The sequence below is a fragment of the Eleutherodactylus coqui genome, chromosome 6 (genome assembly GCF_035609145.1).
Source record: "Eleutherodactylus coqui strain aEleCoq1 chromosome 6, aEleCoq1.hap1, whole genome shotgun sequence".
NCBI classification, from domain to species: domain Eukaryota; kingdom Metazoa; phylum Chordata; class Amphibia; order Anura; family Eleutherodactylidae; genus Eleutherodactylus; species Eleutherodactylus coqui.
Genome location: NC_089842.1, coordinates 36,479,632 through 36,551,720, shown reverse-complemented (window position 1 = coordinate 36,551,720; position 72,089 = coordinate 36,479,632). Strand labels below are relative to the sequence as shown.

The 72,089-nt window shown below is 47.2% G+C and overlaps 1 protein-coding gene across 2 annotated transcripts; it reads left to right on the top strand.

The window, feature by feature from the left end:
• Positions 1–22,294: 22,294 nt before the first annotated feature.
• On the top strand, positions 22,295–71,542 carry PIK3CD (phosphatidylinositol-4,5-bisphosphate 3-kinase catalytic subunit delta). Of its 2 annotated transcripts, none has more exons than XM_066606593.1 (23): positions 22,295–22,519; positions 46,926–47,095; positions 47,233–47,461; positions 47,576–47,799; positions 48,476–48,655; positions 54,100–54,240; positions 54,325–54,414; positions 55,875–56,093; positions 57,859–57,955; positions 58,938–59,068; positions 59,153–59,203; positions 61,490–61,657; positions 61,770–61,891; positions 64,532–64,675; positions 65,010–65,109; positions 65,996–66,174; positions 66,257–66,366; positions 66,456–66,534; positions 68,118–68,285; positions 68,413–68,536; positions 68,644–68,789; positions 68,983–69,115; positions 70,633–71,542. In XM_066606593.1, exons 2-23 carry the CDS (start codon positions 46,955–46,957, stop codon positions 70,768–70,770), a joined length of 3,114 nt encoding a protein of 1,037 aa, XP_066462690.1. In that variant the 5' UTR covers positions 22,295–22,519; positions 46,926–46,954; the 3' UTR covers positions 70,771–71,542. The 2 variants fall into 2 exon arrangements, with proteins under 2 accessions (XP_066462690.1, XP_066462691.1); XM_066606594.1 differs by lacking the exon at positions 22,295–22,519 and adding an exon at positions 27,327–27,422.
• Positions 71,543–72,089: the final 547 nt, after the last annotated feature.

The following is a 72,089-nucleotide window of genomic DNA, read 5'->3' as shown; positions in this document are numbered from 1 at the left end:
GGAACTCTGCCTTCCATGTAAACTGTGCAATGACTGCCGAGTTAGGAGTTTAAAAAGAGTTTGTCGAAGTGAGACAGCTCCTTTAAAGTGACGATAATTCTTTATAACTGTATACGCCATAGAGATACAATGCTCTTTGTGAATTTCTGAATTCGGGAATCTCATTGCCCAACCCTCAAATTATTACTATAATGAAAGCCAGTTTCCCATAAAGAGAATCAGAGCGCTCCCATTAACAATGCCAGAGGAGCCCTATTAATGGCAACCAGGATGCCCAATATACTGTTACACAGTACACAATGCCAGAGTACTGCCATACTATACTGAAAACCAGAGTGCCTCTGTAAACCGTGCCAGAGTACCCCACGTCAAAGCCAGAATGCCCCAATATACAGTGCCAGGGTGCCCCTAAATAAATGGCTCATTGGCAGTGCTCCATAAAGACCAACAGCAAGAAAGAGTAACCCATTAACCCTTTCCAATCCACTTTCTGACGTCTAAAGACATTTTGATTTGAAGGCTGTACAGCTTCCGATCTCGGAAGACATCCAGCAGGGTATTCTTGCTGTATATTACTGGCTGCTCTGTTGTTGGGGGCCTCTCCAGCATGTCCAATACTGCAGTACTGGCTCTAGGCAGCAGGTGGCGCCATTGTATAATGGCAGAAAGAGAAAAAACCCTAGGAAATCCTTAATCCAAAATTGGATTGCAAAGGGTTAAAAGTGTCTGCCACAATAACCATAGACTCTGACGGAGAACGGGTATAATAAGCTGAGCTACATGGCAGACATGGAGGTCTTTGCCAGGCTGCCATGGGAACCCACTGGTGCCTTCCAATTACACTTTGGGGTGCCAATGGGTGAAAAAAATAGCCCCCTGACCCCCAGTCTTCTTACGTGTAGCAGTTGCTATTGATTGTGGCATGTAAGGAGTTAAACTGCCAGGAAATGAGGTTTTCCTTCTCCTGGCAGTTAGAGCAGGAGCTAAAAAGCTGTATGTACAGATTTAAAGCCCATTAGCCAGGCATATTAACTGTCACTAAGGGGTTAATGTGTGGATTTTGGTGCGGAATTGAAAATAGCAGAATCCTCCTGGCAATTCCACATCAAAATCTGCAGTTAGGCCCCCTGTCCACGCTAGCGATATTCTGACGCAGGGGAGGAGAGGGTAGCCCATCTAATAGATAGGCTTAATGCGGAGAATCGCGGCAAATCGCAGCATGCTGCGATTTAAATTCCGCGAGTGGAGAGTCGCTATGATCCTCTGCTCGTGGACACCGGCGCTGTGCTTTCCATAGCAACCCTATGGAAAGCTTCACACAGCGTGATCATCGCCCGTGGACAGGCAGCCTTAGCAGTGCAGACTTTGGGGCAGAGTTCAGGGACGGCATATTTCGCAACTCTGTTGCAAAATTTTCCTTCCCATGTGAAAGGTCCTCTTGAGGAAACACTAGTTACTCTGATCATAATATTTACGTAAAATTAATGTATTAAATGGGGAAAATCAACAAGTATGACTGATGTCGTGTCCGGTATCAAAATACAGCCCCGAAGAGTTGTGTCACAATAAGTATTGTGTAGGAGTGAAAGTAAAGGGAGTTCAGAGCTTTACCCCCTCTCCTGCATCCAAGGAAGGAGAAGATATATGACCATCCAGTTTAGCTTACTACCCCACTCCCATGTTGATCGATAGGAAGAAAAAAAGCCCAATGAAGTATAAGCCAATTTTTCTCATTTAAGGGAAAAAATGGCAGCAACATCCTATTGCGTCTTTGAGGGCATCAATTGTTGTCTGGCGGCTGAGCGGAGGAGACCACGGGGGTTCTCAAGATGGTTGTCACAGGTGACACTGTGATCTCTCCTGACAATTGCTGCAAAGGGCCCAGCTCGGTCGTGCGCAGTACAAATAGAATAGGCAGATGTAAGTGATGGTAATTAATCCTAACAGTGTTATCACGTGACGCCAGTACCTCTTTTCCAGTAGACAGTTTCTCATCGTTAAATTAAGGAGTCCACAAACAAAATTAGTTTTCAAAACTGGAGGTACACGGTTTTCTTTACTCACTGAATCCAGTTTGATTTTCCAAGAACACAACAAGTTGCCAATTCAGACGCAGCACTTCTGGCAGGCTTCCTTCTAATTCATCTTCGTTATATATACACTCTCACGCGTTCTTCTAGGAGGCACTTTCCTTACCGATTCTAGGTGTCCTCAGTCCAAGTTATCTGATTAGACAAACCCTGGGGGTACACTCCTGACATGGTGGTTTCCACACAATTCCTACCTTCCCTTACTCATTAGCTACTCTTCCAGCTCATCACGCTAGGAGCTGTTACTCTAGACTTCAGTCCCAGAGTGAGACAGGCCCACGGCTCTGCGTAGGCAGGAGCAGAAGCAAGCTTGAGCCTATCGCTGGCATGTCCTCCTTCACCAACTATATCTCTGCACCTTTTCTACTTTCTTCGCCACACTAGACTCCTCCTCCACACTTCTCCTAACTTCCTGCGAGAACACACACAACCAACAAGTTAGGTGGGGCTGACTTGACAAAACACAGCTTGTTAATACTCACATAGAACATATATACATAATACAGTTTACACAAGACAGCCATACACCTACCATAAAGACAACCCTAAATCTGTGCCACTAGAATTGCCATATACAAGCAGTAAACCCTACAAGAAGAAATCCAGTGGCATCAGGTCTGGTGATCTTGGTGGCCACAGATTTTTTTAATTAATCGGTCATTGAAATATCTTCCAATTTCCCCCATGCTTGCATTAGATGTGCGCCACATTGCGTCATCTTGATGAAAGTAACCGTCCGTTAATATGTGGGTTTTCTTCTGCCCATACACGTGTTTTGCGAATTTATGTGGTCGCTCAAATGATCGCTTCATCTGTAAACAGTCCAAAATCCCTGGATGTTCCCCAACTGAACGTTAGAACCATAAATAATACCGTACACATTACCATTAGAAGCTACTTTTGGACTATGGACACACGATATGGGTGTAATTTCACTTTCTTAGCCCCTCTTGGACACGTGGAACAAAGAATGCCTGTTTCTTGAAAAAGTCGTCTTAAAAATGTTCTTGCCGATACCAGTATCAATCGCTCACATCTCGCACGGTGCAATCAGACGTCTTCTGGCCCTTTTTCTGTTGAGTCAAAACACTTACGGTTGTCTCCAAATTTTTTCACCAATTTGTGAATACAGGATTTTGTCAGGACACTTCCTTCACCAAACGTAGGCCAGCTTAACACTGGCGTATTTGCGTGTTTTTTTTACGCGTGTAAAATTTACGTCTGCAATACGCAGGGAAGAGAAACCATTGATTTCAAGCAGTCCTTCTCATATCTTCATTTGTTTGTGCGCAAAATAATAGAGCATTCTCCATTCTTCTGCACATTTGCGCTCTAAAGGTCCCCATAGATGTTTATGGGGGTGCGCAAATGTGCGGGAAATGTGCAACGGGATACAGGAAATACGTTGCGCAATTCAGTGAGGAATAGAACTAAATAGCCATTTATGTTGGGTTGCGTTCGTCTGCACAAAAATTAACATGCACTGCAAGTGCAAAAAATACCGTAAAACGTGCCGATATGTGTACAAAAAGGCCTCGTGGATAGCACAATACGTTGCACTGAAGCACGCGCAAAACGTATACACCCATGTAAAGCTGCCCTTAGCGTTCTTTTAGACAAGCTGATTATCGTTTGAACGAGTGAGTGATGTTATCGCTTGATCGTTCGCTTTCATGCAGCCAGTTTATAAAGGCAGATACATTGTTGGCTCTTTAAACGAGAAATCGTTCAGAATAGTTCAGTCTTTCATGCCCCCACAACATTGTCACATCTCCATGGCTGCCCGGTCACCAGATTTATCACCAATGGAACATGCATGGGGCTATCTGGGACACCAACTTCGCCTACGAGTTTACACAATCTAGAGGCTCAGTTACAGCAAATGTGGAGTGACATGCTGCAGAATACCATACAGAACCTGTATGCCTCCCTGCCTGTCCGTATCACATCTTGTATCCAAGCTAGAGGCAGTACAACAGGGTACTAGAGCCCCCATGACTACCCATATCACATCTTATATCCAAGCAACAGGCGGTACAACAGGGTACTAGAGCCTCCATGCCCACCCATATCAAATCTTGCTTCGAAGCTAGAGGTGGTACAACAGGGTACTAGAGCCCCCATGCCCACCTGTATTACATCTTATATCCAAGCTAGAGGCTGTACAACAGGGTACTAGAGCCTCCATGCCCGCTGTATCATATCTTGAAGCCAAGCTAGAGGCAGTACAACAGGGTACTAGAGCCTTCATGCCCACCTGTATCATATCTTGTAGACAAGCTAGAGGAGGTACAACAGGATACTAGAGCCTTCATGCCCACCTGTATCATATCTTGTAGACAAGCTAGAGGCTGTACAACAGGGTACTAGAGCCTCCATGCCCACCTGTATCACATCTTGTATGCAAGCTAAAGGCGATACAACAGGGTACTAGAGCCTCCATGCCTGCCCATATCACATCTTGTAGACAAGCTAGAGGCGGTACAACAGGGTACTAGAGCCTCCATGCCCCCTGTATCACATCTTGTATGCAAGCTAAAGGCGGTACAATAGGGTAATAGAGCCTCCATGCCTGCCCATATCACATCTTGTATCTAAGCTAGAGGCGATACAACAGAGTACTAGAGCCCCCATGCCCACCCGTATCACATCTTGAATCCAAGCTAGAGGCAGTACAACAGGGTACTAGAGCCTTCATGCCCACCTGTATCACATCTTGTAGACAAGCTAGAGGTGGTACAACAGGGTACTAGAGCCTCCATGCCCACCTGTATCACATCTTGTATCCAAGCCAGAGGCGGTACAACAGTGTGAGTGTATATATATATTGCCATATGTGTTTTTTATGCTTTTATACCTGTATGCAAGTTTTATTCAATTCCAAATGAAAAAAACTTTAATACTTCGCCTTACATCAGATATGCCAAGGTTTTGCAAGAGATGTATCTTAAATTCAGAGAAGAAGAACCAGACACAAGGCCGCATGTACTTGGCCGATTTCCCAGAAGCGCAGAAACAAGATATCAAGATGTTCAAATGTACATAATTTTGACTGTCTTAGGCCAGAAATCCGGACTTCCCATATATGGATGTTAGGCCGGACTTCTTAGAATTGTGTGGGTAATTCTTTGTACTGGAGTTAATTGAATACGTGATTTTCTGTATAAGCCAGAGGCGCCTCACTGTCTAAGGCGGAAATCCGGACTGCCCATATATGATTATGAGCCCATCACCCCATAGTGGGGATGGGACAGAGGGTATAAGATCTCATGTAATCTGTAATAAAGTGCGCAGTTTTTTCTCCCGTGTGAGGAATGATACCAGATCCCTGTGTGGTGTCTCTTCTTACCGCCGGCAGCGGGGCAAGTGGGGTGGGCCCGATTGGTGTTGCACTTAGAATTTTAACCCTCATAAATGGCGCAACCAACTGGGGCGGTAAAATCGGAGCTTACAGCGCAATTCACCCGGATTCACCGTGTCAGAGATAAACCATCCTACTGCAAACCGAGCCTGATCAACTCACTTAGAACTCCAGGTAAGACAAACATATATTTATGTTGTGTTTTACACTGCGAAGTCTTGCAGCAGGACTGACTATCTGTGGTTTGTGACCGGACGGGTTGGGTTAAGAGTTCTACACGGTAACTCGTGTGGGCTCCGGGTTTGCCGTTATGGACCACTGACCGTGATATGCGCACCAATGGCTCACCCAGAAATTAGTCTGTAGTTTATTTGTACTTTGAAGTCCATGGTGTTTTAACGATAGTGAAGGTTGTTTGTTGTATTTAGTCTCACAAGAAAAGGGACCCTCGGTTGTTTGTCCAGTATTTAAGGGGCTAACAATTTGAAAATTAAGAGAGACGCATGCTGAGAGGGATGCATTTTGTGAGAAGTCTCATAGAAAAAGGGACTCTCGGTTGTTTTGCCTTATATATGGGGCTGACGATTTGATTTCAGAGAGATGCATTTTTATGGGACTGGTTCCATAAGAAGAAGAGACCTTCGGTTGCCTTGCCAGTATATAAGGGCCTGACAATTTGGAATTAAGAAGGATACATTCTGTGGAGCGTGTTATTATCATTGTTGTTTTTGTTCTAATATGCGTAAGATCTTATTAAAGAAGACAGAGCCCCTCAAGGGCTGCCGCCGTGTGGATGAATTTGTAGAATGTAAGAAAACTCTAATGAAAATGTGTGACACCGACCGCATGGCAGATTACAAAATGGTGTCTGGGAGGAGGTCTTTAGGACCGAGAGGTGCCTTGGAAGACCAAGGTTTGCTAGAAGGAGAGAGAGAGACAGTCAGAGAAAGTTACGTATGTACACATTATTTGTTTAAGAAAGTGTCCGTAAGTGAAATGTTGAAAAGTACAGTAAGTGATCAAGAGGGCGTCAGGAGAGTGTCTATTAAAGGTTATATTGGCAGTTAGGTAGGGGAGAGAAGTACAATGCACGTGATTTGTTGGGAAAGAAAAAAAGTGTATAATACAAGATAGATAATAGATAATATGTATAATCCATACTAGGTGGGTATATGTGTGTGTATATATGTATATACTGTATGTGCAAATAGTTAACAGCTTGCTCTTAGGGGAGAAGAGGTTGTTGACAAGTAGCTGCAAAGTCTGTGTAGCCTTCCAAGGTCAGGAAGATAACAGCGAGAGAGAAAATACAATAACATCCTTGGTTAATATCTTGGCTTGCTTGCAATGAATTGAAATGAATTTAATTAGTTATACTGTCTTAGTAGGCAGGGAAATATAGTAATTTCTAATGTATATTCTTACTTATACAGGGGTTGAAAATGAATGTTGCAAGGTCCCAGGATATGTGTTAATTATGATTTCAAAATGTTTTTTCAATAGTTTGAGCTAAAACTGTGTTTCATAGTCGCGGAGAGATAAGAGATTTGTTTTGAAAAAGTGGGGGCTTTCAGAACTCACTCCAAATTCAGGGTCACAGAGATTCTAACACACTTCAGCGTTTAATACAGCATATAATAGCTTCAGTAGATAAGAAATATAGAATATTTCAGTCACTCAGCAAACTTTTTCACATAATTTGTCATAAATAGCGCTCATTCACAATCTCATCTCAATAGAATCATGTACTTTATAACATTATAGCACTCACCTCAATGTTTTTCAACTGATGTATGTTTGTCAAACTTTTTTTGTCCGTGCATCTGTATGGACTGGTACACCTTTAAAGGGGGGTGACGGAGCAGACTTGAGCGCATGGATGGATGAGAGTTAGTGACCCGTGTTCAGGCTGTGGTGGAATGTGTGATGTGGAAATTGACTGGGGGTAAAAGTCCTCCCCATGCATGGGACTTTGCTTGGTTGAGATGTGGATGCTTGGACGGTTAAGCTGAAATTAAGTTGAGAAGACGGACGCACGGAGCCAATATCGAAGGGGTGGAGCTAGATGATGTAATAGTACGTAGTAATGTTTCATCCCTCCTCTCGACGAGGGAGGGGGTGAGCAGCTAGTTTTTTTTTCCTGTTTTGTTTTTTTTCTCCTGTCTGAGATTTGATAAGAAATTGCAGGCAGGAACAGACTAATAATGAATTCACTTAAAGGGATATCACATTTCAAATATTAGTAGATGTTTTGTAGATTTTTCTGTCCCGGTGTAACTCATGTTTCTGTTATTGGTGCTAACATCTTACAGGCCTTATCTGCTTCCATCAAATCTTTTTACAATGTTATACTACCTTGAAACCGGGTGCTCTTGTTCCAATTGCGTACCCTGTTTCAAAGGGGGGGGGGAGGAATAGGCGTAGGTGATCTAGGTATTGCAAATCAGCCATTTTTAAATTTTGTTGCAAGTCATTTTTTAATTTTTAAATTTTTTGCAACAAGATTCTGATCTTTTTGAAATAGAATACCAGCCTGATTGTCTAGCAGTGATGCAACAAGAAAATTTAAGTTTTAAAAAAAAGTTACCGAAGCCCTTGTTAATAATGCATATTTTGAGTTGTTTTTTATAGATGGTACCCAGGGTGATTGACGACTCCACACTGGATATACGGTGGTTACACAACAAGATGTCCTAAAAAGCAGAATGTCTCCGCATGTCGCAGTACAAGAAGCGGAATTAAAAGCACTCACAGAGGCGTGTGGAGTGGCCACAGGTAAGACGGCAAACATTTACACTGACTCCCGGTATGCATCTGGCATAGCTCATGATTAAGGCCCAAAATGGAAGGCCAAACAGTTTTTTACCTCAGCAGGACAGCCAATTAAGAATGATGCAATGGTGCAGAGTCTCATGGAGGCCCTATTTCTACCTGACAAAGTGGAAAGCTCACACCAATTCCTACACCAAAGAAGCAAGAGGCAACGCCATCACAGGCCACACAGCAAAAGCAGCGGCCCTCAAGCCGTGGAAGACAGAAGAAAAGAAGAATTTGACTACACTTGGACTTTGATAAAAATCTTGGACTTTGATAAAAACATTGGACTTTGATAAAAATCTTGGACTTTGATAAAAATCTTGGACTTTGATTTAAACTTGAACTTTGATATGCTAATGACATTACAGTTACGAGCCAGCAAGGAAGAAAAAGACAAATGGACTAAAAAGGGACGGCGTATGGTGAACAGTCAACAGAACTTGCTTACCATAGTCCCTGTGCCTCATAATGGCCCAGCTGACGCACGAAAAGACGCACCTCTCAAAGCAGCAATGATGACGACGCTTGAACAAGGACGGGTGGCTCCTTGGTTTTCTGTAGCTGCTGCATCATTTGTCCAATTTTGCATGATCTTTGCCGTAAGCAACAGGGCAGAAGTAAATTTGCCACATCACACTTGCCTAGACCACTCTACCCATTTCAGGGATTGCAAATTGGCTACACTCAGCTCCCACTTGTTGGGAAGCATGAAAATGTGCTTGTTGTTGATTTCTTTTCAGGTTGGAGACCTACCCTGTTACCAAAGTAAATAAGCAGGTAATCGCACAGAAGCTCATGAATGAGGTAATCCGCAGATATGGGGTACCGGAAGTGATTGAGTCAAACAAAGGTACACACTTCACAGGTGAAATAATGCAACACATCATGTCTGTTTTGGGTATTTTCCAGGCTTTTCACACACCCTACCATCCGCGGAGTAGGGGGAAAGTAGATACAAAAGACAATAGAGGAAATGGGTAAATTTTGAATTGAGTGTCTCCTATTAGTTTTTCTTTTTCTCTGGAGGGTACATGCCACAGTAGCAGAGTTTGGGGAATGATTTTCTTGTTAATGTTGTCATGAGCCTCTCCAAGGAATTGTTAGTAATGCATTCTGTAGTCTCTGCTTTTATCCCAGGTCCTACAGATGAATGTCACAATCTGAACCCAGGTGACAGGGTCTATGGAAAAGTTTGAGAGAGAAACCCGGTTTAAATGTCCTTACCAGATGTTGTTCACCCAACTGCAGTCAAGCTCGAAGGAAAACCCACTTGGATCCACACTTCGCACTGAAAAAACTAATGATCCTGCATATCCTTTACATGCTATAATTTGGTACAATTCCTCTAACACACACCTTTGACTACTGTACACTAGCCCCGTGTTTCAGAACAAATTAATATAATGAAATGTGCAAAAAGCCTACACTGAGGGTGAGAATCTAACACCGCATCGTGCTAAGAGAGACATTGACACTCCAGGTGGTAACTTTGATCCACATGTACACATAGATGTAATAGGAGTGCCAAGGGGGGTGCCAGATGAATTTAATTCTAGAGATCAGGTTAAAGCAGGTTTTGAGTCCTTATTTGCTATTGTCACTGTTAATAATAATGTAGATTAGATGAATTATATCTTTTACAATCAGCAGAGGTTTGTAAACTACACCAGAGATGCTTTTGCAAGGGTTAGCTGACCAGTTAGGGCCTACTGCATCCATGGCGTTCCAAAATAGAGTGGCCCTGGATATGATTTTAGCAGAAAGAGGTTGGGTATGTAATTTTCTGTATGTGTATTATCCCTTTAATATGACCAAAATTTCCCTTGTTTGAAAAAGATGAAGAGCCAGTTCCAATAATGCCAACCACGTATGTTACCAGAAGAATGGAGAGATGGACTAGTACTGTGTCAGCCTCAGTCTCATAAGATGGACTGTCAGTGGACTTCCCATTTGCCTAGGGAAAGTGCAGAAGACCTTAGGTTCCGGCGAGGGCACACCCTGTGGGGTGTTAACTTGTACAGATAGAGGGTATGGAGGCCCGGAAATAAGCCCAGGGAATCCATGGCCTCCTTCTGAGGTGAGGTAGGGATCCCTCCCTTTTAGGAGTAGGGACTTACGGGCAGTGGAGAAACCCTGACGCAAGGGAGAGACGACCGAGGAAGAGTGCAAGGTCTGATGCTTGATCTCCATATTAAGTTTTTTAGGGGGGTTTGTGAGGGTATATATATATTGCCATATGTGTTTTTTATGCTTTTATACCTGTATGCAAGTTTTATTCAATTCCAAATGAAAAAAACTTTAATACTTCGCCTTACATCAGATATGCCAAGGTTTTGCAAGAGATGTATCTTAAATTCAGAGAAGAAGAACCAGACACAAGGCCGCATGTACTTGGCCGATTTCCCAGAAGCGCAGAAACAAGATATCAAGATGTTCAAATGTACATAATTTTGACTGTCTTAGGCCAGAAATCCGGACTTCCCATATATGGATGTTAGGCCGGACTTCTTAGAATTGTGTGGGTAATTCTTTGTACTGGAGTTAATTGAATACGTGATTTTCTGTATAAGCCAGAGGCGCCTCACTGTCTAAGGCAGAAATCCGGACTGCCCATATATGATTATGAGCCCATCACCCCATAGTGGGGATGGGACAGAGGGTATAAGATCTCATGTAATCTGTAATAAAGTGCGCAGTTTTTTCTCCCGTGTGAGGAATGATACCAGATCCCTGTGTGGTGTCTCTTCTTACCGCCGGCAGCGGGGCAAGTGGGGTGGGCCCGATTGGTGTTGCACTTAGAATTTTAACCCTCATAACAGGGTACTAGAGTCTCCATGCCCCATGTATCACATCTTGTATCCAAGCTCGAGGTGGTACAGCTGGGTACTAGAGCCTCCATGCCTGCCCGTATCACATCTTGTAGACAAGCTAGAAGTGGTACAACAGGGTACTAGAGCCTCCATGCCCGCCTGTATCACATCTTGTATCCAAGCTAAAGGCAGTACAACAGGGTACTAGAGCCTCCCTTCAAGGGGTCAGTTTTCCACAATAAGTGCCTTTTTTGTTCCGATATTCAGAAGTAATCACTCACTTATGCCATCGTTACAATCACACATGGAAAGATTCATTTCCTTCTGATGACTTCTAGGGGAGGGATTGTTTTTGACAATGAGTGTAATAGTAATAAAACTAGCGGCGATAACTGTAGACATGCGGAGCTCCTGTACACACAGCAGGTGACCAAGGACAGGTGTGCAATCAAATCCTCCGGAAACACGGGAACCGATAACAGACAGAAGACAGGTGTGCCGCCGCGGCGCACTACTGATAAGTGACTGTGCATCTATGGCCAACTGTGAAGACTTGTGCAAGGTCATAGACATATGTTTTATATTTTGTACCGCTCTCCAAGCCCGGCTCTGTCACTGATTAACACATATTCCGCTCTGCAGAACTTTCATTATTATCCCCAAACTGATAAAAGAGCAGAATATTATTAATACGTAGCGCTATTCATCGTCATCGCTTCCAGTGAAGCTTAAAATCTAATTTCCCTGCCAGGCAGATTCATAGGAGGATAATTGTATGACTTCCTTTCATGCCATCTAATAACTAGAAGTACGATTATCTCCTTTTCAGGTGCCAATGCCTACACAGCGTTTGTATGGAGTTTGTTACCATGGAGATACATGAGACTGTATAGGAGCTGTAACTGCAATACGGTAGGAGATTTTTAATTGAGACTCTTTGCAAAGTTGCTTAGTTTTTCATTTTAGGGCTCGTTCACATCAGAGTTTTTGATTTCCGCTTTGCATCAGAGGAGCAACAAGATGGGAAAAAAATGATTACCGTTTAAGTCCTGTTGATTTCAGTGTGATTTTCTGCCCTTCAGGTATGCTTGCTTCAATTACACTTGATTTCCATTCTTTTTTTGCAGAAGCAACAGCACCGCAGACTGTGCTACTATATTCGTTCAAGGGCTTAAACAGGTGAGCATGCTTTGGTTATGCGCAAGTGGCTGTGAAGGTGAACACAGCGTTTAACCCTTTAAAGACCATCAATTTCTCAAAATTTCTCGCCAGGTTCATGCTTTCCGAGCCACGGGCAGCATTTACCTGGGACAGGTATACTCTCTGCCCCTATGTAGGTTTCATTCTCCCAACATATGTGTATAGTTGGAGAGCTGTCACTCTGCATTATGCGGGCGGGGAGAGGCTGGCACCTCCATGACATCAAAGTGTGTTTATTCTAAAACGCTGCAGTGTTTCAGAATAGAAGATACGCAGAGCGATGGGCGTATCTGTCCCTGCCTGTTATTTGGGCAGCATGAACCTGCTGACATGTTCCCTTTTTTAACCTCTTAGTGACGGAGCTTTTTTGTTTTTCTCTATTTTCGTTTTTTCCTCCCCCCTTTTAAAAAATCGTAGCTCCTTTATTTATCCATTGATCTAACTGTATGAGGGCTTGTTTTTTGCGGGACGAGTTTTATTTTTCAATGGTACTATTTAATGTACTATATAATGGACCTTTTAAAAAATTCGAAGTGGAGAGAAATGGAAAAGAAACAACATTCCGCCATCTTTCGGCGCGTCGTGTTTCTACGGCGCACAAACTGCAACAAAAATGACCCGATAACTTTATTCTAAGGGTCAGTATGATTACTGTGATACCAATCTTAGGGCTTATTCACACGAGCGTATATTGACCGGTGTTTTCACGGCCGGCCAATATACGCTACCGTGTGATGTACGGGCTCAGCGTACATGCCGTCAGGCGGGGGGAGACAGCTTAGCTCTTAGCGGAACTTAGCTCCTCCCCCACTCCACCCCTCCCATTGCAAACAGCAACAAGGAGTAGAGAGGAGAAGGGGAGGGAGTTTAGCAGTCACGCTGCTAAACTCCCTCCCACCTCCCTTCTCCGGCCGCTGTTATTGGCTCCCATAGGAGTCTATGGCAGTGGCCGTAGTCCAGCCAGGAAAATAGTTCCAGGACTATCTTTCCTGCCACGGGAATATGGCCATGTGATCTGATGCTTTGGAATCCAATGCATCGGAGGGTAGCGTATATCAGGCAAATGGGGGGAGAGGGGTTGAACTTTTATTCCTTCTTTTTTTAATAATTAGTAAGTCTTTATTGTTCTTACTTTTATATTTTCTTTTAGTCCTCCTAGGGGACCACAACATGTGATGCTTTGATCGCTCCTGCCGTATGGCTTGATAGGCATACTGCCAAGACAGCCCTGAGGCCTTTCAGAAGGCCCCCGCCTGCCATGACACCCGCACGGCTCCCTGTGATCTCATAGTTTCTGGGGATTTAAACGCTGCTGTCAGAAGTGACAGCGGCATTTAAAGGGTTAACAGCCCCGATCGGCTGCGCGGCTTGTCGGGGCTGTTGCTCGCAGGTGTCAGCTGTTTCTTACAGCGCAATCTCCCTCAATACACGTCTTGCAGCTGCAGGACGTAAAAAACACTATAGGCCAGTCACTAAGGGGTTAAGGATCAGCCATTTCTGAAATTTTTGTTTTTGTTTTTTTATCCACACTTTTCAAGAGCTATAACTTATTTATTTTTTTGCCGCCATAGCGTATAAAGATTAGTTTTTTTTGGGACCAACTGTATTTAATTTGCATTTAATCTACCAAATAATGCACTGAAAAACTCTAAAAAGTTTTAAATGAGTTTAAACAGAAAAAAAAACACAATCACGCCATTGTTTTGTGGGTTTTCTTTGTGCGATGTTCATGGTGCAGCAAAAATGACATGTGACTAGAGATGAGCGAACGTACTCGGTAAGGGCGATTTCGCAATCGAGCACCGCGATTTTCGAGTACTTCACTACTCGGGTGAAAAGTACTCGGGTGCGCTGTGGGGCGGGGGGTTGCAGAGGGGAGTGGGGGGTAGCAGCGGGGAACAGAGGGAGCCCTCTCTCTCTCTCTCTCCCCCCCACTCCCCGCTGCAACCCCCCGCTCACCCACAGCGTCCCCGAGTACTTTTCACCCGAGTAGTGAAGTACTCGAAAATCGCGGTGCTCGATTGCGAAATCGCCCTTACCGAGTACGTTCGCTCATCTCTACATGTGACATGTTGTGAATATAGATGAGCGAGTATACTCGCTAAAGGCAATTGCTCGAGCGAGCATTGCCTTTAGCGAGTATCTCCCCGCTCGAGACGGAAGGTTTGGGTGCTGGCAGCGGGCAGGGAGCTGCGGGGGAGAGCGGGGCGGAACGGAGGGGAGATCTCTCTCTCTCCCTCTCCCCCCCCCCCCCCCCCGCTCCCTCCTGCTGACTGCCGCTACTCACCGCTCCCCCGCGCCGGCACCCGAACCTTCTGTGTCGAGTGGGGAAGATACTCGCTTATCTCTAGTGTTGAAGTCAAATTTATACAGTTGTTTTATGCATTATTACTTTAAAAAAAAAATAAAGAAAACTTTCATTAAAAAAATTGCTTTCTGTCACCATATTCTAAGAACCATAACTTTGTTTGCTGTCCGTCGATGGGGCTGTGTGGGGATACAAAAAGAGAGCAATGGAACTAAAAGTTCCTAGAACTACAGCTGGAAGCAGTTCACAAGTCCAAAGTTAAAGGCATACTCACTTCACTACCTGGATGTGACAGAAATAGGAAGCGATCACCGGTTGTCACCAGATTTCTGAGGAGATATGTGGCCAAAAACCCTCGAGCGGCTGCAAAAGACCTGCAGCAAGATTTGGTGGCAGCAAGCGCTAAGCACATACTAGATACTGAACGTCTTCATACCGGAACTCCAAGATGTCCATCTCTACTGACCCAAAAGCTCAAGAAAACTCCCCTCCAATAAGCTCAAACCCATAGAAATGAGGCACAGAAGCTTTAGGATTCTGTTCAGTGGAGCAATGAAACAAAACTGGAACTTTTTATGTCTGTGGATCAGCAGTATGTGTGGAGGAGGAAGAATGAAGCATTCGCTGAATAGTACCCCCTGCTTACAGTGAAGCATGGCGGCTAGAGATGAGCGAGCGTACTCGGCCACGCCCCTTTTTCGCCCGAGTACCGCGATTTTCGAGTACTTCCGTAATGGGGCAAAAAGATTCGGGGGGCGCCGTGGGTGAGTGGGGGGTTGCAGCGGGGAGTGGGGGGGGGGGGAGAGAGAGGGCTCCCCCCTGTTCCCCGCTGCTACCCCCCGCGCCGCCACGCCTCCCCCCGCCCCCCGGCGACCCCCGAATCTTTTCACCCGAGTACTGAAGTACTCGAAAATCGCGGTGCTCGATTGAGTAATTACTTGAAACGAGTACGTTCGCTCATCTCTAATGGCGGCGGCTTGGTGATGCTCTGCGGCTGCTTTGCTTCCTCTGGAACTGGAAACCTGCAGCGGGTGGAATACAAGATGAATCAAGTATCAGAAAAACCAAGAAGAAAACGCTTGGGTGTCATTAGACCTTCCAATAGGACAATGATCCCAAGTATACCTCCAAGTCAGAAAGGCTTGGTTTCAGAGAAAGTCATGCAGGATTCTGGATTCATAATCGCCAACGTGAACCTCATAAAAAATCTTAAGATCTCTGATTATTGTCAGTGAATGCAAATATTCCTGTTCATGGGCATAGCTAAAGGCTCATGGGCCTAAGTGCAAAAGTTTATCTTAGGGTCTCCCAACTTCTCGTAACCCTTTGGCCGCCTGCACACGGGCGGAAATCCCGCGGCGGGATTTCCCACGGGATTTCTGCCGCTCAAAGCCTGCATAGGAGTGCATTACAATACGCACTCCTATGCAGACGGCCGCGCGAAATCTCGCGCGGCAAATAAACCGCGGCATGTCCTATTTTTGTGCGGGGCTCGCAGAGCCTCGCACAGAAACGTCACTCACGCAGCCGCCGGCTCCGGTCTGCGCATGCACCGGCTGCCCGGCAGCCGGCACATGAAAGAGCCGGGGCCGCCAGGCGCGGGTGAGTACGCGCTCGTCTCTGCAGGCACTCGGGTCGGGTCCCGCGACGAGAATTCTCGCCGCCGGATCCGACCCGCTCATCTGCAGGCGGCCTTTAACACAGAGGTGTAACTTGAAGCTCCTGGGCCCAAACTGTAACAGGGCCCCCAACTATAATGCTTTATTCTTAGTACTGGGCTCCCTATATGGAACCCCTTAATGCTCTAGGGCCCGGGTGCAACCGCATCCCCTGCATCCCTTATAGTTACACCAGTGTTCTTCTTCATATCAAGAGGCTGTAACATATTATAACCTTGTCCTGTTCACAAAGCTGCAGTTAGTTATTATGTATCAGTGTAGAAAAAAAGATAACCTCTCAGAGACGGGCCACGTCAGAAGTTTGTGCTGCTGTGCTTAGTTCACAGAGGGTTAACCGCTCTGGCACAATCTCAAGTAGTATATTTGGGTTTGCTGTGATGCGTTGCACATTTTTGGAATGTTTGTGCAACATTGAAAATTTTGAGGAGCATTTTCCTGTTACGAAAATGACACTTTATACGCACTGCGTTCCATTGTAGTAAACTGTGACTTGTATCATCTCTGTATGGATCTCAAGCCTATAAGTCTAAATTTCAATGCTTGCCATTCACTGGCAGCAAGCAGAGATGTTGATAATGGTAAGCAATTGAAAAACAATGTATATTTAAAAAGTTGCAGACGGTTTCATGAAATAAGCTTTAAAAGAGCTGTACAAGATTGATTGTTATCACCTCTCCACTATCAGCAAGTAAGGTGACCAGATTTTCCCAGGGTCAAAGTGGGACAGAGGGGTGTGGTCAGGGGGCGGGGCTTATTACCATGTAGGATTTTACAAAAATATACAGGCCATTTCAAAAAAGACAGGGAGCAAATTCTGCGGCATTTCTGCATTAAAAAAACAGTCAAAATCTGTATCATTGGTGTGGAAATCAGCCGCACAGCCACAGCTGATTTCATACTATGCGGCGCTCCTCCTCCCCTCCTCGGAAGGGTTCCTGCAGTCAGAGCTCCCCGACTTCAGATTACTAGCGGCCTGGTCAGGTGCAGCACCACTGGTCAGGTGATGCCACTACAGGTCACTGGGGACTGGAAGCCAGGGAGCGCTGACAGTGGGAAACCTTCGGAAGAGGTGAGGGAGAGCGTTGCATAGTATGAAATCAGCTCCGCAGCATTTCCGCCATGTGTAAATATACCTTAACTCAACTTGAGGTATGCTGCCACGCGCATAGTGCCCTTAGTAGTAATAGTGTCTCCTATATCAGCCCCACTAGTGATAGTGTCGTCCACAGTGGCCTCAGTAGTAATTGGGTCCCTTAAATTGGTTTTAGTGTCCCCTATATCAGCTCCAGTAGTAATAATGACCCCCACAGTGGCCTTAGTAGTAATACTGTCCCCTATATTTGCCTCAGTATTAATAGTGTCCCCCACAGTGTCCCCAGCAGTAATAGTGACCCCCATAGTGGCCTCAGTAGTAATAGTGACCCCCACAGTGTCCCCGGTAGTAATAGTGACCCCCATAGTGGCCTCAGTAGTAACAGTGACCCCCACACTGGCCTCAGTAGTAATAGTGACCCCCACAGTGGCCTCAGTAGTAATACCTTCCCCCACAGTGACCTCAGTACTAATACTGTCCCCTATACCTGCTTCAATACCGGTAGTAATAGTGACACCCACAGTTGCCTCAGTAGTAATAGTGACCCCTACAGTGCCTCAGTACTAATAATTTTACTATTGGTGCTGATATAGGGAACCGTATTACTAATAGTGCCCCCTATATCGACCCCAGTATTAACAGTGACCCCATCCCCACAGTAGCCCCAGTAGTATTAAAGCTGACCTGAAACCCAGCACTGCTGCTTGTCTTTTCAATGCTGCTGCGAGCAGAAGTGTGTGCACCTGCAGGAGTGCCTCCTCCCTTTGCGGAACTAAGGAGGAAAGGTCAGGAGAGGAAGATCTCTGATGCACACACTGCTGTCAGTGTGTGTATCTGCCACGATGCCGTACGCAGAGGGATTACCAGCTGGGGAGCCACAGTATTGTGACGAGTGCAGCGAGCCTGAATAGGGGATAAAAGTCAATCTTGGTACAACCCCTTTAAAGCCGGCTTCCGCGGACATATTTGCACACACAAGTACGCAGAGAATAGAACCCATTGATTTCAATAGCTTCATTCATATTTCTGTATTTTGCGCGTGCATTTCGGTTGTGCAAAAAAAAAATAGAATGTGTTTTATGCTTCTGGTCATTTGTGCATCAAAGGTCCTCATAGAAGTCAATGCGGGGTGCACAAATGTGCGCGCAATACGCAAGGACATACTTGAAACACTGCGCTATTGCATAGGAAAAAGAACACATCTGGAAATTATTAGCAATTTCAATCACCATGCATATGAGCTTGCCTTGCGTTCGCAAAAAGTACAAAAAAATATGCCAATGCGGGCACAAAAAAAGCATAGTTCATTCTAAAAAAACGCTACGCTAATGCAAACAGAAATACACTTACGCTCGTGTGAAGCTGCGATGGGGAGCCAATCAGGAGCTTCCAGCACAGACTCTTTCAGTTGACACAAAAAATAGCGCATCAACAACACTATTCTACTCATCAATATAATGGACACTGCAGCGGAACCAAATGGATCCCATTATAAGCCAAGCGGGGGTCCACCAATCACCCCCAGTGTCCATCATGCGATGGATCGAGCACTATGACATGGTTTCCATTTCTGATGAAAATATGAACCAAATCTAAGCTTTATTTAGTGCATGACCTCTTTAATTAACCCCAGCAGTAAGATCAGGAAATACACCATCCTACCAAAAGTAATTGGACACCTGAGCAAGAATCAAAAGTAGTATTTATTTTCATATGTTAATACTTAGTGGGGCTCCTTTGGCCCTGATGACATTGGATATTCTCCATGGCATACTTTCTACTAACGTCTGTTAGATTTCAATTAGTATTTCCCTCCATTCATCCTGCAAATGTCTGCTGAGTTCTATCAAACATGAAGGACACCCATATTTCTTGACCTGACGTTCCGGTTCGTCTCGGAGATGTTCAGTAGGGTTCAGGCTGGGACTCTGTGCAGCCAGTCCAATCGTGGGCCGATGCATTGTACTTTGTGATGGACGGCTTGTGTGTAGCAGCGTAACCCATATATCCAATAGTGTTTCCGTCACATACTACGGCTGACATCCCAAGGGTCTGTATCTTATGTAGTATGAATTAGGACATGTGACATGCTAATAAGGCACGATCCGTTCTACTGATAGGGGAGTCCAGATGCTCTTGGTAGGATAGTGTAAGTATACAGACAGAAGAAACTATTGTGGTCAGTCTCTATGTAGAAAGCGGAATAAGAGTGTTTGTCTATTTGTGAATAGTGACAGGGTTCCACCACAATGTCTTACTGTATGCTGAAGGGGAAATGATGACTCTCCAGCAGCTTCCCCTAGTAGTAACAGCTGATTTTGCAAATCCCGCCATCAGCTCATTGCTTGGGGGGCCCGTTTACTGCAAAGGGTTAAGCAGGCCTATCAATCCCTTTAAGAGGATTTATGACTTTTTGCAAGAAATTTTGTCGGATTTCTTAAATTCATCTCCAATGAAAAAACAATTATAAGTGCGGATCCAAAGCTCTCCTGGTCATACTCGCCGCACAGTGCTCGTGTATTCATACCAGTGCCATTGGGCCGGCCACAAAGTACTGTTTTCCCCATGGTTTTGTGCAGCGTATTGCGCGTGCATTTGCACACCTCCCATAGACGTATATGGGGACCTTTGCTGCGCAAATACACAGTAAGATAGAGCAAGTCCTATTTTTTTACGCACGACTGAAATGCGCAAAAAAACACTAATGAGAACAAACTCATATTTTACGCGTTCAAAAAACGTACAATTGGCACATCTTAAACGCTTACGAAACACCTGAAGGCACTGAGGGACTTCAGTATCTGGTGCAGTGGCAAGGATACGGACCGGAGGAGAACTCTTGGGAGACAGATGAAAATGTACATGCTCTAAGGCTCACAGGGGAGTTCCACAAGAGGAACCCTGGTAACTCAGACCCAGGGATGTCCAGAGGCCATCCTTGAAGGAGGGGTCTACTGTAAGGGATCGAACCTAGGACCTCCTGCACTCCAGTCAGTAGCTCTCCTGCTGAGCCATCCAGCTGTTGGATAGTTCCCAGATCCTGCAAACCCAGCTCCTGTCCTGATTCCCCCTCTGTTCCTAGTTAGGCTCATTATAAAAGCCTGACCCTGCCACTGCACCAGCGCATGATTATTGTGCTCCACAGCCTTGATTAAGCTTCACTCCTGCCTACTCTTCTGCTATTTTAACAAAACCTCCCGATACCAACCTCTGTCTTCCTTTCTGACAATGCTACCCGCCTCCTCCGTTTGTAGCGCCACACAAGACCTCCTGATAACGACCTCTGGTTTCCTTTCTGACAATGCTACCCGCCTCCTCCATTTGTACCACTACACAAGACCTCCTGATACCAACCTCTGGCTTCCTTTCTGACAACGCTACCTGCCTCCTCCATTTGTACTGCCACACAAGACCTCCTGATACCAACCTCTGGCTTCCTTTCTGACACCGCTACCCGTCTCCTGCATCTGTACCCCGACCTTAGACTTCCTGGTAAGGACTCCTAACAACTCTCTAGTGTCCTGCACTGCTACTTCCCCCTGCGGCTCCAACCCCAGTGCCAGAAATGTTAAAAACGCAGCATGCTTTATTTTTGTATTTTTTGCGCGACCGATATGTGCAGGAAAAAATATGCACATCTGGACAAACCCATTCATTACAATGGGACTGACGTAAATCGCCGTGCGCTTGTACCCTGGCTATCTCCCGCAGCCTCATTGAAAATGAATGGAGCTGTAATGCCCATGTGCAACTGCCCCTACATCCAATCACCTCTTCACTGCGATGGGTGCAGAAAGCTTACGGTGAGGTGCATGGGGGGCACTGGACCCCCTTTCTTTGGTTCAGTGAGACCCCCACAGATCATAAAGTTATCCCCTATCGTGTATTGGACATAACTTTAGATAAACTTAGGATAAACTTTTATGTTTTTTCAAGTTTTCACCCGTCCACTGGATAGGTAAAAACTGATAGATCGGTGGAACCCCCACCAATCCTGAGAATGGGGTCTGGTTTGTCTCCAAGGGAATGGAACAGGTTGCGCATGCATTCATTTCAATGAGAGCGCTGGAGATATCTGAGTTCTCAGCGCTCTCCTAATTTTGTCGCTCCCATTGAAATAAACGGAGTGGCAATTTTCCCGTGCGATCTCCACTGCGTTCCCAGGGCTCCTATTCTCGGGATCCGTGGGGGTCCTAGTGCCCGGACCCCATTAATCTATCATTCTTCACCTATCCAGTTAAAATGGTATAAAAATATAAAAGGGGTTTTCTGGGAAAATACTATTGAGCAGGGGCGTAGCTATAGGGGATGCAGAGGTAGCAGTCACTACCGGGCCCTCGAGCATTAGGGGGCCCAAAGGCCCCTCTATCACATAAGAAAACTCCAGTATTATAAATGGGACATGATGGTAGGGGGGCGCTGTTACAGATTTTTGCATTGGGTCTCATGAGCCTCTAGTTACGCCTTTGATATTGAGATCCCCACCACTATCAGCACCACAACACACAAGGCGGCGGAGTGGAAGCAGTTAGCTCTAGCCGCGCGCAGTGGTCAGCGCTCGTAATTGCAGCCGCAGTTCCCATTAAAATCAGTATTTAGTCTCTGGAATACCCCTTTGATACTATGGAGCGTTGCCCACGTTTGATTGTATGTATGTAGTACTGCATGAAAGGAAAATGTATGTATATACAGCTATAGCATATACTACACTATCTCACATGTAATACTGACACACACCCCACAGGGGGCAGGATATGATGAGGGTGAAGCCCATAAAGGACCCCCAGTACAACACAGCAGGAGGCTCTAGGACCCGACGTTGGAATGACGTTATTGGACGGCCACGCCTACATACGTCACCAGTGCCCGCCCTTCTCGACTCGTCTGCGCACGTGGTTGGTTGGGAGAGGTTAGCCCCGCCCCAGGTGATGCTCTGTCACCTCTGATGGGAAATGCTCGGCAGTTGGAGCCCGGCCTGTACCGGGAACACTGCGGGCTGTGAGCGGCTCCCGGCCGTGCGGAGGGCGGCACAGCGTGGGACGTACGCCCGGCCCGTTCACAGCAGCGTCTCCTGGAACAGCCGGAGATAACGGGTTAATGCCGGGGGGATACGGGCAGAGGACCGGAGGGGAGCGCGGCACCGGAGCCAGGGAGGAGGCAGGTGAGACCGCGCCGCGCATCCTCCGCTGTGTGACACTGACTGCCTCCCCATCAGCATCCTGTCTGCCTGTCATTCCCTCCGGCACTGTCTATCCAGCCCACTGCTTGGCATCAGCCACGCCGGGCACCCCTCTGCTGGCATCCCTGCCACCACACTCTACATCCCTGTGCCTGGGGTATGACCACACTGTTCAGCCCCCTGCCTGGCATCAGCTACGCCGGGCACCCCTCTGCTGGCATCACTGCCACCACACTCTACAGACCTGTGCCTGTAGTATTACCACACTGCTCGGCCCCCTGCATGGCATCACTGTCACAGTCACACAGCTCACCCCTCTGCCTGGCATCAGCCATGCTGGGAGCCCCTCTGCTAGCCTCACTGCCACCACACTCTACATCTCTGTGCCAAGGCATGACCACTGGCTCCCTGCACAGCTCACCCATCTGCCTGGCATCACTGTCCCAGCCGCACGGCTCACCCGTCTGCCTGGCATCACTGTCCCAGCCGCACGGCTCACCCGTCTGCCTGGCATCACTGTCCCAGCCGCACGGCTCACCCGTCTGCCTGGCATTACTGTCCCAGCCGCACGGCTCACCCGTCTGCCTGGCATCACTGTCCCAGCCGCACGGCTCACCCGTCTGCCTGGCATCACTGTCCCAGCCGCTCGGCTCACCCGTCTGCCTGGCATCACTGTCCCAGCCGCTCGGCTCACCCGTCTGCCTGGCATCACTGTCCCAGCCGCTCGGCTCACCCGTCTGCCTGGCATCACTGTCCCAGCCGCTCGGCTCACCCGTCTGCCTGGCATCACTGTCCCAGCCGCACGGCTCATCCCTCTGCCTGGCATCACTGTCCCAGCCGCACGGCTCACCCCTCTGCCTGGCATCACTGCAACCACTCTACATCCCTGAGCCTGGGGTATGACCACACTGCTTAGCCTCCTGCCTGCCATCACTGTCACTACCACACAGCTCACCCGTCTGCCTGGCATCATTGCTACCACACTCTACATGCCTGGGGTATGACCACTCTGCTCACCCCTCTGCCTGGCATCACTATCACAACCACACGGCTCACCCCTCTGCCTGGCATCACTATCACAACCACACGGCTCACCCCTCTGCCTGGCATCACTATCACAGCCGCACGGCTCACCCCTCTGCCTGGCATCACAGTAACAGCCGCACGGCTCACCCCTCTGCCTGGCATCACAGTAACAGCCGCACGGCTCACCCCTCTGCCTGGCATCACAGTAACAGCCGCACGGCTCACCCCTCTGCCTGGCATCACAGTAACAGCCGCACGGCTCACCCCTCTGCCTGGCATCACAGTAACAGCCGCACGGCTCACCCCTCTGCCTTGCATCACAGTCACAGCCGCACGGCTCACCCCTCTGCCTGGCATCACAGTCCCAGCCGCACGGCTCACCCCTCTGCCTGGCATCACTGTCCCAGCCGCACGGCTCACCCCTCTGCCTGGCATCACTGTCCCAGCCGCACGGCTCACCCCTCTGCCTGGCATCACTGTCCCAGCCGCACGGCTCACCCCTCTGCCTGGCATCACTGTCCCAGCCGCACGGCTCACCCCTCTGCCTGGCATCACTGTCCCAGCCGCACGGCTCACCCCTCTGCCTGGCATCACTGTCCCAGCCGCACGGCTCACCCCTCTGCCTGGCATCTCTGTCACAACCACACGGCTCTGCTTGGCATCACTGTCACACCACACGGCTCACCCCTCTGCCTGGCATCACTGTCACAGCCGCACGGCTCACCCCTCTGCCTGGCATCTCTGTCACAGCCGCACGGCTCACCCCTCTGCCTGGCATCACTGTCACAACCACACGGCTCTGCTTGGCATCACTGTCACACCACACGGCTCATCCCTCTGCTTGGCATCACTGTCACACCACACGGCTCATCCCTCTGCTTGGCACCACTAATCTCACATGGTCCGATCACCCTTCTGTCATTTGTTGTCCCGCACAACTTGGCCTTTTTGTGTTGTTCACCCAACATGTTGGCTCCCACCACTCCTTTTGATAGCTTCTTGCCCTTCTGCCTGGCATCACTGTCACTTACTACCTAGATACCTACTAGTGACAACTCCCTATCCACAACCTGGTATCCTTATCAGACTGTCATTTTTCATTCTCCTCTTCATACCTGCCTGGCATGTTACCACCCTGCTGGCTGGACCTCCCCATCCTATTACTTCAGTGCCATCTTGTCTGGCGCTCTAATCTCAGTTCACCCAAGTGAAATTATGCCGGTGATGGAACATTGCTTTTTGAGCAGTAGTGGCCTGATGACCCGTTGCAGCACCTGGCATAATCTGGTACCCGATGTGCCACTTCGTACCTTTATTGTTTTGTGTCAGCATCCTGCCCTCACTTCAGTACCTCGGGTATTGCCATCTATGTCAGCTTTAGTCTATTATTTTGTTTACCCGCTCTGCCATTCTCAGTAACTGGCATTTAACCTAACTGGCTATCCTAACTGGCAGCTTGGTCTCTATCCCCCCTCCAAAGCATCCTAATCACCACATCTGTCTAGCTAATCAGTGACGCAGGCTGGCATGAATCACTCTTCATTGACTGGCATCTTGATCTTCTACGCAGCTTGACCATTCATTCACTCCTAATTACTGAGCAATTATATTCGCTGCCCGACTGGCACTGATTAATCGTCTCAATTATCTGCGGATATACTGTACGCATAAGCCCCTGCTCCGCCTGGCATCGCGGTGACCACACGTCTGCCTGACACGATGCCCTCCTGCAAGTTGCTTCCTTGCCACATAAATGCCCTTCTGACTCTTGGCCTTCGCTGTTCTGCCCTTTTTTGTTGGTACTCCCTGACCAGAGGATGAAAGGATAAACCTTTGGCCTCTAACGATTGGACCCCTATAACGTGTTTAGGGGGTACTTTGGTAGACTTCATGGCGTACACACTAAACGTACGGCAAAAGCACGATGCCACTTGGACCTTACGATATACGCAGTCTATACAATCATCTGTGTCAGGAGTTTGCTACAATGTATCCATGTGACTTGTTTAGATCAGAATGTTTATAGTCCGGGTGTAAACAAGGATATTTCCATCCATTGGCACAAAGCGGCGATCTCAACAGTGAGAAAGTGAAACGCAAAGTGTATAAACAGTTCTGCAACTTTGTAATACAATGTAGCAAAATATTAAATTATCCCCTATCTAACTGCCATGCCACCACAGATCCTGAGAATGGGGGTCCAGCCGGTCCCTGAGGTCACACAGGCGCGCCGCCACTCCATTCATTCAATGACCGAGTATGAGATTAGAGTTCAAGCACTTTGGCAATTGATGTCATTGAATTGAATGGAGCAACCATATGCTGTGTGAACTCCGCTCCATTCACTCAGGACCCACCAGGCCCCTTCTTTTAGGAGTTGATGGGGGTCGCCCCCCCCCCCCCCCCCCACCTACGGATCATAAAGTTATTCCCCATCCTGTCGGAAGGGAATAACTTATACTTTAGCACAACCACTTTTAAAGGGGTTTTCAAAGTTTTTTTTTTTGTATGGTTTTGGAACCCCGTGCCCAAAACTACATACAATCAATATACTAGCCGGAGCGACGGCAGGCTAGGAGTTGAGTTTTTTGGTTTTTAACATACAACTCACCCCCCCCCCCCCCCCACCACCACCACCACCACCACCACCACTGTCACCAATGATCTTAAATACCTGGAAAACCCCTTTAAGCTTAGTTTATTTTAAACTGGGAAACCCCTTTAGCTCAGCTATTTTCTTAGTTACCTGCATCTCTGACTGGCACGGAGCACGCCTGGCACTTCCTGTTGGCCAAGTGTGAAAACAAAGTTAAACAAATGACATTTGATGCCGCTGGCAGTCAATCAGTCCGTCAGCTTTAGCTTATAATCTTTAGTGTTTGCTCTGCTAAAGTTGGTTGAGCTGCCCGTCATCACCATGGCCTATGCCCATAGCTCGTACTGTTCTCTAGTTGGCACAGAGAAATTGAATGCTTGGTTCAGGGCAGGGCAGAATGTATTGTCAGTGATGGATTAGATTATGAGCTCTTTAGGAGAGCATCAGTAGTTTGCTGCTTTGGCTCTTTAAGATGAGATCTGGGAAGTTTGGAGGCCAAGTAATCACCATGAACTCTTGTCATGTCCTATTGTGCCTACTGTTGCCATCTCTTCCCCAATACACGGAGCCGTCCCAATGGTACAGAATATGTCATTCAGGCGGTCTTCTTCCATTCTTGATCTTCTAGTTCTGATGCCCACGTGCCCGCTGTAAAGCTTCCTGCTGTGGACAGGGGGCTTTTGGTTCTCATTGACGTGTTTCTCACGGTCTCTCGTCTTGTCTGCCGTACCTGTGATACAATCTGGTAGTCACTATGTAGCTGCCGCCTAATCCGATTACGTGCGGCTATGATATGGACTTGTAGGTCTGCTCTGTCTCATCCCACCTGAAGTTTCCGGTTCTGTCACATTTTATAATTTTTGTGGGTTTTTTTTTCTTGTGACTCTGCAGGAATATATGAAGATATTGCATAATTAACAATCGCCCAAAAATATACTAATAAGGAATAATGGCAATATTAAGATCACATGATGTCACGTCGCCATCAATTCTTGCAGGGGGGCACCTTGGTTATACTAGTTGGCAATTTTACTGCTCCGTTACTCAATAGGGAAGTTTATGCTGTGTGCGCACTGACGAAACAGGATTAAAGGGGAACTGTTGGAAAACGGCTATTGTTTCACTCTGTTCTAGGTATATATGTAACGTCTACTCGCCCTCATCACCTTAAATCTTGGCTTTCCTAGGACATCACATTATATCAGGCTGGGATAGAATAACTTTATCCCTGGTGTGCTCAGGATGGAGTAAATGTCCTGGCAGGTAAGTGAAGCCAAAAAATGATGGGTCCCTTTAAGGGAACAATGGGAAAATGTAACTTATGCACTGATCAGTCATAACATTATAGCCACTAGCCTAATATTGTGTAGGCCCCCAGCAGAACAGCTCTGACCCATCGAGGCACGGGCTTGACAAGATGTCTCTTTTGTGGGGCATAAAGATGTTTTTTTAAAAAGGGTTGTGCCAGAATTTAAAGTTATCCCCTAGGAAATAACTTTGCTGATCGGTATGAGTTTCACTGCTGAGACCCCCACCGAAGTTGGATGGAGTGCTGGCCAAGTATGCACCCAGTTGGTGCTCAATTAACTTTAATGGGGCTGACAAATGACCCAACAGGTGCCACTCTGGTATCCTGGTAGTCCCACTAGTGCCTTTACGTGGCAAGAACTTCTTCAGAACCCCCGTTCTTGAGATCGACGAGGGTCTCGACAGTGCGACCCCCCCCCCCCCCCACACACACAATCAGCAAGTTATTCCCTATCTTTAACATACTGGTACAACCCTTTTAAGTCCTGTAAGTTGTGAGTTGCAGCCTCTATAGATTGTACTTCCCACAGATGCTTGATTAGCTTGAGATCTGGGAATGTGGAGGACAGGTCCTCACCTTTTGATCTTTGTCATGTTCCTGACTGATCTTTGCAGTGTCGCCAGGACATTATCCTGCAGAAAGAGGCCACTGAAATTATGGAAGACCACTGCTTTGAAGGGGGAGACTTGGTCTTTATAATGTTTAGGTAATGGTTTGTGTCATAGCAACATCTAAGGTTTCTCAGCAGAACATAGCCCAGATAATCTCATTGCCCCTGCTCTTGCTTGCCATCTTCCCATAATGCATACCCTTCTCCAGGTAAGTGATGCACTTGGCCATCTACGATGTAAAAGAAATCATGGTTCATCAGACCAGGCTACTTTCTTCCATCGCTCCGTGGACATTGTAGGCCCTCTCAGATGGGTCAGCATGGCCACTGTAACTGGTCTGCGGGCATGCAACCCGTTATACAGGGCATTGCAGCTTACTGTATGATCTGATACCTTTCTATCCTAGCCGGCAGTAACTTTTTCAGCAAGTTGTATACGGCAGCTTTTCTTTGGAACCAGACCAAATGGACATCTTTTGCTCACCGTGGGCAGGTGTGAGCCTTGGTCAATTACAGAGCTTTGTCATTGGCTGCAGCAGCCTGTGGCATCTCGTACATGGGCTACTGCAGCTTGTGAAAAGCCTATCAGTAAGGAGACCTGAAGCTTCTGTCAGAGAGGCGAATATAAGCTCCTAATTATGTTTTTACACTGGGGGACCTGCTATTTACAAAAAAAATGATCTGACAACATCTTTTAAAGTTTGAGAGTTTTTTCCAAAAACGTATCTACTCTCATGACTATTCTAGCCACCCTTTTATATAGCGCATGTATATTCAAAGCAGTTTACATCACTTGGTATTTGGCTCTGTCCCCACAATCTGCTGCTGTTGGATTGTGAAAGGAAACCAGAGTCTTCAGAGGACACGGGGAGAACCTACAAACTCCATGCAGATGTTGTCCTTGGTGGACCCCAGCACTGCAAAATAGTGCAAACCCCTGTATTGCCCGTGAGGTCTATACTAGTGCTCTCCATTCTGCTTTTTTTTTTCTTAAATAAGACTTTTTTGCTACTTTTGGAGTATCAGGAAGTTGATTATCTCATTGTGCTACTTCTATAAAGCGTATTGGGTCTCATGTCCACGGGCGGATTTGATTTGCGGTGCGCTGCGTGGAAGATCCATAGTTCAAGCCGTCCATGGGGAAGCACGGGCATCCCCACTTCAATTTACACATGCAGATTTGTTTTCTGGATTCCGCATTCGGAAAGTAAATCGCAGCATGCTTCAGTTTAGTGCGGATTCCATGCGGACGGATTCTATTGAAGTCAATGGAAGCCGTCTGATCTGTGGCCTGTCCGTAATTGACATCGTCGACGGGCAGCGGATTCCATGCGGACGGATTCCATTGAAGTCAGTGGAAGCCGTCTGATCTGTGGTCTGTCCGTAATTGACATCGTCGACGGGCAGCGGATTCCGCAGGAGTTAAAAAAAAAAAAAAAAAAAGCAGTATAGAAAAAAAGACGGCCCGGACAGGTACGCAGGGTCAGATTCTGCTGCGGATTCCGATCCGCCTGTGGACATGAGGCCTTAGGCCGCTCTCACATATGCGCTTTTAACCGTGATTACCACGGTGTTTTGGACGTTGCAGTACAACGCTGCGATTGATTTAGTTGGGGCCTCGCAGGCCTGCGCTCAAACGCTGTGTTTTCTAATGGCCCGATTTTCACATTCTGTCTGCTTTTATCTTGGCACATTTTTGCGCTTTTTAACGCACCTCATCACCTATCAGAATGACGGTATGTGTTAAAAAGCGATGTGGCACGCTGTTCGAAAACTACGATAAAAATCGCAGTAAAATGTCGCGATCTGAATTGCGGCGTTTTACCAACACCGTGTGAGAAAGGGTCACACTGTTACATTGTGTCTTAGGGTTTAATTTATAGTTTTGTCAGGGCTTTTTCACATCAGCGTTGGGGAGCAGAAAGACTGCACTCTGGTTAAATGGATCCATGTTATGACGGAACCAAACAGGGGTGAAAAGAAAAGACCCCCATTGATCATAATGGGGTCCATATGATTGCCAGTAGAGATGAGCGAACGTACTCGTTTAGGGAGATTTCGCAATCGAGCACTGCTTTTTTCGAGTAACTGACTACTCGGGCGAAAAGATTCGGGGGGCGGCATGGTGGAGTGGGGGTAGCAGTGGGGAACAGGGGGGAGCGCTCTCCCCTCTGCAACCCCCCGCATCCCCCGAATCCTTTCGCCCGAGTAGTCAGTTACTCGAAAAAAGCAGTGCTCGATTGCAAAATCGCCCTAAACGAGTACGGTCGCTCATCTCTAATTGCCAGCTAGCAGTCCAGCAATTTGCAAGAATCGACAGGTTGAAATGGCGCAGCTTGCTGTAGCTTTGTAGAAATACAGTCCTAAGCTCTCACTCGTGACCTGAAGGTTGCAAGTTCACAAGTTCAATCCCTGCGTGGTTGAGGTAGTCAGCTCAAGGTTGACTCTGCCTCTGAGTACCCAGTATTGTGGGGGGGGGGTAATAAATGTAAAAAAATTACCTGAAAGCCCTATAGAAAAATCAAGATATTTTATTTATTTTTTTTAGTCAGGAAACATTTGGCGATAGAAGGCTTCGTTGTGCCGCATTACCTGCCCTGGTTACCGAACGACCCCTTTAAGCTGTTGTTGACCACTGAGGTCTCCGGTAGATGAAATCCGTCCTTATTTACTGGCAATAGACTGGAGATAATATGTAGGTGAGGGTTCCTGTTTTCAGCTGGCGAAAATGAAAAGCGAAGAATCTTCTCCAGTACCGACGGTTAAACACGATCTGTTTCAGGAAAAACACTGCAGCAGTTTTTATGCTTTTTAAGCCAAAGCCAGAAGTAGATCAAGCAGAAAGGAGAAGTAAAAGTCCTTCCTTTTTATAGTCGCCACTCCTTTTTAAGGATGCTTTCACGTGGGACCAAGTATGGCGCAGGACGCTCTGCTGTCGAAATCCACAGCAAATTCTGCAAGTCTAAAATGCTGATTTTGACACAGAATTAGGCCTCAGGCACACGGGCGGATTTGATTTGCGGAATCCGCGATTGGCACCCGCGCAGAAGAGCCGCAGTCAAAGCCGGCCGTAGGAAAGCATGGAGCGTCCGCGCCTACGCACACACGTGGATTTGTTTTGCATTTTTTGTGCGGAAAAGAAGTCGCTTCATTCTACCGCGGATTTGGCGTGGAGGGGCTCCGTTAATCACTATGGAAGCGAGCGATCTGCGATGCATCCACAACTCTTCGAATACGTTCACACAGAATCGCGGTGCAATTTTCCATGGCAAACTCCGCCTCTAAAACGGCATCACAATCCGCAGCATTAGACAAGAGACATAACTTGTATGTGGAAACGAACATCAAGAAGCGAGTCTCCCAGAAATGCAGTTTTCCACGTCCAATTCCGCACGCAGGTTTTTGCCCATTGACAGGGCAAAATCCGTGTGCGGATCCATGCCGTAAACCGCGACTGAATGCAACGGTTTTTAGAGGCGTTCACAAGTACCGGTAATTTCACTTCTTTATCTGTACTGCGGATGGACCTGGAGGCTTGCCGTCGGACATGCACAGTACTGATTTAAAAAAAAAAAAAAAATTATTTCCCCGCTACGTCATCAGGCGATGATGCGTAATCTTCAACCTTATGCTAATTGCAGATGGTCCGCAGGTCAGGTGACTTCAATGCAAGCCATCCACTCCTAATCTGCACAGAAATAGTGTGCTGCGATTTTTACTTATTTATTTTTTATGAATTCCCTCAAAGTCCCTGTATTTGGGCTCCATTCACACAGGCGAGGACGATATTGGCTGAGAAACTTGACCCAATATCGCTCTTGCAAACATGCGGTTTTTTTTTTTTGCTTTTTTTTTTCATGGCAAAGTGTTTTTCATTAAGTTTTGTTGCGCCTATGAAACTGTGATGTGATACGTATGTTGGGACCACAAGTGGTTTTTCTTTGACTCGTTTGCATGAATAAGCCCTTATAAGGGTGTTTTGGTTTTTTTTCTCTCTGCACAAAAAAATCTGTAAAGTTGCCTATATTCAGGGTGCTGAAGCCAAAAACGGCAACCAAGATAATGAAGTTATAGACCTCATAAGGAAGAAGGATATTCAATACTGTACTATTAAACCATGGGCCTTCGTTATCAGACCTTCCTGTAGAGATGCAGTGACTTATTAGATGGGCATGGTGGAAGATTTCACAAAGACATGCGTGCAATTGAAAAATTGTATGAAGGAAAGTGGATGCCGGCTGACTAATATGGGGATAGTCCAAGGGAGAATATTGGTGAAGCCAACCTTATTTCTTGCACATATCTGCAGCACGGATTCCGCTTTCCTCCTCCGTTCAGGGAGCAGGAGAGGGGAGTTCTGGTGGCCTAACGGTTCAGTCCCTGGACAGAACCGAACAGCGCCGGGCGGACCCCATTGACCATAGTCGTGTCCGCCATTCTTTCGCCTGGCTTTTGTGATTTATGCCAGCATTGCTTTAACTTCCCATCTTTTTGTACCACTTACAAAAGTTTTGTTCTACATCTGCCACCTGGTGATCTTATGCCCTGCCTAGAACTGGTAAGGCCCGTTTACATGCAATGATTATCTCTGAAAATTAATTCAAGCGATGTCATATGAGCGATAATCGTTGCGTGTAAATGCTACCATCGTGCACTTTTTGGCTGAATGATTTTAAGATTAATTTAAAATCTATCGTTCAGCCGAAGTGAGATAGCGCAGACCGAACGCTTATGTTCTCAGCTGGTGCCGGAGATTATAATGTAATCTGCCGACAGCCCATGTAAAAACAATGCAGCTGTTTGCGGAGCCCTGCCCACATGCTGGACTCTGCAAACAGCTCCCAGAGGCCCTTTTACATGCAAATAAAGCTGGTAAAGGGCTAATGGACATTGGTGTTCGTTAACACTTTACGCAAAATGATTGCTAAAACTTTCAATCTTTTAATTGTTTGAAAGATTGTCTTTGCGTGTAAATGGGCCTTTACCCTATTCAGGATTTACTGTTCCCCACAAGGGCGGGGCCTATGTAAATAATGATCAAAGAAGGTGTTTCTTGGCAAATTTCAGGTGATTCCTCAAACGTTGAGTGCCACGTTATTGTGTGACTAGCTATATGGTTTTATGAGATATTGGATCCCCTTTTTATCCCCCCCTTCACCCCGCAGTTCCTGTTTGTATCAAGTTTTTGAGAAGTGAATTTTTTTTTCTCCTTTTCTCTCACCATATGATAAGATTAGTTTTGCTTTTACACTTTTTACTTCTTCTTTGTCTGTTCCCATGCAGTGACCCGGCATCATGGTCATGGCCTTGTGCGTATCTGAAGTTTTTTTTTTTTTCATGTGTTCTGTCTCTTTAAGAGAAATGCTCTGCAGTTTCCCAATCAGGTAACTGATCTCACATTCTCCTTCGTGATGCTGAACGTGTTCGTAAAACGCCTGACAATGAGCTCAGAAAGACAATGGAAGGCTCCAGCGCCTGGATGCGAGCTCTATAGATATGTGCCCCCCTCCTCCAGCTCTGACTCAGCCACCCGGTATTAATAAAAAAATACAGTTTGTAGCGGCCGGTGACGACTTGTGCGCAACGTCCAATGTCTCTTAAAGGCGCAGCACATCACTATATGCTCAGCCTGGTGCAAGAGTAATCTGGGGATGAGGCAGGAATAAGGGGCCTTTTACAGGGTACGACAATAGAGTGCTTAAGGGCACTTTCACACGGGTGACAGCGATAGCGCCGCAGGAAAATCGCAGCGATATCGCATCTGTGTTCTGTGCGATAGCGCTGCACTTTCTCACGGCGCTATCGCGATTTTTGTGTCGCTACAAAGTCTCGTGACTTTGTAGCTCTTTTTCTGAGATTTCTTGAGGAACTTGAAATATAAGCCCTACCCCAAAAATAAACCATAGCTGCATAAAAAAAAATACATCACCTAACAGGCGCTGTCCGCTCCGCCGCACATGTCCTCTGCAGCTCCGGCACACTTTTCTGTAGTCTTCAGCCAGCGTTTCCTGTTTAGGGGTTCAAAAGCCCCGCCTCCAGGAAGTGCTGGCTCTGATTGGTTGAGCCATGGCGCTCGATGAACCAATCACAGCCAATCAATGCGATGGCTGTAATTGGTTCTTGAGTGTCACAGCTCAGCCAATCACTGCAGCGCTTGATGAACCAATCAGAGCCAGCACTTCCTGGAGGCGGGGACCAGGAAGCGCTGGCTGAAGACTACACGCAAGTGTGCCTGAGCTACAGAGGAGATGACAGCGCCGTCAGGTGCTGTATTGTTTTTTTTTAATGCAGCTGGGTTACAAAACATTGGAAATCACCGTTGTATAGAGTATGTCATGATTTTTTTTTTTCTTGCAATGTAGCAGCCTACAAAACATCGTTAATGTGAAGGAAGCAATTGGAGAGCATGGGCTTCACATACATGTGACTTGTAGCGCTGTCTCATCGCGTGAAAATTGAGCTTTTTTTTGTTTGTCGTCGTCCCCCCCCCCCCCTCCCCCTCCGCCACTTTGTCTACAGCTGGCAGTCTTGGTCGTCACAGGCACTGTAGCCAATAACTGAGCTCGGCACTCAATCTCGTTGGCTGGTGAAGCCTGCGAGCATGACATCAGAGGAGAGACCAGCGGCGCGGAAGACAGCAGGAGAGGGGAGTATATGCTGGCTTATTACAACTCGGACAACCCCTTTAAGTGCCCGACAGTCGTCCCAAAGATATTGCTCATACACTTTCACACGGGAGTGTTAATTACTCACTGATTGGAGGCGGAACTCGTTGGGGATCTCTTCCCGCGGCCCGCCTCCATTCAGTGAAAATGGGTAGTTCATACGTGAAGTGCCTGTACACGGGCGGATTGCAGGTTTTTATGCTTCCATAAGATCAATTGTTAGTTTTACGTGACCCATGGCAGCCAATAATGGCGCAATTTTAAATTTTGTCTTGAGTAGTCTAAGAAATGAAAGCCGAGCTCTGATTGGCTGTTTCCTACGAGGCCCAGTATCTCCTCCTTATGGTTGTGATGGCAGGACTTGTAGCCATGTGCTTGTAATCCATTTGGTTTATTAATTATGCTGGCTTTTACGCAGGCGTAAGCGCAATTGCGTGCGTCTCAGTGCAACTTTTTTGCGCTATGAACGAGACTTTTCTGCGCATTTGGCGTATCTTACTGTACTTTTCTGCCTGCAGGGCATGTTCATTTGTGGGCGGCAAACAAACGCCCCGATTGTAATGGCTAATTGGTTCCAGATGTGTTTTTTACCAGTGGAATTAGTGTTTCACACCTCCTTGTGTATTGCGAGTACATTTGCGCACCCTCCATTGACTTCTATGGGCACCTTTTGCGCAGAAAGATATAGAGCATGTTCTATTTTCTTTTCTTGCGTCAAAATCGCGATCGCCCATGTAAAACTAACCTTCTAGTATTCCGTACTATCTGTTTTCCCCCAGGAGTTCTGTGCTTTGCAAGAGGCACAGGAAAGGGACCCGTTCCCTGGATGTACTACCGCATGGCAGGGTGGCATGAAGGTTCAGGGAAAGTTGGGCTCTTACTTCTCTTGTACTAACTTTACGTCTTATTTTCATCTCCGTCCGCATCCAAAACTGAATTTCTAATTCCGCTGATCAGAGCAGTGTATTGTGGGAGCTCAGAATTACAGCTTGGGTATTCAATCGCATGACTGACAACTGGGCGGGGCTATATGTCAGACAGTTTTTCAAGGGCAACCAGCAGAATTTTGGCAGCAGCAATGGAGGAAACCGCATGAAAATAAGTCAAAACTGATAATAAAAGAATAGAGGGAAAAAAAACCCCTTCCAAAGCGCTCGACTCAAGGCCATAATCATGATGGCGGGTCACTGCGGGGGGAACAAAAAGTGAAAAACTAGTAAAAGTGTAAAAGCAAAACTAAAACTGATCATATGGTGAGAAAAGGAAAAATACACTTCTCAAAAACTTTATACAAACAGGAAGTGGGGGGGGGGGGGGGTCCAATATGTCACACAGCCATATAACTAGTCACACAATAACGCACTCAACATTTGAAGGACCGCCTCCAAGCCACCTGATTTGGTCTCTATTTACATAGGCCCTGCCCCTTTTGTGGAACGTGGGTGGGGTGTATACTACACTAGGTGATCTACCCTGCGTTGGATGGCGATTTTTTTTTTTTTTTTTTTTTTTTTTGAAGCCGGCCTAAAATGGGCACACGCGCTCAAAAATGCAATGCCCATTGGGTAAATATACAGGGCAAATGTGTATGCAAATGTACCTGCGCCCTCGTGAAGCCGACCTTGGTCCTGCCACACTGCAAAAGTGGGCCAGGAATTTTTTGAGGAACATGACCCAGATCTTAATCCAAGCGAGCGTCTGCAGGATGCGCTCAAGTCTGACCCATGTAGGCTGGACCACACGACCTACAGGACAGACAGATGTCAGACAGTAGATTGGAAAGGGTTAAGACATTATAACTTAAGGCTGTACAGTTTCGATGTTGGAAGACGTTCGTCTGTGTTCCCTTACTGTATATTGCCAGCCTCCCTGCTGTCGGAGCCTATCCAACGTGTCACCTCATACAGTACTGGCTTCAGCCAGCAGATAGCGCCGTTGTATAACGGAAGAAAAGAGAAAGCCTCCTAGGAAAACCAGGATACAAATTGGATTGGAAAGGGTTAAAGTGTCTACTGCGAACGTCTTGGTACCAAGATGCCCCAGGACACCTTCACAGGTCTTGCAGAGTCCATGACTGGGTGGATCAGAGCTGTTTTGGCAGCACGAGGGGAACCTTTATAATAGTTAACCCAGACAAGGAAAAGAAGTAAACGGCACTCGCCAATGGATAATCCAGTCCTCGGTTCAATGCGGCTATCGATGGTGCTCCGCTCAGAGAGTAAAAATGCCAAATATCCACAGCATAGAATGAACAGCCGGCACTTACAGAAGTTTAAAAATAATAAATATAGCAGTTTTTTAATTTTTTTTATTCCATATTTTAATACAAAAAGTGGCGGGATGCGGTGCCAACAGCTGTTTCACGTCAAACACCTTCATACGTACAGCCACGTCGGGACGCAACTTAAATATGCGGCGTCCCCTTGTAGCCCAGCAACATAACAAATACAAGCAGGTCTCAAACCGCAAAAAATGCATGCAATCCATTCCGGTCATTTTATCCCAAAGCGTCCGTTATACTGATGGATTCGCCTCTTTCCAGAGAAATTAGTGTTTATCCCCACCGTCCTTTGGGCGATCCACCCTTCCGATCCCTGCAAGCCGTAATACAATCGCTCATGTTCCTCCGCCCAAGTCATAATGTATCTTCTGTGTTCAGTAACTTGTTGATAAGGGCATTGTATAAGTTTGCCTACATAACACGGGGCAGAAAGTTACTGGGACGACGAATGTTATGCCCATTTAGACATGATTATCACTCAAAAGCCATCTTTTGAGCGATAATCGTTGTGTCTAACTGCACTGACATCGTGCAGTTTTCGTTAAGCCGTCGCTGATCTTCCAAAATGCTGAAAGATGATGATGAGCCTTATCAGGAATTCAGTGGGATACAAATGATACTATTGTTTCAGCTGTATCCCGCTCCCTGAACATTGGAAGGGTGTGAGCGGTCCAGCTGTGTTCTGCATACCCCGCTCGGAGTGCCCAGCTGTATAACAGCCAGGCACTCTTTGCAGAGAGCAGCTGGATGCAGAAGACTAGCAGGGACACCGTTTGTCTTCTGAATCCCCCGCTCGGAGCGCTCGGCTGTATAACAGCTGGGCACTCGGAGCAGGGAACAGCTGGATGCAGAAGATAAGCGACCCCGCTTGCCTTCTGTATTCCCCACTCAGAGTGCAAGGTTTGAGCGATCACCTTGCTCTTAAAGGCACACAACAATTATCGCTCAAAAGACCTCTTTTGAGCGATAATCGTTGTCTAAATGGGCCTTTAGTAAGGGTGCCAATTCCAAAGGATGCTCGAATTAATCAATGGTTCATGGGGACTAGATTTAAAGGGGTTGTCTCGCGGCAGCAAGTGGGGTCATACACTTCTGTATGGCCATATTAATACACTTTGTAATATACATCGTGCATTAATTATGAGCCATACAGAAGTTATTCACTTGCCTGCTCCGTTGCTAGCGTCCCCGTCGCCATGGATCCGTCTAAATTAGCTGTCTTCTGGCGTTTTTAGACGCGCTTGCGCAGTCCGGTCTTCTGGCTTGTGAATGGGACCGCTCGTGCCGGAGAGCTGGTCCTGCGTCGTCATCGTAGCTCCGCCCCGTCACGTGTGCCGATTCCAGCCAATCAGGAGGCTGGAATCGGCAATGGACTGCACAGAGCCCACGGTGCACCATGGGAGAAGACCCGCGGTGCATCGTGGGTGAAGATCCCGGCCATCTTGGAGATGGAAGAAAGAAGTCGTCGCAGAGCGGGGATTTGGGTAAGTAATATATATATATAATTTTTTTAACCCATCCTTTGGGTTTGTCTCGCGCCGAACGGGGGGCCTATTTGGAAAAAAAAAAAAACCCGTTTCGGCGCAAGACAACCCCTTTAAAAGTGAAGAAAATACTTCTTTTTTTTATTTTTTATTTTTTCTTACTACCAGGGACCCTCTTCTTTCTACCTGCCTTCAACAGTTCACAACAGTCTTTTCTAAGGGCCTTTTTCATCGCGGTCTCTACAATATCTGCCGGACATCCTCTACTTTAAAAATGGACTTTTTAGTTCACAGGCTTGTTGAATGAATTTCTCGTCACCATTAAACTTTCTTAGGTGTAAAATTTGAGCGCGCAGCACCGCTTGTTTTTCGCATCCGTAGGATGATGACTATATTGAAATGCAAGAAAAGTTTGTGTATAGAAAACGGACTGTAATGGGAAAACATATCTGTTGGTTAAAATAACGCCCAAAGAAAGGTTTACAGCCTTACAGCAGACCGCTGCACCAAACCCCACCGAATCTGAAGGAATTAGTCGTTAACATTTGACTCAGAAATTCCACTGCCATTTTCAATCCCTTCATCGTGGAGTAGACGAGCTTTCAATGTCGATCGTCGCGATCTTGAAGCCCAACTGCCAATGAACAGATTCTAATGACATTTGAAAGTTAGTGTCGGGCCCAGGGCCACAAGGCTTTAGGGGTGTTTGCATATTTACACCTCTTCCAGTGGATAAACAACGGGTGTGTGATAGAAGTAATAGACGTATAGTAAGCGATCAACGTCAATATTACGGGCGGAAGTTAAATCTATATTTGTACCCCCCCCCCCCCACGGGTCATAATTGCTACAGTAATCGGCGCTGCTCTTGTATGTTTGTGATAATTGCCCCGGAGCCTCTTCATCACCAGGGTGATTAGTATCCACATCCACAAATTTCAAATCATTTTCCAGCTCCTGCCACCCCTTTTTCCCCCTCCCCTTTTCCCCCCTCCCCCCCCCTTTTCCCCCCTCCCCCCTTTTCCCCCCTCCCCCCTTTTCCCCCCTCCCCCCTTTTCCCCCCTCCCCCCTTTTCCCCCCTCCCCCCCTTTCCCCCCCTTTTTCCCCTCCCCCCCTATTTCCCCCTCCCCCCCTTTTTCCCCCTCCCCCCCCTTTTTCCCCCTCCCCCCCCCCTTTTCCCCTTCCCCCCCCTTTTTCCCCTTCCCCCCCCTTTTTCCCCCTCCCCCCCCCTTTTTCCCCCTCCCCCCCCTTTTTCCCCTTCCCCCCCCTTTCCCCCCCCCCCCTTTTTCCCCTTCCCCCCCCCTTTTTCCCCTTCCCCCCCCTTTTTCCCCTTCCCCCCCCCTTTTTCCCCCTCCCCCCCCTTTTTCCCCCTCCCCCCCTTTTTCCCCCTCCCCCCCTTTTTCCCCCTCCCCCCCCCCTTTCCCCCCCCCTTTCCCCCCCCCCCCTTTCCCCCCCCTTTCCCCCCCCCCCTTTCCCCCCCCCCCTTCCCCCCCCCCCCCTTTCCCCCCCCCCCTTTCCCCCTCCCCCCCCTTTTTCCCCCTCCCCCCCCCTTTTTCCCCGCAAAAGGTTCCCCCTTACTCCACAATTCGTGGCACTGGCAGCGCCCCCCTTCACACAGCGCAGAGCCGTAGGTCAGGAGAAAGCACTTCCGCATCACCGGACCAGCGGCACTGCATTCAATGGCTGGCGCCGAGTGAAGTGCACTGCCAGTGCCCAAAATTGAGGAGGAGCTTTTTGCTGATGACTTCGAATCAAAATCCACCCCGATGTTGCGAAATTTAACTTTATTTTGTAAAAACTCTGTGGATTTTGCAGCTATTTTTGCTCCTTGAGGACTTACCCTTAATGCTGCTCTTGATTTTTACTTTCTTGGACTCGAAAACTTTTCCCTAGCAAAAGATGGCGGTTTTGCAATCTGTCTCCTCCTTTGGTTCAATGACCAATCCTCAGCCTTTTCCACATAAGGGATCTTTTTGTTCCCCTTTTCCCGTTTGGTTCTTGATGATTGGACTTCCAATGTAGTAGTCACTTCTATATTGCATGCTACTATAATGTGCAAACTGCAGCATCCATAGTGTGCAGTCCATTAATTGCTATTGGAGCAGTTGAAGTGACCCTTTGGTCCCGGACAAACAAAATGATCGCACCCTTCTCTGACTGATGCCCGTTGTTTATCAGTATGCATCATTAGTCCAGCATACTACACTCTGCTTTGATTGGCCAGCGCTGCCCATGGAGGCAGCATGTAGTGTCTTAATTATGCATGCAAGGTAGTCTGAAAACCCGATGCAGCCAGAACTGGAGGGTTGCTCTAAACTAACCACCCCATGATAGGATAGCTGTAAACTAACACAACTGTATTAACCCCCCGCCCCCCGCCTTCTCGTGATAGATATAAGTCAATACCCCTAGAGCTGTTTTTTTTTCTTTTTTGTCTCGGAGAATGGCCCTCTGGGTAATTTGCATGGTAGCTTTATGAGTCATTGGTTGACGGGTTGCCTTCGTCCTGGTTACTCAGCGCCGCACGCTGTGCCAGCTCCAGCCTGTGCCACGTTCCCACCAGGTAAAGGGATGACTCAGAGCTTCTGTGTCACTACTACTATTTAGAGACTAGAAGGGAATCAAAGGAAAAGCCAAGTGCAGGGAAGTATTTAGTAGAGAGGTAACGGGCGCAGGTCATAATGGGGCCCCGTTCACACGGAGGCATCGGGTCAGTATGGTGAAGTCAGATTGGTAAGCCAAAACCAGGAAAGGCTCCAAAATCCGGAAGAGATGCAAATCTTTCCATCATACATACTTGCTCTCTGTAGGTTCCACTGATGTAAAGATGTATTCTCCGCTCCGACTGGCGCAGTACGCTGTGTAATGCACCTGTACTACTTGGTTAGCCGATCGGTTAGTAGAATACAGTTCCCTACAAGTATAGCATTAATTACTAACATTTGGCGCACCAAGTAACCGCTGTGGCGCACCAAATGTTGGCTGCTGTTGTGTAAAATCAGGAGGGCCGTTAGCAGATGATGATTTTGTGTTTTTTAAAGGGCTCTGTCATTAGAAAACAAAAATTCCATACTTTCCAATTCCTCCCCGTCAGTCTGCTTACCGCATCTGCTCCCCGCTGATCTTTTGTCTCCTGCAGTCCCCTGGTCACCTCACCGCAAGCCGGACGATTCTTCGTCTTCCTGTGATGAAGCACACATTGCCGGCATTCTCCTTCCTGCAGGTCATTGTACCCGGTCACTGGTGATGTAGCCTTCACAGCCTACGGTAGTAGGGAGTGCCGAGCTATTGCCAAGACTGCGCATGCGCACCAGCTCTCCGCGATAGTATATGAACTCTTGCGGCGAGTCAGCACGCATGCGCAGTTTCGGTAATAGATTGGCATTCCTTGCTAGGCAGTGAGCGTTACATCACTAGCGACGTAACCAACACTGACCTGCCAGAACAAGAATGCCAAGAATAGACGCTCCATAACAAGAAGAGGAGGGTCCAGCCGGCTTGTAGGGAGGGGACCCAGGGGACTGGAGAAGCTCAGCGGGGAGAAGATGCGGTAAAAAGACTGCCTGGGGAGGAATAGGTAAGTGTTTTTTTTTTTTTGTTTTTTTTTTTTCTTTCTTTGGTGATGGCAAAACTTTTTTACCGTTCCCTATCCATTCCGCAACGGAGTCCGTCACTGTGCGCCCCCCCGAGACCCCATACTAGCCTCCAGATCCGCTGCCCGACGTCCTGCATCCCCTGCTGGCGCGCATGCACAGTACAGCGCATGACACGCCTGCCGCGTCATGTGACGCGCTGGGAAGCGGTTTCACACTATTTTCCACTGTGCGTGACAGACTGCTTCCATTCACAGTGCGGAATTCCAAGGTGAATTTCACATCGTGAGCATTGCGCTATTAGGAGAGGAGCCCTATTTTTTATGTAAGGCAGGTGGCATCTGTTGCTGGTTTTTTGGTGTTTTGCCGTCCCCCCCCCCCCCCCCCCTTCATAATAGTCCCTGTGCTGCTTTTGTTTTTTTTTTTTCTTTCTTCCCTGCAGTTTGTGTCTGCGTGAAAATGAACTAGATGTTGCCGAAAAGCCCTGCTGATGTGCCGGATATTATCCTTTTATTTATATAAGATGCGTATTAGATAACACTTTATATCACGCAATCTGTATGTTTTTGGAGTAGGGAAGAGAACCAATGCGAGCACTGGGAGAACAAACTCCACGCAGATGTTGTCCCGAGTAGGATTTGAACCTTGGACTGCAAGGGGATAGCAATAACCACCGAGCCACCTTATTGCTGGGGCCTGTGTCGTATTCCTATCCTTTCCATCAATGAGAAATAGGACATGACCATGCATGTTATGGTGTTGTGCCCGTGAGTTGTCGGGCGGCCCGCCGGCGCCCGTGGATTGATCCGGTGTCAGTTGCACCCAAGATATAATTATGAACGTGACAGATGTTTGAGGTTTCAGTGAGACCATTCAGAGACTTCCTTATGAATCGCGTGTGACCTTACAGTTTCCTAGAAGTATGGGGGAAGTTTAATAGGAACCAGCACAAGCCTCTCCCCCCTCCCCCTCTCCCCCTCTCCCCCCTTTGATCAGTTTGCCATGAATTCCCTCCTCCAGATCATCTATAAAAATGTTGAACACCGGGCCTTGGACAGAGCCTTGTGGTACCCCACTTGAAACATTCCTCCACTTGGATGTGCAGTCATTTATGACCACTCTTTGAGTACAATCACTCAGCCAGTTGTGAATCCACCTAACTGTTGCCTTGTCGATCCCCTATTTGGTTATTTTTTCCATAAGTATGGTATGAGATACTTTGCCAAATGCTTTACTAAGGTCAAGATATACTATATCCACCGCATTTCCCTGATCAACCCAGTCGGTGATTCTGTCATAGAAGGAAATTAGATTAGTCTGGCATGACTTGTCTGTTACAATCCCATGCTGGCTCTGGTTAATTACTCCGTTTTCATCCAAGTACTTGCATACATGCTGCTTAATATTTGTTCAAAGATCTTTCCCAGTATAGAGGTCAGGCTTACAGGCCTGTAGTTTCCTGGATCCACCTTCTTCCCTTTCTTGAAGAAAGGGAGAACATTTGCTCTTTTCCAATCTTCTGCGACTTCTCCTGCTCTCCAGGAATTTTTGAAGATTAGGGCGAGTGGTTGAGCAATTACCTCCGCTGCTTCCTTTAGTATCCTAGGACGTAATTCATCTGGACCTTAAGACTTGAATTCCTTTAAGTTAGCTAAGTGTTCCCTTACCATCTCTCTGCTTACAGATAGCCTGCATTCTTTTATTACCACAATAGCACAGGGAAGATCAGTTGATGTTCCATCTACTTTCTGAGAGAAAACCGATACAAAATAGGAATTTAAAAGTTCGGCCTTCTCAACATCATTCTTAACCAATTCACCGTTTTCATCTTGTAAGCATCCAATAGCATCTTTGACTTTTCCTTTGCTTTTGGCATACCCCCCAAATCCTTTTTTATTGCTTTTGGCCTCTGTTGCAAGCCTCAATTCATTATCAGCTTTAGCTTTTATGACACTTGCCCTACAGCTTCTGCAGACCCCATTATATTCCCCCTCTTTCCATTTGATAAACATATATTTCTTTGTTTTTAATGTGTGTAAAGTTCTGCGTTCATCCATCCTGGGCTCTTTAAATGCTTCCCATTCTTCCTTCTTGTAGGGATTGTTACCGATTGTGCTTTCGGAATCTCATTTTGCAATATTTCCCAACCTTCTTGGACATTTCTGTCCTTAATAACATCCCGCCATTGGATTCTTCCTGCCCTCTTTCTGATTTCATCGTAAATATAGGTTTCACCGGAATACATGATGGATTTTAACTTGTAAATTGAGTAATCTACTGTTTGTCAGATGGAAGCTGATGTGTGAAGGCCTGTAACCTCCATTGTATTAACTGAAGCGCATGTGGCCGGTGACTCACAGCTGGCCTCGTATAGTGTACTCCGACACTTATGGCTTCCAGATGTGGAATTTGCTGTCATTTTCTATATCTAAAGATATGGAGAATCCCGTGTGTAATGTCTACCGCAAACATGAGTGAGTCACCCGTGTGCACGGCGCTTCCCTTTCAGCCGCTGCAGGAGTTTTACGTAGTAGCAGATAAGAGGATACGAACCACATGCTGCTTCTCTCCCCGAGGTCTCACGAAATCATACAGATTTTCAGGAACTCATCGGATTTCCGACTCCCAGTAACAGCTGAGGCTTCCACTGACGTCAACATACCACTTACTTGCTGGCAACCATTTTGGATCGGCTTCTTAGCTATTGTGATTTTTTTTCCAGTCGTGGATAGGGGGGGCGCGGTTGGCAATTAAAAGGCTAAGATGGGACAGGTAAAAGTCCAAAAACTAAAACTACTGTTGCTCTCCAACAGTAACACAAAAAGGAACCATCTGGGAAGTCACTAAACTTTTGTAGTTCTCCCTCGTCTATATATGGATGGCCGGGTGCTTATCTAGGGAAAAGGTCTCATCGGCATGCATTATGGGAAGAAGACAAGCCGGCAGAGGCAATGTGATACTCTGGGTAAACTTGGGTCCTGGTATTCTTGTGAATGTTGCTTCAACACGTGCCACCTACTTATACATTGTAGAGAAGTGTACTCCACCTTCCCCCATCGTTGCAATGGTAGTCCTTCATGCCAGTGCCCTCTTTCAGCTGGCTAGTGCAGCCTGCCATGCTGTCATGTTCTTCATCCATTTCTGAGCACTTTTGGTAAAGAGTTCAAGGTGATGACTTGGCCCCTACATTCCCCAGATATCAATTCAATCAAGCATCCTGTGTTGAAAAAAACAAGTCCAATGCACAGAGGCCACACCACGTAACTTCCCGGACTTGAGGTACCTTTACACGGTACAACTGTTGGGCATTAAGTTGATGGGGACGCTGTTGGGTGCTTATCGCTGCTATCCTTTTCACGCAGGAGCAATAGTATTAGGATTCGAACCTGCAACCTCCTGCACGCTGGGCAGTAGCCCTTTCCTATTGAGCTGTCAAGCATTTTGAACAATTCCCCTGCATGACTCTCAGCCTTGTTCCATGATCCCTGTTATCTGGTTCCTGTCTCCTGCTCCTGACCACATCTCTGTCTTTGATTAGGCTTGCTATATAAACCTGGCCCTGATCACTCTTCACTCCTTGCGTGATTACTCTGCTCCACAGCACCGTTTGATCAAGCTCCACTTGCCTGTTCCTCCGCTATTTCTACAAGACCTACAGATGCTGATTTCTGGCTGCCCTTCCGACTACGCTACCCGCCTCATCCATCTGTACTGCAAACTGAGACTTCTTGTTGCTGACTTCTGGCTTCCCTTCTGACTACACTATCTGCCTTCTCCATTTGTACTGCAAACCTTGACTACCGTCTGATGACCTTGTGCTTCCTACCGACTACTCTCCAGACCTGCGGCTACTACACCTGAGGCTCCATGCTAGTGCCTGAACCTGCTACAAATAGTCCATTTATCGCAAACAGGCAGTCGCTCAAAGATCGAGAAACTCTTGTTTACAGTGAGCGAGAAGACGCTCAGAAATCATTCTGTAACGGAACATTTAGTGACGTTTGATCAACTTCTCTGTCAGGATGGGGGGTCGTGCACATGGGCCGACAGTCTCACATAATCACTCGTGTAAGTAATTTGGGCGACCATTGGCCCATATAAAGGTAGCTTTAAAGGATCCGCTGCTAATGTGTTGGTGTCAGATATCACAGGGCACCTTCAAAGAAGTTGTGCAGCAAATGACTCTCGGGTGTGAGCTGTTTTGTTGGGACAACAGGGACCTTTACAATATTAGGCAGGTGTTTGTTTTTTTTTTTTTTGGTTTTTTCTTAAAGGGGTTTTCCAGGAAAATACTATTGATGACCTAGCCTTAGTATAGGTCATCAATAGTTGAATGTTGAGGTCTGCCGCTTAGAATCCAAGCTGATCGAACGCCCCCTGTCAGCGCGGCAACTCACAGGCGTACGGAGCGTAAGCTGGTTTTCCACCCCCAGTGTAGTGGCTGTAACTGCAGGTGTAGCTCCCATTGACTTTGCTGGTAATTGCAGTTTCAATTCTCATTATCGGCCACTACACAGGGGTCAAAGCATCAACCTCAGCTCCGTAGCCCTGTGCGTTGCGATGCTGACATCGGGCACCCAGTCAGCTGATTGTCTGAGGTCCTGAATGGCGTACCCTAGCCACGCAAATATTGATGATGCCCAAAGATAGGACAGACAGAAAGATGGGTCCAGACAGAAAATCTGTGACAAATCCACCCCACCCCATATGAACATGCCCTAAATCTGCCCAGTGATTATTTGGTGAGATGGCTTCTCTGGGTCAGTCTATATTAAATGTGTCCAATGTATCAATGAGGCTAATGGAGGACTTTTCTTTCTGCAGGGCCGGTGGGGCGGTAGCCACAGGGCAGGATGCCGCCTGGAGTTTACTGCCCAGTAGACTTCTGGGCCAAAGAGGAGAAGCAGAGCATTTCAGTGGATTTCCTTCTACCATCTGGCATTTACCTCAACTTTTCGGTGCCATGCAGTGCCAGCCTAGGAAATATCAAGAAGGTAAGAACTACTACTGTCATCCATGCCCATCTGTACAGCGTCGCCTACTACTGCCTTTCTAAATGGACATAAAATCATGTTAGGATCTCTATGCATTTTGTGCTACGTTATTTGACCCTCTAATCTTGTGGTCTTAGATACTATGGCAGCGGGCACAACAAGAACCGCTTTTTCACACCCTTGGTTCCCCAACGTCCTACGTCTTTACCTGCATCAATCAGACAGCTGAGCAGCAGGAGCTGGAGGATGAGCAGAGGCGCCTATGTGACATCCAACCCTTCCTGCCAGTTCTGAGGCTCGTAGCCAGGGAGGGCGATCGGGCCGAGAAGTTACTAAATTCCCAAATAAGCTTGCTGATTGGCAAAGGTAAGAGCAAGACCGTAAATGCTGGTGGAGATTTTGAGTACAACGGTCCCTCTTATTTGTGAGTCCTATCTGGTACTGCTGCATCTTATGCTCACTTTAATTCTCCTACCCCAGGTCTTCATGAATTCGACTCTCTAAATGACCCAGAAGTTAACGATTTCCGCAGCAAGATGCGCCAGCACTGTGAGGAGAGCGCCCTGCAGCGGCAGCACATGAATTGGGACAGCTGGATGGAGTCCAACTTTCCTCTCCGGCTGGAGCATTTCTCCAAAGCATTTACAAAGACTTCCCAAAGCAACAAGACCCTCATGATCAACGTCAAGTTTGAAGGTAGCGAGGTAAGAAGCGCTGCGACAGTGGGCGGTGTCGGGTCCACGAGTGCAAAATATCAAATTATATTGCTTATTGGTGGGTTGACTGGAGTTAAAGTGGTTTTTCGGGACATATCTGTGGGGTCTGCCAATTGGGACCCCGCCACTAAGCTGATTTGAAGAGGTCCTGATGCTCGGGTTAGCGCTGAAACCTCTTCTCAGGCCTATGACGTCATGTTCACTAGTCACATGACTTGAGAGCAGTTCAGTCCCATTCAAGTGAATAGGATGAAGCTGCATTACCAGGCACAACCACTATATAATATACGGCGCTATGCCTGGTATGCACTGAAGTGACGGCAACGCTCACCTGAGCACCACTGTTACTTCTGTCAGCTGATAGGCAGGGATTCTGAGCAGCAAACCCAACTATTGATGACCTGTTTCCACTGATGGGGGCTCGCAGTGATCATATACTTATCACCTGTCCTGTAAATGGGTTCTAAGTATTCATTGTGGGCCAACCGATTTGAAACCCAAAGGAATAAGGATGCGGGCAGGTATGAGGTGCTTCTATTGTGAATGTGTTGCTTACACAGCCTGTGTTGGTGGTATTGGGGGGATTAGGTGGGTCCCTGAAGCATGACCATTACTTGTGATATGCTGTCAGGGCCGCATTAATTGTATACATTGTACTTTTCAGGAGAGCTTCACACTACAGGTGTCTCCTCGAGATTTTCCACTCTCCCTTATCCGCATGGCTCTAAGAAAAAAGTCCAATGTGTCTGGTCAGCAGTGCCCGGGGCGCCCAGACGATTATATCCTGCAGGTCAATGGCGTTCTGGAATACATCTATGGAAACTACCCGCTGTGCCAGTTCACAGTAAGTCCATATACCATGAATACCAGTGGATTAAGGCCGGCCCTTTAGTTACAGGACACGTTGTTGCCATTTAGTCTCCTCGCTCTTTCCCATAATGGAGTTTTCAGTTCTACTCAAACTTTAGATGCGACCATCGTAGCAATCAGAGGGACTTAAAAATGGTATGTGTCGGATTGTGTCACTCATTACCTTCTTCTCCTTGTAAGACATGCCAGCAACTGTAGGAACAGGTAAGAGATAATGGGGAATGTAGGCAATGATAAAGGGTTCTTAGAGTGGCTCTACACGGGGCGACTTTCATACAGGAGGGATAGTCATTCAATCGGCTGCCCACTTCTATTCACTCTTAGCAGGCAGTCATTCCTAGATGAATGTTATCACTGAGCAAGAAGTTGCTCACTAGTTGCTTCGTTTCACTGAGCTGAAATGAAGAGACTAGCGACTACGGAGCATGTTCACACAGGGCAACTATTGCTGAGAATCGCCCATTTGAGTGATTTTTATTTATTTATTTTTTTCCCCTTTTAGCCAATAGTTGGCCTGTTTTTTAAAGCCAGCCTTAAGGCGCATTTAGACACAAAGATGATCGCTCAAAAGATGGTTTTTGAGCAATCATTTTACATAATCTACTAATTGGTACTAATGCTCATTAGTACCAATTAGTAGCATGTGAGCTCCCGAGAGCTGAATTTATTCAGAGGACCGCCCGCTGTTCTGCCAAGCTGATTACAGCTGAGACAATGTAATCAGCTGTTCTCAGCAATCCTCGGGCAGAGCACAGCCTGCAGTCCTTATCAGCTGTTCTGCTGAACAATGGATTTCAAGCCGAACTGAAATCCATTGTTCCACAAAAAACTGAAAGATGGACACATTTACATGCAGCGATTAGCTTTTGAGCGCTAATCATGGTCTAAATGGGCCTTTAGATAATTAAATTACATAAAACCTTTCTGCAATTCAGCAACTTTCTAATTGACTTTGGCCTCATGCACACTGGGCAAATTGAATTGCGGATCTCGCGCTTGTCAAAGGCGCAGGCAATCCACTGCTCAATTTGCCCATAGATGTGTGTGGAGATTCCTCTCTCCACGCACACAAGCGGATTTCTTTTGCGAACACTACACTGCATGCTCTATTTTAGAACGGGATACGCAGGGACGGCTTCCATTGAAGTCAGTGGAAGACATCCATCCTGCGGTACTTCCGGTATAAACAGTAATGTTTCAATTCATCGACAGCAAGCAGAAATTTGAAGTGGGAACGTTTATAAAATAAAACAAACATTTTTTTATACTTGTCATCTAAGGGCTTATTCAGATGACTGTATATCAGCCGCGTATTCATGCCTAGTGGCCTAGGCGTCTAGTTGCCAACAAGCTCTGAGCTCCTGCCCCCTCTCTGCCTCCTCTCCGCCCCTCTGCACTATTAGCAATAAGGCGAGGCGGGATGGGGGCGGAGCTAATTCCCAGAACTTAGCCCAGCCCTGTCCCGCCTCCTCTCATTGCAAATAGTGCAGAGGGGCGGAGAGGAGGCAGAGGGGGTGGGATGTCAGAGCACTGCTCCCGGCTCTTCCAGCCTCCTCCCCCTGCAGAGAAATACGCTGTATATCGGTCGGCGTGAATACCCGGCCGATATACGGGCATCTGAATAAGCCCTAAAAAGTATAAACTAAACATCCCCTTCCCAACAACAAGCATTAATTGGTATTGCCGTGTTGGTAATAGTCCAGCCTACAAGAACGGCTTTTTTTTCTTCTTTTTTTTCCTATGGTGCATTCACATATCACTGACTTGCTGCAGATTTCAATTAAGGGCACATGGACGCTTAAAAAGTTGCCTGAGGTTCTTCAGTACAACATGGGTCTGGGTGCTGTCCGTTGTTTCGGTCATCACACATTGACATGTACTATTTTCAGACGAGAATCAAACTAATATTCTGAGTAAAAATAAATAAATTGCAACATGTCCTATTTTTGTCCCGTGTGTGTGTATGTATGTATGTATATGTGTGTGTATATATATATATATATATATATATATATATATATATATATATATATATATATATTTATATATATATATATATATATGTGTGTGTGTGTGTGTGTGATTACACATTCAAATGAATGGGCGCTTTTTCCTCTGATGTCGGAAGACGTCCGGCAGGGTATTCTTACTGTAGATTACTGGCCGCTCTGTCGGGGGCCTCTCCAGCATGACACATACCGCAGTACTGGCTCTAGCCAGCAGATGGCGCCATTGCATAGTGGCAGAAAGAGAGAGCCCCCTAGTAAAAAAAACCCTGAATCCATAAATTGAACTGCAAAGGGTTAACGTTTGCCCTTTTTTTTCTTTTGTAATAAAACCGAACAAATACTATATACTGTAGATTTGGTATTATGCTAATTATGGCCCACAGAGTCCAATTACTGTGTGATTTCTGCAACACAATGAACGCTTTAAAAAAGCCTCCAAAATTAATGCTTTTTTTCCCCCCAATTCCACTCCACAAAACGTTTCTAAAAGCTTTTCCTTATGTTTTATAGTACATTTAAATATTGCTATTAAAAAAATGCAAAGCAAGCCCTAATATAGCGTGTGGATGGAAAAATAGCGCCCCCCTGTGTACCAAGCGATCGTGTCCTGTGATCTGACAGCTTCCTTGGACCACTTGTGGATATGAACCACTACATACCGAGAACTCCACAGAAGACCTGCCGTCTCGGAGATGTTCTAACAGTCGTCTAGACATCACAATTAGTCTCTTGTCGGTCACTCCGACCCTTACCACATCCACTACAAGAGCGGACTGATTACTTCCTATCTAATACATTCATTGGCAAAAAAATTAAGCATCGGTATTGAAGGAAACTTTTTGTGTTCTATAAATAAGTGATTACTGTATCGGAGCAAAAGAATAATTTATTGCGGAAAACTGACCCCTTGAAGGGAGGCTCTAGTACCCTGTTGTACCGCCACTAGCTTGGATACAAGATGTGATACAGGCAGGCATGGAGGCTCTAGTACCCTGTTGTACTGCCTCTAGCTTGGATACAAGATGTGATACAGGCAGGCATGGAGGCTCTAGTACCCTGTTGTACCGCCTCTAGCTTGGATACAAGATGTGATACAGGCAGGCATGGAGGCTCTAGTACCCTGTTGTACCGCCCTTAGCTTGGATACAAGATGTGATACGGGTAGAGTATGGAAGCTCTAGTACCTTGTACCGCCACTAGCTTGGATACAAGTTGTGATACGGGTGGGCATGGAGGCTCTAGTACCCTGTTGTACTGCCACTAGCTTGGATACAAGATGTGATACAGGCAGGCATGGAGGCTCTAGTACCCTGTTGTACCGCCCTTAGCTTGGATACAAGATGTGATACGGGTAGAGCATGGAAGCTCTAGTACCTTGTACCGCCACTAGCTTGGATACAAGTTGTGATACGGGTGGGCATGGAGGCTCTAGTACCCTGTTGTACTGCCTCTAGCTTGGATACAAGATGTGATACAGGCAGGCATGGAGGCTCTAGTACCCTGTGGTACCGCCTCTAGCTTGGATACAAGATGTGATACCGGCAGGCATGGAGGCTCTAGTACCCTGTTGTACCGCCCTTAGCTTGGATACAAGATGTGATACGGGTAGAGCATGGAAGCTCTAGTACCTTGTACCGCCACTAGCTTGGATACAAGTTGTGATACGGGTGGGCATGGAGGCTCTAGTACCCTGTTGTACTGCCACTAGCTTGGATACAAGATGTGATACTGGCAGGCATGGAGGCTCTAGTACCCTGTTGTACTGCCTCTAGCTTGGATACAAGATGTGATACAGGCAGACATGGAGGCTCTAGTACCCTGTTGTACCGCCTCTAGCTTGGATACAAGATGTGATAGAGGCAGGCATGGAGGCTCTAGTACCCTGTTGTACCGCCTCTAGCTTGGATACAAGATGTGATACTGGCAGGCATGGAGGCTCTAGTACCTTGTTGTACCGCCACTGGCTTGGATACAAGTTGTGATATGGGTGGGCATGGAGGCTCTAGTACCCTGTGGTACCGCCTCTAGCTTGGATACAAGATGTGATACCGGCAGGCATGGAGGCTCTAGTACCCTGTTGTACCGCCCTTAGCTTGGATACAAGATGTGATACGGGTAGAGCATGGAAGCTCTAGTACCTTGTACCGCCACTAGCTTGGATACAAGTTGTGATACGGGTGGGCATGGAGGCTCTAGTACCCTGTTGTACTGCCACTAGCTTGGATACAAGATGTGATACAGGCAGGCATGGAGGCTCTAGTACCCTGTTGTACCGCCTCTAGCTTGGATACAAGATGTGATATGGGGAGGCAAGGAGGCTCTAGTACCCTGTTGTACCGCCACTAACTTGGATACAAGATGTGATACAGGTGGGCATGGAGGCTCTAGTACCCTGTTGTACCGCCTCTAGCTTGGATACAAGATGTAATACGGGCGGGCATGGAGGCTCTAGTACCCTGTTGTACTGCCTCTAGCTTGGATGCACTGGATTGGTCCCAGAAGACAACCTGGTTCTACTCCATAGCAGTTCATGACACCACTGCAGATGGAGGTGACGGTGGTTGTCGAAGGCAGTACATGTAATGGGTGCTGCGGGACCAAATGTCCTTCAGCCAAGCACCTGAAAACTGTTCTAACAGACCCAGGGGTGTAACAATGGCACCATCTCTCTCTGGTTAGCGGATAACAAAACGGTTGGAGCTGCTCATACCTGTCGGACGATCAGACGATCCTCTCTACTGGTGGTCTGTCGATGGCATCCTGAGTCTGGTCCCCTTGTTATATGCCTTCACTGGTCCCAACACCTCCTAACAGTCTGCACAGAACGGCCGGTGGGGGACAATACATCGATACGCCCATCCCGCTTCTCCCATCCCAATAATGCGCCCCCCTCAGTCTCTGGTAACGGGGTGAGAGCTCGTTTCTCCGTCGTAGAGGCGTCTAGTGGCCAACAAGCTCAACAAGAGGAAGAAGAGGTCACTGCACACAAGGAGCCTCCGAGAACCTTTTATAGGCCAAGGGGGGGAACCACTTTTAGAGCCTCCGGTGACAAGACTGTTCATCTAATCACCACAACTCTCATCATTTGTATATCTGCCAGAGATAGAACTGCAGGACGAGGTTTTTCAGCAAAATAACAACTTCTAGAGGCAGGATTTATTTATTGATTTTTGCTGAAGAGTGTATATCCCCACCCACCAAATGATCAGTTTTATTCACTTCACTTATCAGTGATTCTAATGTTCTGCTTGATCACTATATACAGGTGTGTGTAGATTATAGAAATGAGTGCAGTTAAAGCCAAAGCTACCCCTGCAATGTAACAGTATAGATGGCTTTACTCTCTGCAGCAGGCTGAGCGTCCTTTAGCTGACGGCCGGGGTTACATTGTTGCCTGTCTTGTTTCCAGCACATCAACCACTGTCTCCGGTTCAGCTGCACGGCTCACCTCACCCTCGTCACCATCGCCTCCACGTTACCAGACCAGCAGGGAGACGCAATCGTTAGCTCCAAAATACGACACAAACCGCCACCGCTACCAACAAAGAAGGTAAGACGTCAGTGAGGAGGGCCGGCTGTATGATGATGAGGTGACACATGATGTCTAATTATACGCCTTCATCTTCTCTCCCAGCCACATCATTGTTCACTATGGAAACTGGAAAGGCCGTTCTGTTTTCAGCTTCTGTATGGATATAATGTGAACGCAGATGATGGATTAAAGGTGAGAAGCCTTAATATGTACACAGTAGGTTTATGTACAATACACCTTGTCAGAAAGACAATCCCCCCCCCCCCCCCCCTATCCTGTACTGATCCTGAGTTACATCCTATATTCTACTCCAGAGCTGCACTCACTATTCTGCTGGTGGAGTCACTGTGTACATACATTACTTATCCTGTACTGATCCTGAGTTACATACTGTATTATACGCCAGAGCTGCACTCACTATTCTGCTGGTGGAGTCACTGTGTACATACATTACTTATCCTGTACTGATCCTGAGTTCCATCCTGTATTATACTCCAGAGCTGCACTCACTATTCTGCTGGTGGAGTCACTGTGTACATACATTACTTATCCTGTACTGATCCTGAGTTACATCCTGTATTATACTCCAGAGCTGTACTCGCTATTCTGCTGGATTCAGAGCTGAAATGTCATAGCATTCTCAGTTTTTCCTACATCGGACACTGAACAAGCAGACAGTGGTCAATTGCTGCAGAAGTGAGAAGAATCGTTCAATTTAATGCGAACAGTGTTCCTGATCCACAGCATGCACGGTCTATTAGCCCCACCCAGTCCCCAAATTCACAATCCTGTATAGAGGTTTATAACTGAAATGGGCCAACTAAAGCAAGGATGTCTTTCTGAAGACTCCTGAAGCATGAGTAGTGACGTTCAACTGTGTATAAAGGTTACAAGCACCCTCAAGCATTTTAGCAACTCGGCGTACTTGTTGGGTATTGTCTGCTGACAAGATTGCTGACTGTTTCTAAACATATCTAGCTGTTGCCAGAATTGCCAATTGAGCTCTAGGCTAGAATGTTAGCTCTGACTTGGGGTGATCTTACACGGGTTGATAAGTCATTCAGATTTCCACTGGATGATTATCGTATATTGTAAAGGCACGCCCCGACTGAATGACAAACGAGAATTTGTTCGCTTCTTGTTCATCATTCAGTTTTTGCATACAGAATACTGAACGGTTGATCGGCCCGTGTAAACAGGCAGTGGTTCTCGTAGGAACCACTGCCTGTTCACTGTGAATGGGGCGCGTGGGCTGGAATAATCCCCGGCCGCTGCGCCTCCATTTACTGATGATCGTTCCCGTGTAAAATCACAGGAAGGATTATTGCTGGAACGACCTGTCGGGAATCTGTCTGACAGGTCGTCGCGTGTAAAAGGGCACTCGGGATCAGTACAGAAGTAACTTTATACATTGCTAAACGTTTTTGTGCAGATCATGTCTATAACTTTGTCTACAAATACTTGGAGGCCCTAAGCATAGATGAACGACCGCCTGTTTCCACGGGCCGAGCTAAAAACAAGTGATTCTGGCAAGCAAACGATTCTTGCCCAGTTGTGTTACGTCTCTACGTTGAATGATAGTCCCCTGTAATCGCCTATTATATGATCTTGTCACACTATGGCTCTGAGGTGCTTTTGTGTTTTTATTGCAGCTGCTGGTCCATTGCGGCCTCTACCACGGTAGTGAGCTCCTGTGTAAGACGGTGGCGAGTAGTGAAGTCAACGCCTCATCAGATCCACAATGGTTTCAGTTGCTAGACTTTGATATTAACACTTGTGACCTTCCTCGTATGACCCGACTCAGCCTCGCTCTTTATGCAGTCGACAAGTCCAAAAAAGCCAAGTCCACCAAAAAAAAGTCAAAGAAGACGGTGAGAGTTGTATTACTGCTCCAGGTGTCCTGGCTTCAAAAGCTTTATATTGTTTTCCCATCACCCATGGCAGTACCAATGATAAGGCTCTGCTCCACAGCTGGACAGGAAATCAAGAAACCTTCTCTATCAGTGTGGTTCCTGTCCAACCATGAAGATTACCTCTAGGAATTGAGTGTCCTCAAGCAATGTCTGAGTCGGCCCGCCGGCCTCGCGGCTCTGGGCTTTGCCTTGGCCCGCCGGCCTCGCGGCTCTGGGCTTTGCCTTGGCCCGCCGGCCTCGCGGCTCTGGGCTTTGCCTTGGCCCGCCGGCCTCGCGGCTCTGGGCTTTGCCTTGGCCCGCCGGCCTCGCGGCTCTGGGCTTTGCCTTGGCCCGCCGGCCTCGCGGCTCTGGGCTTTGCCTTGGCCCGCCGGCCTCGCGGCTCTGGGCTTTGCCTTGGCCCGCCGGCCTCGCGGCTCTGGGCTTTGCCTTGGCCCGCCGGCCTCGCGGCTCTGGGCTTTGCCTTGGCCCGCCGGCCTCGCGGCTCTGGGCTTTGCCTTGGCCCGCCGGCCTCGCGGCTCTGGGCTTTGCCTTGGCCCGCCGGCCTCGCGGCTCTGGGCTTTGCCTTGGCCCGCCGGCCTCGCGGCTCTGGGCTGTGCCTTGGCCCGCCGGCCTCGCGGCTCTGGGCTGTGCCTTGGCCCGCCGGCCTCGCGGCTCTGGGCTGTGCCTTGGCCCGCCGGCCTCGCGGCTCTGGGCTGTGCCTTGGCCCGCCGGCCTCGCGGCTCTGGGCTGTGCCTTGGCCCGCCGGCCTCGCGGCTCTGGGCTGTGCCTTGGCCCGCCGGCCTCGCGGCTCTGGGCTGTGCCTTGGCCCGCCGGCCTCGCGGCTCTGGGCTGTGCCTTGGCCCGCCGGCCTCGCGGCTCTGGGCTGTGCCTTGGCCCGCCGGCCTCGCGGCTCTGGGCTGTGCCTTGGCCCGCCGGCCTCGCGGCTCTGGGCTGTGCCTTGGCCCGCCGGCCTCGCGGCTCTGGGCTTGCCAGTGACGGAGCCCCAGGTGATCCAAAAGTCCTGAGCCTTTTTGTCCCAGGGCCCTGTTCCACTTTCCAGGTTTCCAGTCTTCTGAACGTCAGGAAACTTGAGAGAAAATTCTAACTGAAGAGGGTTTTTTTAAGGGCTGCCTTCTCCCTTGCTAAAGTTTTAATAGGGGGTAAATAGTCATGGCCAGGTTTACACTAGAGTATGGTAGGCATTGTGGTTGTGGTTTTTTTTAAGGCCTCTGTATCTTGAATTTCCTTAACACTACTTAGTGTTCCTTAGAGCTACTACGTCATCTTCACCTTCTGCTTTCCTTTAAAACACCAAGGGTTGGCCTTGCCGCCGCCTTCCTCGGAGCAGGCCCGCGGCATCGCCACCTTCCTTGGAGCAGGCCCGCAGCGCCACCACCTTCCTCTTTCCGAAATTTAACTCTTACTAAGGTTTCTTTTTTCTGTGGTCAATCTCCCTGGTACTGTCATGGGTGAAGGGGAAAAATAATTACACTTCCTGGTAATGTGACTTTTCCATAACCCGTGACAACATCAGTCTATTCCCTTTTCTCTGGCTTGTAGTTGGTTTTAGGGAATTCTGGAGTTCCCCTCTGGAGACGCTGAAGGCGGGAGTTCCCTTTTTTTATTTGCTCTCCCTTTCCACGCCCGCTGTAGGGTGGAGCCCCCTCTCATTGTTATGGTCATGAGTTCTAGAAAATCAGATTGGGGGTAAATGTAATATTCTCATTTTCTCCCTTGCATGCAGGACTACCCCATAGCGTGGGTGAACACCATGCTGTTTGATTACAAAGATATGCTGAAATGTGGAGAATACTCTCTGTGTATGTGGTCGTCATTTCCAGGTAATCTCCCTCAGCAGTGTAGATATCTGATCGTCTGTTTCCACATGATGGATCTGTAGTTACCCTCCATAGCTATGGAATGCGGGAAGTAGGCTTTAAAAGAGTATTCCCATCTTGGGCTTTTATGGCGCATCCACAAGATATGCCATATAGGTCAGGTGCCACTGGCCCCAGCCAAGCTGTATGAGGTGGCTGCGGGTGGTTGACACTACAGAAACCGCCAATTGGACTTCGCTATGGTATTTTTTTAACTCCCATATAAGTCAATGGGAGTTAAGCAAACGGCTTATTATATTGTTTGCGTAACTCCCATTAACTTCTATGGGAGGTACGGATATGGCGTAGCCCAGCCACACTCTGTTGTTTCCAGCCTCCTCGTACAGAGTGGTGTGCCTATTGTGGCCATGTTTTGCCACGATGGAAGCACCCCTTTGGGTTGTCCTCATAGATCTGATCCAACCCAATGGTGAAAGGAAAATGGTAATTTTTTTTATTTTTTTTTTCTCTTAGATAACTGGTGCCAGAGGTGATCTATGATATCACTGTGATGTACACAAGTGCTATCATAGTATGCAGGGGTGAAAAATGATAAATGTCCATCCAGTTTAGCTACTCCTCCCCCCCCCCCCCCCCTTCCTGTTGATCCAGAGGAAGGCAAAAAAAAATGATGCAGAAGCCAATTTACTGCATTTCTCTAACTAATGAAACTGCAGCGCCACCACAGGCGGAATGAAGTATTGCAGAAGTGAATGAGCTGTACATGTAGTGTGCAGACACGATGGGTCATCATGCCTTTTTGGCCACTATTGCTAATCTATAATGGACCTGAAACCAATCCCCCTGAACCTGACTGCTCCTTCTACTGTGGACCCCAATTCTTCTTTGTCATTACCTCGCCAGGGGCAGATATTCTACTATTTGTGCTCAGATCTCCTCCCCGCTCCGCCAATGTCTTACTATATGCTTGTGCTTTCTACCGTAGATGAAAAGGGAGAAATGTTAAACCCAATGGGAACTGTGCATTGTAACCCGAATACAGAAAGTGCCGCTACCCTTAGCATCTGCTTTGTGAATGTGTCCGATTACCCCGTGTACTACCCCTCTATTGAGAAAGTAAGTAGGGAGTAGACTCTTAAGATTCAGCATTATCGCTCATTATGTATCCTGATGCCTAATTGTTTTTTTTCTCCTTTTTAGATACTTGAGCTGGGCCGGCTCGGAGAAGTGTCTAACGCCACCCCTGATGAGGTAATGCCACACCTGGGCAGGTGTGCCATGTAAAGCTACTAAATGCCATTCGCTTCTTGGCAAAGTTCCCAGTATCAAACACTATGGTCGGGCGCTGGTACCGCTATGGGAATGCCGCACCCAATCTGCTAACTGTAAACGCGCCCTTAAAGAGAGATTCCCATTCGTGCTTTTCATAGATGAGATGGGAAACTGCTACCATGGCTGCCAGTTGCAAAAAGTTTGCAACTTTTCAGTCTTCTGTGCCGGACCCATAACTCTTTTTGGAAAGTGGGTGGGTCTTGTCAGTAGGGGGTTATGGCCACCCTGGACTGACAGATTTATGTATAATTTACACCAGGAACTGGCCTGAATAGGCCTGGTCGGACCAGGCATACATTTCTTTCAAGGCACACAAAGGTGTGGGGGATGTGCTGAATTCATGAAGACTCTTGTGCTTCTTCATATATTCAGTTCGCCTACTAAGTCCGTCACAGGAAACTTTTCCCTTATGCGGAAAGATTCTAAAAAACTTTTTTTTTAATTTTTATCTATGCAGATTCTGAGCTCAACAGTCCGGTGGGCGGAGCTATCAGTGGTTGACGGCTGTCTGTGACTGACTGTACATACACTGATAGCTCCGCCCACCGGACTGTTGAGCTCCAAATGTGTAGGAATATAAATAACTAAAACACAAGTTACACTGAATCTTTCCCCATAAAACCATATATCAGTCTTCTCCGCTGCTCCAGCTCTATAACATCACGCTGCAGTTTGGACAGCATGTTCGAGCTGATGGGTTCCCTTCGACCCCCTTCTCGCCCCAGGACATACATTTGCATCCTGGAGCGTCAGGGTATGTATGAAGAGAGGTCGCCCCGCTTATTACAGCTGACACCCGTGGGCAATAGCTGCAATCGGCTGCGCAGCCGATTGCCGCTATTAACCCTTTAAATGCCGCTGTCAATTCTGACAGCATTTAAATCCTCTGAACAATGTTCGGGGGACCCGTACAGCCCCCCGCGGTGAGATTGGGGGAGCCGTGCAGTTGTCATGGCATCTGGGGGCCTTCTGAAAGGTCCCAGGGCTGCCCTCGGAGACTGCCTATCAAGCCATCCCCATGGGGTGGCTTGATGGGCTGCCTGTCAAATCGCAGTATGACTTAATACTATGGCATTACTTCATTCTGCAGGAGCGATCAAAGCATCGCTGGTTGTAGTCCCCCCAAGGGGACTTTAAAGTAAAGTTTAAAAAAAATTGTAAAAAAAAAAAAAACAGTAATAAAAGTTTGTCACTCCCTTTTTGCCATATCTAGAATTAAAAAATCTAAATCATGAAAGAAAAATACATCTTCGGTATCGCCCGTCCGTAAAAGTCCGATCTATCGAAGAAGTGCATTATTTACCCCGCATCGTCCAAAAAATAAAATAAAGGACGCCAGAAATGCCTTTTTTCAGTCACCCTGTCTCCCAGAAAAAACGCAATAAAAAGCGATCAAAAAGTCGTACGTATTCTCAATTGATAATAAGGTAAAATACAGGACATCGCGCAAAAATTGAGCCCCTGCACAACTACGTCGACAGAAAAATAAGAGATTGTGCGCAGAAGATGGCGGCAGAAAATAACTTAAAAAAATTAAATGTCTTTGAAAAAAAAATACAAGTAGTACAGCAAAAAAAAACTATACAAGTTTGGTATCATAGTAATCGTACCGACCCATAGAATAAAGTTATGTCGTTCTTGTTGCAGTTTGTGCGCCGTAGAAACAAGACGCACCGAAAGATGGAGAAATGTCGTTTTTTATTTTTTTATTTTACTCCCCATAGAATTTTTTTAAAGTTTTTCAGTACATTAAATAGCACCATTGAAAAATACAACTCGTCCCGCAAAAAACAACAAGCCCTCATACAGCGACGGCGATGGATAAATAAAGGAGTTATCATTTTTTTATTTAAAGGGGGGAGATAAAAAAAAAAAAGGGGGGGGGGCGTCATGAAGGGGTTAAGATACTAGCAATGGCCAATAGGTATAAAACATTGAATGTCCTCTTAAAAATGAAAACCTAAAGCCGCATTGACCCTGAATTGCTTAATTGCCCCCCTGGGAACATGTGATGACCGTTCGTGCAGGGCGCTGTAATTTCCTTTAATTTGCCTGTTATTGTGGGTTGTTAATAATCGGCGTTCTAGCGGGACGGACCATGTGTCGTGTCTCCGCAGTCCATGTGACCGGGTCCCACGTGGCCGCTGTCTGAGATCTGGGACACTGTTAAGGGATGACGAACAGCAGGTGTCTTGTCTTCTGCAGCGACAGCAGCTCCTGGAGATAGTGGAGCGGAAAGGCCAAGCGGAGCTGTACGAGCACGAGAAGGAGCTGGTGTGGAAGCTGCGGCACGAAATAAAGGAGCGCCACCCGGAGGCCCTGCCAAAACTACTGCTCACCACCAAGTGGAACAAGCATGAGGACGTGGCGCAGGTACAGACCGCTGGGGGGGACTTGTCCTACATGGTATAGCCATATAATGGGTAACTAGTATAAGTCTATAGAGGGATCACGTATAACTAATTTCTCCTCCCGTCTCTCCTAGATGGTGTATCTGCTGCAGACGTGGCCCGAGCTTCCCGTCCTCACAGCCCTGGAGTTATTAGACTTCAACTTCCCCGATAGACATGTGGGGTCATTCACTATGAGCTGCCTGAAGAAACTAACGTGAGTACGGGAGGAGACGTGGCTCAGACTCTAGGCAGGTGGGATTGGTGGGGTCTTGACTCCCACAGCCCCGTCTTCACCGGCAGTGGCAGGTGGACAACTCCCTGTTGGGGCAGTTGGCTGAGTTTACTCTGGGGGTCCTAGGTTGTGGCCCTCTTACGTGGGCAGATAATCTGCTTGGGCAAATGACTTCTGACTGACGATGAGCATGTCTGCTCTATGGGAGCAAAATCGATAACCTGGTTGATTGGCTGCATGTCTTACTATTTAGGGCTCACTCACATAATTAGTTTTGCTGCATTCTAACACGCACATTTCTTAGATGTGACTTACACGTTAGGGCCGTAGCAGAGTGAAGGCCCGGGCAGCTCTGCGATCAATTATGGCGCCACTCTCTGGGCAGCTGACTCTGCAGCAGGCGGTGGCTGCTAGATTGGAGCAGTTTGCCCACGGCTCCCCTGGTCCATCAGAGTGGTCAGCGCAGTATTGCAGTTGCCAGGAGGAGGAGGGACAGGCATCAAGTGTCTATGGAGGAAGCATTGCGAAATCCGGAACGGGCATCCATCTCCGCATTTTGCTGCAAATCCAGCCCATAGCATGCTATGACAATACTTAATTTCCTGCCCACGAGCGGAAATTGATCGCGATGTTCCGCTCACGGGGAAGAAATCGCGACATGCAGTGATTTTGTGTTGGCTACGCAGGGACGGCTTCTATTGAAATCAATACAAGCTGCCCGTCCCGCGGCCATTCTGCAATCATCATTGCAGAATGGTTGCGGGAGCAGCGTCATCGCCATAGCGACAGTGCGACATCCTCTCTACTGCGCATGTATGCCGGTCGGCGCATCCGCAGCAGAGGAGAGAAGACGCCGGAAAGGTACACTGGGGTCGCCTACTGGGTACCGGGTAAGATCTCTCATGCGGGGTCTGACCCACCTGTGTGCAGGCGGCCTAAGATGTAGCTGTTCATTGTGTGTTTTGTTTTTTTGCTTTCTTATTTCGGAGGTGATGGGTTTCCAATATGGAGATCGTGAGGAAAAGGTCGCGCTTTATATGCTGAGGAGCTCTTGTTTGTGGACGAGGTTGTGTTGCATTTCAGGAACATGAACTATTCTAGATGACCTTGGAAAATATTCAGGTCCAATTGGTCCAAATCAGCTTTGTTACCCGTGGCTCCAGATCAGGTGGTGGCGCAGAATAGTATGGTTGGGAGGGCAACCACTATTGGACTCAATGGAGGTCCATTGATTTAGGCTTCGACAGACAGGAGCTTCAGCAATGCTACTAATCCATAAAGTGTGTTGGAAATTTCGAGAACTCTTTGAGACTACGAGCTACACAAGTTATAGGCCTATTCTGGATGATCCATGCATGGGGGAATTGTTTATGCAAGACGACTTTGAGTTGTGGCAGCGTAAAGGTCTACAATATATTATATGGGAAGACTATGTGCTACTTTCAACAGCTACAGGGGGATTTGCGTTGCCCAATGTTTCCTTTTATCGCTACCTACAATTGCGCCTGCCTTTGCAGAGTCGGGCATGACCCATTAACTTGGACATCTCTTCACTGGAGGTGGTAGATTGTATTCTTAATGCTGAAACATCCCGTAAACTGATAGCAATATTTTACAAAATGTATACTTTTTACAAGAATTAAAGATGAATGGGCGACAGACGTTGGCGGCCACACCGGGCTTGTCTTAGTATGGCGCTTGCAACTATTCTTATTGCATAGGATTTATAGAGCCCCCTATCGGTTGGCTGAAATTGGGATGCGTGGAGAGGATGCACGTCATGGATTTCTGGGGCCCACGGCATATCTTATTCATATGCTTTGCACCTGTGCATTCTGGTAGGGTGTATATGACCTTGATAGAGATGTCTATGGGATACAGGTTCTTGGTGTTCCGTTATTGGGTGTATTGGGGTTAGTTGCTGATTTACCAACTGACCAACTTCAGAAGCTGGATATCTCTAGAGTATTAGATGAAGCCCAGAAGACTATAGCGAGGCATTGGACACCCTCTGTGGAAGAACTTAAACAGACCTTCATGATGGAAAAGGGGGTCTATCAAAATCTGGGTTATATGGCCAACGTTGAAAGCCAGCGCTTACTGGACCGCTGCTAACCTGATAAGAAGGGTCTACGCTACTGGATTAGTGCTTTTTAAGGGTCTGTGTGATTGCATTCTAAATTCTGCTTGGGTTACCCAATTCTGTCCCCTCATGTTCACCCGACGTAGTATTGGATAGCTGCTTTGCAAATGGCTCTTTTGGCCCAAGGTGACATGGATGTAATATTGTGGGATGCGCGCTGGCTAAATGAACGGGGTGGGATGGGGGTCTGAAGATTCTGTGGGGGGGAAGGGAGCAAGCTGATCAGCCGACAAATAAGTGTTTGCTCGTACGTCAGCTGATCATTGGGCTCTTTTACACGGTCTGACTGTCTGGTGTACAAGCTTTCGGAGGACTGCTTGGGCCGATCAGCCTATGTAATAGGACCATTAGTCACACTTTGCCACCAAAATCACACAAGGCTTACTACAATCTGAGGTTAGTCCAGGACAGGATGAGGAGCTTCACCTCTTGGGATGACTAATATCACCATTTACTGCAATTTCCTTCCCTTTCCGCAGGAACGAGGAGCTTTGTCAGTATCTCCTTCAGCTGGTGCAGGTTCTTAAATACGAGTCTTACCTGGACTGCGAGCTGATGATGTTCCTCCTGGACAGGGCGCTGATTCACCGAAAGATCGGACACTTCCTATTCTGGCACCTTAGGCAAGTAATTGGTTCTAAACACATCCTTATTGATGGCGGGACCCTCTGACTACTGGGCCGATGTTACCCATCCAAGGACAACATCTGCATGGCGTTTCTATGTTCTTCTCGTGTTTGCATGTCTTTTCTTCCACCGTCCAAAACATGCTAATAGGAAAACGCAAAGTGCGCCCGTATGGGGACAGACCCCGATATGAAGCGATGTACAGTCCTGTAGAATATGCATGCGCTATATAAAATGTGTACATTAAATGTTCGGACGTTCACGCAATGAACCTTCATAAATGTTCTATTATGTCATCATTTGGTGATTCTTTGCTGCTTTTCTTTGCAGATCTGAGATGCACGTCCCGGCGGTGGCCTTGAGGTTTGGCCTCATCCTTGAAGCATACTGCAGGGGGAGCATCTATCACATGAAGGTCCTTATGAAACAGGTAGTGGGAGGTTTATAGCTGCATTACTGCCACAGTACAGGGGAGTCAAAAAGAATGGCGCTGGTTTCTTCACACATGAAGTGACCTACATCATCCAGAATGACCTGGAAAGATAGAAGAACTCCTCAGGTTTTTAATGCACCTTGGTGATGTGCGCGCCGTTGGTGACACAGTAGATGTCAAGTCGGTAGTCCAGTTCTTCCTAGAAGCATCCTGGCCTATCCACTGCTATCAATTCTACTGCAGCAGAGGCGCTTTGTTTTAGGTCGTCTAATGATGCCAACGACGCCCACATTGAACATCTGGAAGGTGCGTTAAAAACTGGAAGAGTTCTCCTATATGTTCATGTCATCCTGGCTGTAGTTCACTTCATGTAGGCAGGGCTCAGATGGCTGTAATTGGCGACGTGCCTCCCGCCGGATACACTGGCGGCACTCAAAGACGTTGCGTACTTGCTGCGCACTGCCAATCATCATACACTATCTTGGCGTGCGTGCGTAATGCGCGGCAAGATGGAACGTGCTGCGGTTTTTCTTGATCGTGTTTTTCATGCAGTTTTTGTAAGCGGCAACATGGCCGCCTATGGGAGGATTGGTACAGCGTATTCTGTACGCAGAATACGCTATACCTACACGGTCCTGTGAGTCCGACCTTCTGCACCATTCTTTTTGAATCCCTTTTATATAATCAATTCGGCAAATGTCAATATAAATCCTATGCACAAAGACTGCAGAAACCATTGTAATTCTGCAGAGCACCTCCAGGGGTCATAGCAGACAATAGTTTTTTAGGAGCGGTGGCATCAGGGAAGGTGGAGTAAGGAGGCTGCCATCTTGCTTCCTGATGATTGCACCTTAAGTATTCCCCCTCCCCTTCCTTTCTGCAGGGAGAAGCTTTGTCCAAACTTAAAGGACTCAATGACTTTGTGAGGTCCAGCGTCCAAAAGACCAGTAAGGCTCAGGCCAAAGAAGCCATGCACATGTGTATGAGGCAGGACACGTATCTGGAGCCACTATCCCACATCTACTCTCCACTGGATCCCAATCTCATCCTCACAGATGTATGGTGAGTACACTGTAGACAGAACACCAATGGGGGGGGTGGGATGGGTAAAAACCATCTGACCCCTCTGTCCGTCCTCTTGCAGTGTGGAGCTCTGCACTTTCATGGAATCCAAGATGAAACCCCTTTGGATTGTGTACAACAATGACATGCTGGGCGGCAGTCGGGTTGGCATCATCTTTAAGAACGGAGATGGTAAGATTGGTGTCCTGGATGAAGCCTCTTTAGAGGAAGGATGTCATTATGGGTAGGAGCTTCTACAGAACAAATGTTGATTTCCACAGATCTGCGGCAGGACATGCTGACCCTGCAGATGATTAAACTGATGGATGTTCTGTGGAAGAAGGAAGGGCTGGACCTCAGGTAGGTACAGGCAATCTTGGTGGCTGTGCTGCATCAGCTGTTGCACTGGTACTATTCCTTGTGGACAGGTGCAGTCAAATTGTTCAACCTCCATTGTAAATTAGGTTTATTTGCCACATTTACAAACTTCCAGCTGTTTGCCAAAAACCAATCGAGCAAGAACCATTTACATAGCTGATCACAACTAATATAACAAGTGATTTTTCCAAGTTCCACACAAAATGCCATTGTTACTACTGCAGTCTCAGAACGAGTCAACCACCTGAATAGAATCGCTCATAAGGACATATATTTACTAACCAGTTGTCTCAAACACATCTGATGTAACTAATCAAGGGCTTCACCAGTGGCATCGGGTGTGCTTAAGATAAAACATCAAGTATGAGGACTGGCTAGGCCTGTGTTGATGGTTACTTTTGACTTGGCCATATTTCTAACATGCAATCAAGAGTGGTCCAAACCAGGGAAAAGGGTACAAAAAGGCACTGAACGTTCCTAGAGGTACAATTGGCAGCTGCTCACAAGTTGAAAGTTAGAGGAACATTCAGGTAGTGAAGCCAAAGAGGAAGCCATCATTTGTTGCCGCCAGATTTCTAAGGAGGCAGGTGGACAAAAACCCGTGAGTGACTGCAAAAGACCTGCAGCAAGATTTGGTGGCCACAGCACTGAGGTTTCAGTTTACACAGTAAGGGCTTATTCACACCTCTGTATATCGGTCGGGTTTTCACGCCAGCCGATATACGGTGTCCCTTTCTGCAGGGGAAGAAGGCGGGTTGGGCCAGGAGCAGAAACTGTCTCCTCCCTCTAGAACTGCACAACCCCACCCAGAAAATGGAGCCATACACAAAACGAAAGCGCTATTCAGAGACCTATAAATACAAATAAAACCGAAGAAACCAACTTGCTTCCTGCTAATTCCATCGGTGACTAAGAGGACCCAGAGGAGTCAGCACTTAGAGGAGGGGGCTTCTTGTTTTATACACCCCCCTCCTTTCGAGTAAGTGCCTTTCTATTCTATTTAATTTTCTTTTTCCGTCCCTTACAGGACGGAAATTATATACACTCCGCTTGACTTGTTTGCTATCTTCGCGAGCGCATAGCTTTTTTACTGAAACCCTGCTGTCTGTTTTTATTGGGGGTTCACTCTCCTGGTGAGAGTTCCCCTTTATTGTCTTTGCAGCTCTCCTCCTTTACGGGGGATAGGAGATAAAGCACGTTTGGAGTCGGTTTAGTATCCGTTGGCGCTGTCTGATCTATTGTATATAAATTCTGAGAACGAGGGTCTTTTGTCCCCCTGTTCTCACCCGCAGTGACATTGAATGGAGCGCTAGCTCGGCATGTGCCTTCAGCACTCCATTCACTTCAATGGGACTGACAGACATACCAGAGTACTTGCCGCTCGGCTATCTCCGCTGTCCCATTAGAAATGAATGGAGCGGTCGCGCACTTATATTTGATTCCATATGAATTGGTAAAGTTGTCGGGTGCTCATCAGCACCTCCTAGTGGACAGTGTTGGGTACTACATTGCAGTCCTGTGGAATGATAAAGGATTAGTAATGTATGGTTGCCTTCACTGTACAGGGTCACCCCTTATGGCTGCCTATCGACTGGAGACAAGACGGGTCTTATTGAAGTCGTCATGCATTCAGACACTATTGCCAACATCCAGCGTAACAAAAGTAACATGGCAGCAACCGCCGCATTTAATAAGGACGCCCTGCTAAATTGGTTAAAGAGCAAGAATCCCGGGTGAGTGCCAGAGACTCGTGTGACCGCACTGCCACATGGAAGAGCAGTAGTTGCCATTCACACTGCCACCTACTGGTAACGTATGAAAAGTGCGAATTTCTGATCTTCCCAATCTCTCATATGATAGGGACGCTCTGGAGCGAGCGATTGAAGAGTTCACTCTGTCCTGTGCTGGCTACTGTGTAGCAACGTATGTTCTGGGCATTGGGGACCGTCATAGTGACAATATCATGATACGGGAAACCGGGCAGGTATGTGATCCGTACTACACCTGTCCAGCCGTATTGTGTGCTTTATTACAATGGCGTTTGTGGCAATTCATATATTATAATATGTGGATTTTTTTATTTTTTTCCAGCTGTTCCACATCGATTTCGGTCACTTCCTTGGCAACTTCAAAACCAAATTTGGCTTTAACCGAGAACGTGTTCCTTTTATCCTTACGTACGACTTTGTGCACGTCATCCAACAAGGAAAAACCAACAACAGTGAGAAGTTCGAGAGGTGAGAATGTTCTAATATTCTATAGTCCATGTGATGACTACAATGTTACAGCTGCTGCAGGAGGAGGAGGATGATGATGAAGCAAGCAAGACAATTGCCTCTGCGCCCCCGCCCCGCGGATTTGATTCTGTTTACCGATTTCCCCTTCCCTATCCTAAGTCGGTCCGTAAATCTTCATAATCCGATCTTGCAGGTTCCGGGATTACTGTGAAAAAGCTTACACCATCCTCCGATGCCACGGTGCCCTCTTCCTTAACCTGTTTGCACTGATGAAAGCGGCGGGCCTGCCTGAACTTACCTGCTCTAAAGATATTCAGTATCTCAAGGTGAACATCTTTATCTTCAGTAACCACATACAACGGAGGAGGGTGGCCGTGGTCCGACCGCTGCTCCTAGGGCTGAGATAGATGTACATAACTTTGCATAGCTCTGCAAGCCCTAATGAGTGTAAAACCTCCATATTTTATACTGCAGGTTACATATAGGTGGGGCATGAAGGAAAACAAGGGAAGAGGTCATCAGAAAATGACAGCTTTCTAAATTGTGTTTTGTTAGCCGTCAATGTATCCTCCCCTTTGCTGTACAGCAGCTTCATGAGCCATAGACACAATGGACAGGAAGTCTCTGCCCATTACTAGGCTTAGTGCCCGGATTGAAAATGGAAAGACATTAGGATTTTCTTAATGCAAGTTTCATTCCAAATGGCGCTCCGAGTCACGGGGCCGGAGTGATGCCACGCTGGTCTCTGCCCACCTGGAGTGGCAACTTTCCCTACTGGTCGATAGGCAGAGAGCTGTCCGGGTTCGTGTTCCTTGTGGTTCGGACAGTATGAGCCTGGTGACAGGTTTCCTTTAAGCACTAGGTAATCTTCTGATGCCACATTCCCCTTAACCCCTTGAGTGGCGGGTTTCCTACCACCCTGTCGTGCCCACCAGGGCAGGTTTTTTAAAATGGTCTAATCATTGAATTTCAACTAATTTTGCAGTTGCGTCTCAAGAGCCATAACTTTTTCATTTTTCCATTGACATGGCCACATGAGGGCTTGTTTTTTGCGGGACAAGTTGTGATTTTTTTAAACAGGGGGGAGGAAAAAAAATGGGGGGAAAAAAGGAAAAAAAGGGGCCATGTCATTAAGGGGTTAAATAATGTATTAACTTCTCTGGGTCATTATGACGCACGGATACCACATGTGTGATTGTATTTTTGATTTTTTTTACAAAGTAAAGGGAGACAAGTGTTTTTATTATTTTTTCTATAATTTTTATTTTTTTTTTTTTGTCCCTTTAGGGGACTTCCACAGGGACCCATCAGGACCCCTGATCACATTCGGGGGTCCGATGGTGACAGCCCTTTACATGCTGCAGTCACATAGACTGCAGCATGTAAAGGGTTAACACAGCAGAGAACGGAGGTTTTCTCTGATCTCTGCTGTAAGAGCTGGTACCTAGCTGTCCTCTGACAGCTAACAACCAGCTCTCCCTGCCACAGAGACCATCGGCTTGCTTCTGACAAGCCGATGGTCTCTATGGCAACCTGTAAACAAACCAGTGCAGGAGATTGCGGGCATATCGGCAATATCTTCTGCTTCTGTTGTTCAAAGCCCTTGCACTGCTCTGTGTGGGTCTGTGCAGGCAGAGCACACTGTCACAGCTTGTGGCATTGTGCTCTGCAGCTCCCATAGTGATACATAGCCCAGAAATCTTCCAGGCTATGTTGCTATGAGCAGTGGAGCTCGTCCCGGAAAATTTCCGGGCGTGCCACTCAAGGGGTTAATAGAGTTTGGTGCAAGTTAGCAGGTTGCTATATAACACTACTAATAAGATATTACTTTCTTTTGGGACAGGACTCTTTAGCACTAGGGAAGAGCGATGAAGACGCACTGAAGCAGTTCCAGGTGAAGTTTAACGAGGCGCTGCGGGAAAGCTGGAAGACCAAAGTGAATTGGTTTGCTCACACTGTATCCAAAGACAACCGGCAGTGATGGAGAGGGACTAGATTCATTGGGTTTTGATACAATACTTGGATTTTAAGGCACAAGAGCACCCCTCCATAATAGACTCCACGATCTCTTCATACGTTGCTCTCAACAGCTACAAACTTTGGGATTTATCACGGCAACCTCCATTATGTTGCTGGTTGGACACCACCAGGTTTCTGGCGTTATTGTGTGGGTTCAGCCTTGCCAATGCCGAATACTCCAGGGAAGACTGTGCCCTCCACAGGATCGAGCTGCCTTGGCATGTTGGTCCATCTCTACAGCCATCAGCACACTGCTTCCTTAGCATGAGGCTAGTCGGATTCCTTTTGTCTTGTGTTAGTCACTGACAAAAGACAGCCGGTGGCCTGATCTCCGCCCAACGCTAAACCCGGAGCTGTGTGGATCGGTTTGTACCAGGACTCTTCTCAAGCTTGTTGCACTGGGGTTGCTCTACTGCGGTGGTCCGCAACCTGTGGTTCTCCAGCTGTTGTGAAGCTACAACTCCCCAGTTCTTGGCCATCGATGCATGCTGGGAGTTGTAGTTCCAACCGCTGGAGAGCTTACATATTGCAGAACACTCGTCTACAGGGACTTCTGGCCCATAAATGACAGTTCTTGCACTGATGTCATGTTGTCATATAGACTACTTGTAGTTCTCAGCAAGCTTTTTAAATGGCCCCGACCAGAAGAAACTCTTATGGAAGCATCTGTTGCAATAAACACCTTCCCTTGTAATTATGTTAATAAATGTGTACATTGTACGTGTTTGAAAAGAGAGCCGTTCTCCAGTGTCAGCCTGCTTGGTCATAGTGGAACTGGGATGAGTTGGTGTCCTATTCTAGCCGCAACGGCTCGATCAGAAATATCCCAATGTTCACTTTTTGTATTCTTTTCTATTTTTGAAACTTCCTGCAGTCCTCCTCAGGGGTCATGTGATCGCATTCTGACCCCCGGAGAATGACGTGGCTTTATGTTCTCTCAAGGAGTTAGTGGTTTAATCCGCATAATTCCTGTGTGATATTACACGGACTCTACCACACAAGCTCTTTGGAGGAGGACAGACACGCCTGTCACACAGTTATAATGTAGGAGATCACAGCTCGTACTCCTGAATGTATAATTATGGTCTGTAGTTTATTTAGGTGACTATAGAAAGTAATAGCAGTGTCCTCCCAGCAGGTAGAGATGGTACTGGCTCTAGCTGACTCCTAGTAAGTATCAGACCGGAGGCAGCACTACATGGAAGTGACTGCCTGTCACACTTTGGATGTGTTCTCTGTAAATTGCAATGGGGTGAGGGGAGCAGGTATGGGAAAAATAGG

Coding starts and splice junctions, on each gene's coding strand:
- PIK3CD (XM_066606593.1), top strand. CDS start 46,955: ATGCCGCCTGGAGTTTACTGCCCAGTAGACTTCTGGGCCAAAGAGGAG. Junction 54,241..54,324: donor CACCGCTACCAACAAAGAAG/GTAAGACGTCAG, acceptor CTTCTCTCCCAG/CCACATCATTGTTCACTATG. Junction 66,367..66,455: donor CATCTTTAAGAACGGAGATG/GTAAGATTGGTG, acceptor TGATTTCCACAG/ATCTGCGGCAGGACATGCTG.